This window comes from Erpetoichthys calabaricus, chromosome 9 (genome assembly GCF_900747795.2).
Source record: "Erpetoichthys calabaricus chromosome 9, fErpCal1.3, whole genome shotgun sequence".
Taxonomy (NCBI): Eukaryota; Metazoa; Chordata; class Cladistia; order Polypteriformes; family Polypteridae; genus Erpetoichthys; species Erpetoichthys calabaricus.
Window position 1 is genome coordinate 70,729,170 of NC_041402.2, and position 65,393 is coordinate 70,794,562.

A 65,393-nucleotide genomic window follows, 5' to 3' on the forward strand; every position below is an offset into this window, starting at 1 on the left:
CCTTAATTGCTTATTTCAATCTTAAACTGCTGCATTCAGTGTTTTAATTGCTCCTTATTAGCAATAAGATGTAAAACAGGGGTAGGCAATGTCGGTCCTGGTGAGCCGCAGTGGCTACAGGTTTTCATTCAACCCAATTGCTTAATTAGAAACCAATCATTGCCAATCTCAGACCTTATTTAATTTTATGGCTTGTTAGTCTGTGCAATGTAAGGCTTTTATATCGTAGATTTTTTTCCTTTCCAAGGATATCATCCAAATGATTTGAAGCCTAAAACGGATCATTTTCAGTCTGTCACATTTTTCCATTAAGTGTTTTATTAAATCAAACCGTGCATGATGAACACACACAGATGTAATTGGAAAAAAGCTAGCTGGAGAACTGCTGGCTGCTTTGTCTTTTACATCTTATTGCTAATAAGGAGCAATTAAAACACTGAATGCAGCAGTTTAAGATTGAAATAAGCAATTAAGGTTGGAGAACCTTAACAAGCGAGACCACTAAAATGAAGCATTAAAATGTCACTTAAGCAATATGTGCTTCATCAGCAATAATTGAGTTCTCGTTAAGGAATTGGGTTGGAACAAAAACCTGCACATACTGTGGCACTCCAGGACCGACGTTGCCTACCCCTGGTATACAGTATATCAGAGGTGTGACCAGAACATCATGTGTGGGTGGGCATTTGGCTTGTTTTTGGGTATGGCAAAAAATATCCACCAATCCATCCCCATTTTTGTAGGGGGGTCAAATAATAATAACAACATAGTTTTATATAACATATAAAAGCAAAAATTGTGGCATAAATCATAACCTATTGTTCAATAAAATTAACAGAGGCAATTGAACTTGTATTATTATTTTTTGTGAACAAATATAGAACTACATCTACAAGGTAAATATCAATAAAGTCAAATGTATACAACATATGAGAGCAAGAACAGAAACGTGGCTTATTGTAGTCATGGGAGGCTATAGGACATCATTTTCCAGCGTTTAACCTCGATATTACCTACAGGACCAGTCTGCGGTTACTCTTGGCAAATTCTGAAATAAATTCATTCATGTCTAGATTTTCTGTGATGTTTTTCTCATGTGCCAGAATGACTAAATTTCTTTTCCTTGAATGCAGCATTGTTCGGCGGAGTGGAGTGAGAATGCGGTTCAAAGTAGGGAAAGAGCTTTCGCATGCAGCTGAAGACACACCAATGATGAGTGCTGTGATGCAGACATGGTTCTGACGTGCGGGATACTAGATGCGTGTTTGTGGAAGCCGCCACCGTCTTTTTCTAGAGCTTTTTTCCAATTAGTGTAGCAGTGTTTGGTGAATATGTCCTCGCGGTCCGAATTGGAAACACTAAATTTGCGGCAGACAAAGCAAAAGCTGCCATCACGGACAACAGAATATTCAAGCCATGGTCGAGACTGATACCAGCTTACACTAAAACATCTGAGTGTCTTTCCGAATGCGCGCTTGGGATAATTAAAATGGGCTGGAAAGGGCTATCCATATTTAAGTCAGGCAGACCGGACTGTATATTTTGTTGAAGGCAGAGGTTTGGAGTACCCGACACGGGCGCAGAGCTGGAGGATTGTGTAGGCTTATCTACATCTTTTGGCGTTTCAGTTCCCGACGTGGGTGCGCTTTGCTCCGTGTTGGTAAGCAGCGGTGCTGGGCTCAACCGTGGAGCCAGCAGCTTGCGGAGGCACAGAGGTTGAAGATGTCTGCATTTTAGTAAGCCACTTATGCATAGTCTTTGGTGTTACCAACCAGAAAATAAAAGAAGAATGGAACGTATAAGCAGTTTTAATTAAAGAATGCGGTCAACAGCTTCAAAACGCGCTGCAAAATGTGCGGCGAAGTGAACCGTGAGCAGCACGGTGCCTGTCTAGTGGAGGAGACACTGCCGGATACGCCCCAAATTCAAACGGGCAGATTGGAAAGCAACTCAGTTTTGAAAATCAAATGTTATTGTTCTCCAGAGTTTTCATTGGACAGACAGAGCATTTCGCAGGGGGGGCACGGCTTGTCCCTGGGGGGCAGTGCCCACCCCAGCCCCACCGTGGTCACGCCTCTGGTATATATCTACCTGTCTTCTTATGTTTGGTTTTCCATTAGGGTTGTGTGTAGTGATGGGAACTCCGGCTCTTTTCAAAGCTTCGGCTCTTTTGGATCGGCTCCCTTTGAAGAGCCGGCTCTTACGGCTCCCGAATGGCTCTTCGTTTAGTATCACTTGGATGCTTATATTTTAGCCTAATTAAGCAATTATGAATGGTTTGTGTATAGCCTAAGCAATTTCTTATTCATTGTTTTCAAACATTACGTATTTTATGCATTTTTTCATTACAATAAATACACAGTTACTATTGTTTAACATTTTAATAAAAGCTTTAAATGAACAGCTTAACACAAAACCACAGCAAACAAATTAAATAAAGGCCAAACTCAACAACACAACACTATGACTCTTTGAATAAAAGTTTTTAGGCCAGGTTGGCATTCAGAAATGCCAGATGCGATTTCTCCTCTCCGTGATTATTTGTCCTGTTTTTGAGAAGACTCTTTCTGAGGGGACCGTTGTAGCGACAATGCAAAGTCTTCCTACCATTACCTTAACCAGGCGTGGGTAGACTGCAGCCTTGGCCTTCCACCAGCTCACTGGGTCTTCAGATCTTTGGATGAGGTGCTCCTCAAGATAGGACCTCAGCATCAGCTGTGGGATTTCTCCTTGCAGTGTCTCCTGTTGCTCTTTCATCAAAGAGCCTCCACACAGCAGAAGCTTGTGGTTCCTGTGAACACGCCCCTGCTCCAATTTCTTCCTCTTGGCCCTCTGATGGAGGAGCAGACAGGCTGCTGGGGTTGAATCTTGCTGCTGCTGCACTTATTCTTTGAAATGCCTCATCCACAGCTCTTTTGTTATTAAATGCTACTTTTTTTCCAGAGCAGTGGTTTCTGAAAGCACAGTGTTGTACTCCATCCTTAGATATATAGTTATGGAATAATTGTTTGGGACAAAGTTTTTCTGCTAGGGAGAACATACATGGGGTTTAAGGCCTGTACAAAAGTTGTAAATCCGCTGTCCTCCACAATGGAAAATGGTTAAAAGTCGCTATCATTTTAGCCAGTTCCTCATCGACACTTATTTGTTTGTTTGGCGTCATTTGTTTTGGAATAAATGTGCTTATTTTGGTTTGAACTGAAGACCGTGTTATACCTGCAGTTTTCGGTAAGACAGTGGATGCTGCAGCAGAAGTACTTGGCTCTTTTCCAGGGTCCGTGGATGGCAGGAGAGAGGGCACGCTCTCCTCCAGTTGCACGGATGGGTGGGTGGTTCTTATATGTCTGTGCAGGTTTGTTGTTGACCCTGCTCTAATGGATATTTTCATATTACAAATTCTGCACTTAGCTTTGCAGTCTCCAATATCACTGAAATGCAGCCAGATGCTGCTTCTTTTTCGGCTTTCACTCAATTCTTCACTCTTCTTTTTCTCTTCACGATGCGCTTGCATTTAAATCTGGCTCCTCGTCTGTCAGAGCGTACCTGGCCTGTACCAACACTCGCTGTCTTCGGAGCGTCTTCCCCCCTTTCTTCTTTCACATAATGGTACGATCCTAGTCCGATGTGTAGTTCGTGAACGAGCCGGCATTATGAGCCAATGTTCTGTGTGCCCATATAAATAAAGTCCCGCCCCTGCCGAATGGATTTTCAGCAGAGCTGAGCAGGAGCCGCTGAAGCTTCGGCTCTGCTCGACGGGCATCGGCTCCTCTCGTTCGCTTCAAAGCATCGGCTCTTAGAGCCGGCTCGTTCGCGAACGACACATCACTAGTTGTGTGGAGCCCGAGTCAATTGGCGGCTACAGTCTGGCCGTGAACGTGTGACTTTTATGTACCAGCAGCTTTCCCCCCTCAATTCTCACTTCAAAATTTTCACCTTTAGAGCTGCTTGGATTAAAAGGAAATGTGAAATCCATGATCAGGTGAGACACCCTCAATATTGTTGTGTTTTCAGATCTATTTTATACATTTCTTTATTCGTTTACAAATATTGCAGGGAACCAATGACCTTGTACGTTTAATTATTGACGAATAACATGCTTTTGTAACCCTGGTCACTAATCCACGAAGGTGGTGCAGTGGTAGTACTGCTGTCTCCCAGTAAGGAGATCAACTGTTAGTGTCGAGGGCGCTTTGAGTAGTGAGAAAAGCGTTATATAAGTGTAAAGAATAATAAGGAGAAGAAGAAAACAATCCACGATCCAGCTGTTGGCTTCAAGTAATAAATTAAAGTTGAGTAATCAGAACTCACAGAAACAGTAGAAGACGAACAGTCATGAATAGAATGTATTTATAATAAGGCAGGGAATGCCTCTAAAATCACATCCCCAATGCCATGAAAATTATTCTGCAAAATTGTATTTATTTTTTTGAAGGTTCTCATGTCGATGACTGATATGTTTTGAAATTTTTGAATTCATGTGTGTTGATAGCATAGGATTCAATGTGTTGTAAATGTACACCGGTAGTAGGACTGGTCTCTGTTTATTCCTTAAATTATCATGCTAAATAATTTAGCTCTTCGGTTCTTTTTTAGCTGTGAGCTGATGATTCCTTTACTACATGAAAATTATTTTTAGATGAAAATTACTACGATTATTCAGAAGATGATGACATTTTTCTATCTTTGTCATTTTTTTGTTGCCCTTATAGAAACGTATGTCTGAAGGAAGGTACTTTGAAAAACAAAGGGTCCTTAAACTCAAGGGAAATTCATAAGTGAAATGACAGATACAGTCTTTAAATCTTTTTCAATCAGTCCTTGCATACTGTGTGTTCATCCATATATTTACAAAGTAATTGAGCCAGATGAAATTATCAAAATAAAATTTGAATGTTTACCTCTGGTTATTGTTTTTTAAATACAGTATGTGTGCAGGTCACTTAGATCATTCCAGTAGAACACATATAAAAATAATGTGCACAGTTAAGCACAAACAGAACTATTGAGGCAAGGCAGAGCTGCATTGAAGAAATACAAAGAGGTCTTAAGCAGAAGAAGTTAAGTAAGGGTAAAATACCAGATGAAGAGATTCAGAAAGAACTTAATGAACTGATTTAGGTGAAGATATGGGATTATAAGTGTCATAATCATTCAGGTACACAATGATCATCAGCACAGCCTTCACAGACACGCTCATGTGTGCATCCATTAATGAACTTTAGTGCTTCCCTGCCTTTTTGGTGTTTGGCTGACCAGGTGCACATTTCTTTTTTTCTCTTAATTTTATTTTCAAAAAATAGAACATTACAATGGCATGCTCCTGAATTAAACAAATAATAATAACTTAACAGATACAATTATTTGCAGCAACATAGATAGAAAGGAGAAAAAAACACAAAATTAAAAAAAATCAAGATTCAACCTCAACCCCCCAATCGAAGAGAAAAGGAAGAAGCATAGGGAATTAAAAAAAAAAAAAAAATTCTCATCTACCTTATTTAAATATTATAAAATAATTAATAACATAAGTGTGTCAATCACAGACCCAGCATGCTTATTCTAAAAATATTAATGCATACTCTATAATAATATAATTCTTGCCATGTTTTATAAAACTTTTGGACATGTCCTCTAAGAGAAAATTAGATTTTTTTCTAATTTGAGATAATATAGAATGTTGCTTATTCACTTAGTTATAGAAGATGGGTTGGAATTGTTCCAGTTGAGTAAGAAAAGTCTATGTCCTAGTAGGCTAGCAGGCTATTACAATCAATGTATCCCTCTACACTTTAGTGCCATCCTGGAGTACACAAATATCACCATTCGTTAATTAGGAGTGCCTGTAACACTAAGACTATTTGAGAAGTATGTAAAGATTTTGGTTTAAAATTACGTTAAATTAGTGCATTCCCACCACATATTACCTAGTGCCGCTGGAGGTAGATGGCAGTGCTCACAAGGTTGGGTCTTGCCCTGGGTACATTTTGGACAAAAGTAAATCAGATAAATGTGACTGATGAAACCTTTAGCTGAATTATGAAATGCTTTGGGCATATAGGACTTGAGTCCACATTTCTGGTATGCTGCATAAGAAGAAAGATGCTGCTAAAGGCCTCAAAGTAAGTGTTAGCAAGAGGTTATTGTGCTCCCAGTTTGTCTACTTTCAATCCATTTTCTTAGGAGTTGTTCTTTTTTCCATTTGAACATAATTTATCGGCATTGTGTAGAGTTCCTTAGAAATTCTCTGTTCCAGCCATATAAGAAATGTTTTTTGCTGAGGACTTCTGTACGGTGGATGTGTTTTTCTACTTACCTGTGAAACCGACCATGGTTCACATTTTTATGTAAACCAGGGCCAGTCAAGATACTCTTTGGTAGTCTGACAATCATTTGCACCAATGTGGTGTACCTAATGCAAATTATAACCAGTTTAAGAGATATTAATGCTAGACACCCAACTACATTTCAATCTTATTTGTCTATTTCGTTTTCTACTGTGTGATTCATCCAAACAAAATATAAAGTATTTGTCGATAACTGCACTTTATTTTAAAAGAGCATTGATTAAATAATAATAATAAAACAATAAACAATAATGTCATAAAAATTAAAAAGAGCTACAGTAGGGGTTTACAATCTTTTAAGTGACCCTGTGGTATACTGGGTCTGCAGTTCAGCAATAGGTGGCTAACTTTAAATAAACAATCAGCCCCCAAGAAGGTGCAGGGACCAGTTAGGTGTGGGTGTGTGTGAGTACGTTTTGTTCCATGGTTAATGGAGGTGGTGGCTAGCTGCGCTGCATACACGTGTGGAGGCAGGTGGATCAGTCAGGTGCCTCAATGATGCTCCTGAGGGAATGGCTCCTCGCACCTGCATCCAGTTAAACTGCCAGAATGAAAGGAACCTGCACAGGGGGTACGAAAGAGAGACGAAAAGAGAGAGTTTTGAGAGGATGGAGATTAAAGGATGGAAGAGAAGAGCAGGAGTGAGCGAGAGCTGGTGTGAAAGGAAGAAGCAGGCAGACGGGAATGGAGTCCCAGGAATGGAGCGTGTGGCCAGCACTCAAGAGGGGGCTGAAGATTGCCCCTGCTGAGCATTCAGGTAGCACAAGCAACTGTACATACTCCAGAGGACTCCCCCACAAGGTCGATGATAGCCCTCCAAGGAACACCTGGTGATTGGTTGTGAGGACATGGGCAGGATCAGAAGGTTGTCTGTGCCTGTTGGAAGACATCTCTCCATGGTGCAAGATCCAAATAGGATAAGCTGGAGAGACGCTGGTTTCAAAGGAGGTACCGAGGATGATGAGTGTTAAGAGACAGCATCCTGCTATGGAGTTTTAACCTCGTTTTAAGGATATTTATTTATTGGATTTTTAACTTCCACAGTCACTAACTTTTGTGCATTATTTATTTATTGAAAATTTGACTGAACCGTACTTTAATTTGGACACTGTTCTGGTTTTGGATATTAAATAAAAGCACTAATCACTTTTTACACACCTACCCCTTGTCTGGATGCATGTTTCCTCATCTGCCCGACTACGGTACAAGCGTTTGCGGGTTCAAGAGGGTCCTGGAAGGAACCAGTAGCATTTGTGCCTCTTTTATTTTTTTTCTTCATTCTCTATTAGTAATACATAATGTTCTCAAATTCACTTAATCCACACACTTAAAAAAAAGGATTCTTTAATGGCATTTTATGGTTTTGTGGTACCTTGTTGAATTATTGTTTGACAAAACACCATTTTGTTATGATAAGGGTTCTTTGCACATGAAGTTGGTTCTTTGTGCTTTGAAAAACTTTATAATATTTTGAAAAAAACTGAAATCTTTAATGTACGGTAGGCTGCCTAGCAAGACATTAACAGAATAAGAAAATCTGGATTTAGCCTGTTATTGTGTGCAGCAAGAGTCCTTTTAAAATCATGATCTAGTGGCATTTCACATATCATTTAACATCTCTTCATTGTTAATTATGGAGTCTATTAAGGATCTAAATAAGGAAAGATTCTTTCTAGATCCATTATGTGGATGGGTCTTTTGGGAACCAGAAAAGGTACCCCTATGGCATCATTCTGAAGAACTACTCTGGCATCTTTACTTTTCAGAGTGCACTCCTGGACCTTACCTTGGTAGCATGGGAAGCCAGTCCGCTGTAGGGTCCACTTGTTTGCCCAGTCAGCAATTAACATAGCATGAATATCTTTGGAGATATGGGAAGAAAACTGGAGACACAGCATAAACCTGTGCATATAAGGCAAGAGCATGCCAACTCCACACAGGCAAAGACCAGAGGCCTCGTTAATAAAACTTTAGATGATTTCAAGCAAGAAAATATGCCTATGACATAAAACAGGAAAATGCATTCGCCAAAAAAATCTGATTTATTAAAACTGGTATACACACATTTCAATGCAATTTCCCATTTATAAATCACAGTCTTCTTGTAAATGTGTGTTTGTGAACGTGCTTCAAATTCTACCTGGTTCTATTCTGAAACAGCCATATACAGTATGAACCATGCTAGTCAACCTCACACATATGCAATCACGATGTTGCAGACCTTTACTGCTGATATAAACAGCCACTTATCGTATCCAGTGGTGTGAGATAAAAAATTCTCCATACTATATTAGAGACACAAAAAGAACCTTTATTTGGTAGCCTAAGTGTGTCAGCAAGAAGCACAAATATTTTGAATGGCAGCATGTTACTGTTGCTGTTAATGCCATGAGCTCCAGTCACATTTTGGGTCCTATTTTATTCTCTATATACTTTCACCCTATTGGAGCTATTTTTAAGAAATTTAACATTTCTTTTCACTGCTATGCTGATAAGATACACAGGTTTATATTCCTGTCTGCAACTCTGCAATGAATCAACTGCACAACTGTCTTTTTGATCTAAGATCCTGGATGGCTAATAATTTTCTTGATCTGAATCAAAATAAAACGGAGGTGCTTATAGTGGGTTCATCAGCTAAAGCCCAAATTGGTCTTGGACTTCTCAGCTCTTTCTCTGTTTTTTGCAAACCTCAAGTCCACAGTCTTGGTGTTATTTTTGACAGTAACCTCTCTTTTGAGAAACAGATTAATTCTGTAGTTAAGAGTTGCTTTTTCCAGCTTTGTCTTTTAGGTAAGATCAAGCCTTTTTTATCTTCTTGGGATCTTGAGAAAGCTACTCATGCTTTTATCTTTTCTTGCCTTGATTACTGCAACTCGTTGTATTCTGGGATTAGCAAATCTCTGAGACACAGGTTACAGTTGGTCCAGAATGCAGCCGCTCGCTTTCTGGTTGGGGCAAGAAAGTCTGATTCTGCTTCTTCAATATTATTATTGAATAATATTTAATATTATTATGTAATATGACTTCTATTTATTATTTATTTTATTTATGCTCATTTATTTTATTTCTATTTATGTTGTTTATGTTAATTGTATGTTTTTTCTTCTTTTATTGTAAAGCATTTTGGCCACAGCATTCCTATGTTGTTTTAAATGTGCTATATAAATAAATGGACACTGACAATGCCTGAAATAAAAAAAGGTCCAGTCATTAGTCACCAGCAGAGTGTGTGTGTAATGGGAGGAGGCACAAAAACACATCTTCGCTCTCTAGTTTCAATCTGTGAATGGCATCCAAAGCAGTCCTGATGATTGTGAATCTTATCTTAACATCACAGATGACTTGTATGTTGATAGAATGTCACTGCTTACAGTTAACAAAAGCAGCTTCATTCTTGTTAGGCGTCCTTATTGTAATAGGAGTGTATTAAAATGCGCATTAGGAAAATTGATTCTGGTGTAAGTTGTATTTTTACAGTATATTGATTAGAACACGTTATACGTATATGCACCCACGCCATGCAAAATCTGGATGTAGCACTTCATCGGTCAGTTAAAGGCTTCCAGCACAGAGTTCATGACGGAGTGAAGCTTGGCTGAGATACTCCTGACCTGCCGGCCAGTGCCCAGAGAAGTGACAGCAGGTAGTCTGAAGTCATGAAACAAAACAAAAAGTTTCTTCAGTCCAAATACACAGCATTAGTCCTCTTGAAATGGAACTAAAATACAGTCTGCATCATATTCATTACATCTGAGCTTTAATATTCACATTAACACACATTACGATAACAGGTAAGTGAGATGAATGATGCAAGCAAGTTGCCATTTATCTGATTGTGCTGCATTTCCCTACACATTCCCTGTTAAGTTTTCTTTTACAAATCCCGAGGTTGGTGTGGAAATTTCAAGCCTCTTTTTGTGCATACACAAGCTTTATAAATGAGGCCCCAGGTACAGAATGCATATCCAGGTTCCTGTATCCATTTGTCGGCTGTGCTAATCACTGCAATATGCTCTAATAACAAAATACACTATTGCACAAAGCTGTGGCTCTCTGATTATTTTATCTAAAATAACATGAGACAATAAGTAAAAAAGGACAGACAACTTGAACTAATACTGCATGTTCATTTCTTAAAATCCTTCATTAGAAGTGGTGCAAAAATGTTATGTTCTGTTAGGTTTTCCTGTAATGTATATGTGAATAAAAAGACAGGAGTACAAAAAAGAGGAGAGCAAAGCAATAGAGATATTTAGTCCTGTAGGGAATGGTGGTAAATATTTATTTGTTCTCTCCTGGTTTGTTTTTCAAAACAGGGACTGTTTATTATCCAGCTATGAAAGTGATCAACATACTCAGGAAGGCATTGATTAAGATTGATTATCCATTGTATTCACCACTCTCATAAAAAGATATTAACTGGAAAGGGATGAACCATAGTAGCATGAGGAAGCATCTCCTTGACAGGAGTAACCTTGATAGTTCTTACTACCATCTACAGAGATGTGGAACCTCCCAAGAATGCCAGCTAATATGAACAATGGGAAACTGGCCTGCAAAGGTGGAACTCCATTTACTGTACTGTGTCCATTATGACATCTGTCTCAGAAAAAGATTGGGTTTGGCTGTACCAGTGTTAAGAGTAATGTAGCTTGATTCTGAAAATGACTTGTCATTTATATTGATACAACTAGCTTTTCTACCTGGCTTCGCTGGGACCAGTGATTAAATGTACCTTATATGCATAAAATAAATAAAAAACAGATCTGACAGTTATGACCTCCTCATCGTATCAGAAACACATTTTTTTAGTATTAATTAGAACCTAGTAGTGCTTTTGATCTTATTAAGCCATTGTGAAATGTTACTGTAAAATTAAGAGTAAGAAAAAGTAAGAGTAAAATTAGGAGTAAGTAAGAGTAAGTAAATTTCAAGAAATGTAATTCATTTTGCATCAAGAACAATTTGCAAATCAGTAATAATAGTGAAATATAATAGAGAGTGCAGAATGCACCACAGTCATTAAATACTGAGAGACAAATGAGAGTCAAGCAGCACACACATCCTCCCTCACTCCCTCTGTCTCAAAAGACTTTTGTTACTATTGCTAAAAGTACAGATCTCCAGGTCCAGTGAAAATGGCAACTTTTTATGATGTCTCACTTTTTTATTTTTTTTGGATATTTATATGTTGAAATTATTAGAATATATTCTAAGGTAGACTACACGAGAAATAATGTGAAGTTCAAACAGACAGGCATTCTATTTTGTATGTATGCATGTGCGTCTATAGATATATAAAATCCAACATCTGTATGTCTGTCCGCTTTTCACAAGAGAACTACTTAACGGATTTAGGTTGGGTTTTTTCATAATTTGGTTGAACATTCTGGTTAATTTTGCGACTCTGTCATCATGCTAAGTGTTACAGTTCGCTTGCAGGAGCGATATATTCGCGCTAATTCGAGAGGCTGTGGGCTGAGGGGAAGGGGAGGTGTGACGTCAGGAGTGAGGAGCTGGGAGGGGCCCTCCTCACTCACACGCAAGCCTCCATTCGAATCAGTCTACCTCTGGCTACGTATTGGAGCGTACCTTTCCTCCTCTTAGCTAGCGATACCTGTTTGTTTATTGATTTTTAAATATTGTCCTGTTTCACTACTACATGGGTGGAGCTGAGGGAGACAGCTAGTATATACATACATACATATATATATATACTGTATATATATAATATATGCATGTGTGTGCGTGTGCATGTGTATGTATGTGTATATCCATAGGTCTGAATCACCGTGTAATGCTTGTGACCACCCAAATAATCAGAGGTGACACTTGTGACCACACAAATAATCAGAGGTAACGCTTGTGACCACACAAATAATCAGATTGTGATTCAGACCTATGGATATACAGTAATACTCCAATCTACACCCTGTCAAGTAAGTGAACCAGCTGCTGTGGTGCAACGACTGAGGCACTGCCTCAGGTGCTGATGTCTGAGATTCGATCCCTGAAAGCAAAGCTGTGTACATCTGACAGCCCCAAGCAGGGCAAAACACATCTCACTTACTTTTTGTATTACAGTAAAACTTCGATTATCCATCAGGGGTCGGGACGGAGGCTGTGACGGATAAGAGAAAAGACGGATAACAGAACTGAAAATAATGTACAGTAGATTCGTTTAGTGAATAGTCGTATTTAATTACGAAAAACTAAATTAACAAAATATAGTATTAAAAAATTAATTAATTCATATAATATTGTAACAGCCAGCGTAAAAAGCAAATACAACTCAAAGATACTGTAGTTTTCTTTCCGTAACAAACAGTGCCCTGTCTTGTACTCCATTATCTAGGTTACGGTGCTCTCCTCCAAAACAATAAAAGAAAGCTTTCCCTACCAATCAGTTTATCTCCTGCCACTCATGTTACTTCTCTATACTGCAAACACTCCTGCTTATTGTCTCCTGACTCCCTACTCAAAACCTCCTTCTGCCGCACCTTCCTTTTCTCCTAACTTCTCCTGTCACTCATCTCTTAAGAGGTGTACCCACCCCTTACGGAACAGAAGCCCTTCATCCAGTCCCATCACTTACAGCACTCATTCCACCTTTTTTGCTCCCACACAACGCATCACATGCTGCCTACACGCCACAATATACTAACAAAACATAAAATAACAGAATTTAAAAAGGAAATTACAATACAGAAAAACATGAACTTTAATACAGAATAACATTACCATCAGTGGTTTTCATTTTCAACACGTTTTTCAGTTTTGTCGGCATCACACTTTTTATTGTTCACTGCTGTTCTTCCTACTCAGAAAACTGAAGCAATACTTGAGGCACTTTTACTGTTTCATAAATGTTTAATGATTAAGATTTTTTGTGACAATTCCAACATCACATGCATACTAGATTAATTACAACAAAAGAGAAAAGCTATGAAACTATTAAAACTATTAAAGAGGTACGTAACCGACACTGTGATTTCAAAATGCATCATGACACGTGATACTGGGGAAGAACACTATGTGCTAGCACAAGGGAGAGTTGTTCTAATGTGCACAGCTTGCAGCGTACCGCACAGCAGTAATAGTACAGTAATAGGTAAGTGATGGCCTGCTCAGTGCTTTTTTTTTTTGGCTCTTACAGTTAACAGAGACTGATGGTTAACTGAGTGATGGATAATCAAGAATTTACTATATTTTGCAGGTATTATGTAGCATATATACTGTATATACGTATATATGTGTGTGTGTGTGTGTATGTGTAATTGCATAGATTATTTCTTGGTTTCATCTGGTTCCATTTCAATTGATTTATTTTTCAATTTACTACTACTGTCTCCCAATCTACATGACAACAATAGTCGACATACTGGTTGGAAGATCTTCCAGTAGCTATTCTGTTCCAGTTGTATTGATCAGGGGCATAATAACCAATGTAGGCCACATTTGTAAAAGTAACTAATTAATCTCCTAGAGGATTTGTAGTTTCAGCACCACAAGAAATTTTATTTAAACTACCTGTTAATGTGAGGTATGTTAGTATTCAAGCATCCTAGGTCAAATTCTTAAGCACCATTTAACTAAATGTGTCCTGATTTGGGGTTTTGACACGTACAGATTTCAGTTCAGTTCTGTATTCAACTGATGAATATTTTTTTATTTTTATGTTTATTTCTTGGACTGTAGTTTTATTTTATTTTTTTCTTAAACCAAAGGCATTGTCGTTTTGTGTGTTTTTGCATTTTGCACCAGCCATCTTTTTTACAGTTGCTGACTATGTATAGGATTATGTCATTGCTCCACACCTGTAAAAAATGGTCACAGTCCTCTTGGTGTCCAGGTTTCTCGATATTGTGATCAATATTTGCAGCATATTTAGCTATCCAAATAAATCTGGGGGGTGTTAGAACTTTGCTTGTGATTCTCAGCTTTGATATTTGATTTCATCATTGGGCTTTTGACCACAGACTTTTTCAAACAACAGTTCTCTCTCCTCTCCTAGTATTTGTTCAAAGGTTTTAGCGTTTGCAACTTTTGATTGTTGACAGAAGGAAGTGTAATCCAGTAGAGGGTCATAAGTGTTGAAGCATATAGTATACGAACAAGGCAGAGTGGAAAACAGAAATGGCAGCCCCAGTCCATTATAATATGGCATTGCATAGTTTAATTATAGTCTCATGTACAGAGTACAGTGAAATTGTTACTTTCATGTGTTAATCAGCAAGCATTACTCCTTATGCCTTAGGTGCCATGATTAGTGAGTATAATTATTTTATCTTCGTTATCTGAAAAATCTCAGAACATATTTGTCATTAACAGACAAAGTGCATAAATTAAAAATTCTGTATTTTCTTCCTATTATTAAATATCTGACATCTTTGACACATGCAAATATTTTTTTTTACTTTCTCAGATGCCAATTAACTTTTCATCCATGTCTTTGAGGTGTAAGAGGACAATTGGAATATCTAAACATGGACAAGACATTGATAATGATCAGGTGAGGTTTCAAATAAATGACTCTGTAGTTCTGTGCTAACCACTGGCCACCATTACAGCTCTGGGACTTACTGTAAATGTATAAGCATTTTTTAGAACAGCAGAAAATAAATAATTGTTTTAATATTGAAAATTCGAGAATATTAGTTTTACAATAGATCGCTGTCCCATATTAAACTTTAGTATACATTTTAGAAAAAAATTCAGTATCATTTAAAAATGTATTTTTCATAATTTTATTAGTTTTCTTCACTTTATTTTCATTCTACTTTTGGGTGAGGCTTGGCAAGCTGGACAGAACAGGCCACCCTATTGTCAGTAGGAATATTCAGATGTTTCCTGGGCCAGCAGAGATATAATGCTATTAGCATGTCCTAGGTCTACCTCTGGGTCTTCTCCCTATGGGCCATGTTGGGGACACCACCAGGTAAAGACTGAAGTTTGGGCGGCAGGTAGGCAAGAGTTAGATATTACTAAGAAGTATACTTAACCAAACATAAAAAGTTGGCTTTACAAATAAAGATGGCTATTTAATAATATATTGCATACATACAATACAGTATGATACTTTTTAATAGGATCAGGTAAATGTTGAAAGGCTTGTCTGCCATCTAGTGTCAAAAAAGGTAATCTCACACTTTCATTTTTATATAACTTACAATTTTAATTTTGCCTAAGGAACTACTTTGACAAATAAATATTAAGATTTTCAAAGAGATAAAACAGTTTCACATAGTTGTTACTTTATGGAGAAATTGAAAGTACATTTAAAAATTCATAATAAGCTAGATTAAAGCTGGATGATTAACACACATAAAGGATGAAAACAACAGAGGGATTAATAAGAAACAAAGCCAACATATTTGCAACACCTGAATTCTGCAGAAATCCAGATTCCAAAGTAATCAGATTGCATCCTCTTTGAATCATCTTTGATTACTGCTTGGGCCACTGTTGACACATACATTAGGAAAAAAACTCTGCAGTACAGAAATAAGAGACCTGTGCTACAGAACTTCACCATTCCATGTTGAGGTCAGTGCAGCAGATATGTTATAGAATTTCTTCTTATCAGTGAACCTCAATGAAGCAATTCCAACAACTTTAATCCTGTAAATACGTCATGCTAAGATCTTCAGTCTGTTTTAATCTGTCTTGGTGGAAAACATTTTTTCTGCTTCATTTTCTTCACTGACTTTTTTTTTTTTAATTCATTTGAATTGAATCTTCCTTCCAACTGCACAGTATTTCCCATGCCAATGGCAAACAGACCCAAAGTATATACTGTAATATGCATATCTGTGTTTAAAGTTCTTTTCTTCTCCTCTTATCTGTTTAAATCCAGATGTATCTTCTGTGGATGTGGCCAAAAAATCTTCACAATATGCTTCCACTTATCTCTAAAAAGAATTGCTTTACATACCTTAGACATTGACTTTTAATTCTGAGGTTGTACAATAAGTACCTTTTCCATTAAGAGGATTTGTCTAAATAATTTTGCCCTACAGGTCTGTACTCTAATGGGCTGTTTTACACATCTGACTACTTTACAGTTTCATTTTTTCTGCATATTTTCCAATCTTGCCTTAATTTTTCTTATTGATGATTGTCACAGTGTAAAATTTACAATTTTACATTTGATGCCCTCAGTTGTTTTGAGGTCTTATACAGTAATGATGGGTATGTTATATGATGAACATGCTGAAAAGTTAATACCCAAAAAGTTGTTTTTAAGGTTATAAAAAACCCTCAAAAAAAAAAAAAGTTTTGTAAAATTTCAGGGGTGTTGTCAAGAGGCCATTCAGCTCAACCAATTCTTACCAAAGGGGGAGATCAGTGTCCAAAAAGTACTGCAACCTGCTGCACTGCTGGATAACTTATTTCATGCATTCCTAGCTCATGTGAAGGAGTACTTTAAAATCTGTGCAAGACTTTCCTGCCACCAATTTTGACTTGGGCCATCACGCTTTTATTTGAAGTCCCTTCTTAATTTTAAACACCTCTTTCATGTGTCTTCTTCACCGCCATTTGCTTAAATCTGAAAAGGTACAGCTCCTGCAGTCTTTCCTCAAAGCTTGTACCTTGCAGTCCTGGAGTCAGCCATTATTCTTTTCTTGACATTCTCTTCCATTCATTTTTTTTTTAATATGGAGACATTAGCACAGAGTTTTCCTTAATTCTAACCCAGCCTAAAATTGTACTGACCCTCCATTTTGTGTAACCCAATATCCATATCAGTGTACAATTAAGGTAACACATCCATATCTAAAACACACCCCAGTGTTTGCACGTGTAATTTCTTAAATACGATTTAAAATCCTTTTGCACAAGTGAACACATTAAATGTAATAGCTTGGGCCACCTCACGTAACTGTACATAAATGCATTAAAACCCCACACCAATTTACACAAAGCAACTCCTTTTCAAGAAAAGACAAGTCAAGGGAATATTTTTCCCATTTAAATATTAGAATAAATGTGTGGAATATAATTATCATAAATTAATACAACTGCTTCAGTTTTATCAACTCCTCGTCTGAGCACTTATGGATTATAATCCAAGTCAGCGGACACCCTGACCCCATGTGAGCTAACTGAACCTGTAATGGTGTTTCGGCTTTATGGTTAACAGTGGTTCCAGTTAAAAGCTTTTCCAATTAAAAAGTGCTGATATTTTGTGACTAACTTGTGCTTTTGTTCCATTTATGTATGTAGAAAAATTTGGTCTGATGTTTGTCCAATAACTAAAGTAGACTGCAGAGTACGTTTGGCAGGTACACAAAGTGTTTTTACTGCTTTAACAATTCCAGGCACAACATTATCCCTGTGGGATGGGTCAGGTGTTAAGGAAGAAGAAAATAATGAATTTAAATATTTAAATGGATACCAATGTGCAGCAGTGTATCAGAATAATGAACATTATGGAAAAAGTATCCACAACCACTTGAAATCTTACCTACAGACTGCACAACATAACTGCAAGTTTGCTCATGCTGTGGTTCACATTATATATAGAGTTTGTAAAACTGTTAAGACATCTTCTTCTTATATATTATGCTACTGTGGCTGTCTGTTTGTCTGTCCAGGATTTTTAAATCACCTGTAGCTCGCAAATCGTTTGACCTATTGACCTGAAATTTGGTACACATATATTACGTGACCTCTACTGTCTGCTTTTGGGAGGATGATTTTTATTACACTTTTTTTATTTTTATTTTATTGTAGAATCAACTCTTGGCAGCGGCCAGCAGAGGAGCCATGCAGCGCATGTGTACTCTTATTCCCTACCACCTTCACCGTCACTTCCCCTACCTCTTCATATCTTAAATCATTCTTGAGAAAAATTGAAGACTTAAGTGCCAGCTTAAGTGAAAAATTAAGGAAAACGTATTAAGTTACTACAACACAAAAACTGACTTAATCATTTTTAACACAAAAAGATGCTGACGAAAGAAGAGAAGAAGTGGGCCGCTAGGGTGGAGAAAAGCAGAGCTGCTCAGGAAACAGCAAGCGCATCAACCTCTGAGCAAATGAATGGTAAACGTACAGAGAAAGAGGATGAAAACTAGGAATGCTCAAGTCAAGTGTATTCGCGGCATGTTATCGTGCAGTGTGCTGATACTGGTTTAGTAGAATTACAAAAACACTTCTTAGGAATTAATGGCAAGTTGATTGGATGCAAGAATATAGAATTGTGATACATCAGTGTCATCAGCTATGACATTTTCATTTTGTTGTGCAATACTGCCAATAAATCTTGCAATTAACTTCTTCATGTATCTGAAAATATTTTATTCACACAGAATTCATGTTCAAGTGCTTTTAACCAGGTTAGAACACAAAAATGCACACACGAACACAGCAAGCCAGGTCTGCATTAAACATTCTGGACTGCAGAACTTTTGTTAAAAGACTAAAGACTACAGTGAAATAAAAGTGTTGCTTTTTGGATGACCTAAGGTTAGGCGACTGGTATGTGCAAGCAGGGAACTTAGTGTACAAATGGCAAAGAGGTACCAACAGACACAAGTTCCCAATTTTTCAATGCAGTGAGGTATGATTGTTTTGTTACAAACTAGTTACAGCTGTGGCTCATGCAAATCTTGTGGTACAGCAGGCTAAGCGAGCCTTGATATTGATTACCAAGATAAGTATGTAACATGTCAGTATCAAAATGTAGAATATCTCAATTATTTAATGTAGAAAAGTTTACAAGCATACACTGCATTTCTGTCTCATCAAGGAAACTAAGCACCAATGTCTGAAAAACGTACCGGTCTAAGCTTGCATGCAAGTCTTCAAAAAAACAAAAAAAACACAAACATACCTCAAACCCAAACACACACACATGGACATCTTGCTCCGAACAAACAGATACTGTTCATCATTTAAGGAAGAACACATCTCATGCTCTTCTATGCATCCAAGGAAATGGTATATCTTACCTTCACATCATAAAACAAGTTTTATGCAGGCCTACTACTGTCACAGAAATCACATTTTCCAATTCCATATTTCATAACCCTTACTGATGGAAGTATTCAAATTTAATTAAGAAAGAGCACTCTGACATAAGAAGGGTGGCAGCCAAAATATGTACAAAGCAGTCAGTTTTTTTTCTGCTCAAAAGCATGTTTCTGTTTGTTTTTTGTAAAGCTGTGATATAGATAAACAAGAGGATGTTGTTGCAACTCTTAAAAGCCAGTTTTAAAAACACAGATTTGAAGATGTTAAGGTGATGAAAACAATGTGCTAGAGACTACGCTAAAATGCAGCCAACTGGCTGCATCAGATGTATAGAACTGAGCTCTGTCCATTCTGCTAGGCACCTAAGGCCCATTAAGACAGCAGATTTAACAAGAATTCTACATTCTAAACTAAGTGGATGAACTGCAGTTTGTACCTATCTCAACATACAGTATGTTTTATTTGTTAACAAAGGTGTAATGGACAAAATAATGCACCTATAAGAAAGCACTGATTTTGTAACTGGAAGTGAGAAAAGATTCATAGAAGATTAAAACACTCAGAGTCAAAAAGATCAAAATGAAAATTTACTTTAATATTTTGCACATAAGAAACAAGCAAATGGTGAGACTTTTTTAATAGATTGTGCTGCCAAATTGTCATCTATGTAGATTTAGGTCTTATTAAAAGAATTTTGTTACATTTAAAAAAGCCAGCATATCTTAAATTGAGAGGATAAAAACTTTCATTTTTTCTGAATCATTCATAAACATTTTTCATATGTATCTTTATAGTATTTAAACTTAAGAATTTTGTTTTTTTACGTTTAAAATACAACGGAACTGATAAATAAATCTGTTCCTTTTAGATTACATTTCAATACAAAAGTAACCAAAATTCAAATAGTAAATGTAATGCAGAAAAATAAAGAATGCATTAATATTTTGTTTATAATGTTGTAGAAAAAAATTTAAAAAGGTAATTAACAGTCTTACAAAAACCAGTTTTACGTTGCTAATATTTGCCCTCTTACAAAAGATGCTGAATAAAACCAAACACAAAAACTTCACTGTGCAGCTGAACATAGGTACTGAAAATTTGCCCACATTTTGGACGTATGAAAATAATGGGAGTTTAGTAATATTACTGGAAGTCCTGCATAGCAACATATTAGCCCATCAAAAGCCACATGTTACTGGAGGACATACTTTTAGTCTTCTCCACCTCCATACATATCGGCAAGTTTTTTGAAGCGGGGTCCCCATTGATATAAAAAGTCGTAGTCCTGATCACCTCCTGAGCTGTCAGAATTTAATGAGCTTAAAGAACCAGCATCTGAACCAGCACCTTCACAATGAAATACTAGCAGTGTATCGTATGGAGGAACACTTGGATCATTATCTGCCATCTTCAAGTTCTAAAGTTAGGACAAATTTGAAAAAAAAAGTTACTTTAAAATAAATTGTATTCTGGTGTAGTAGGTTCAAAACCACCACACTTACAGTATGCCAAGACTAAAATTATATGTACGCAAAAATTGTATTGAGCAAGATTAACTTAAGTTTTACTTACATCTTCAATGAAGCTCATAATATCATCTGGATTAGCTGGACGGGGCTGGTACTGTGGGGCAGGCATCACAGATGGTTCTACGTCATCTCTGTAGAGCCTTGGACGTGCATCTAAGCCTCTATGCAGCTGTATTAACTCATACTCCTATAAAGAAAAAAACATGGGCTGGAATTAAAGAACTTCAATCACAAATGAAACTACAGTGGATTCAGAAAATATTCAAACCCCTTTGCTTTCTGCACAATGTGTTGTAGATTTCAAATGCATAAATTTGATATTTTTGCCAATAATAACAAAGTAAAAATGTTCGTAGAAAGGTTTATAAATGTATTAAAAATCAAACTAAAATTTTGTTCATATAAATATTCAGACCATTAATTTAGTACTTTGTGCCTTTGGCAGCAATTACAGCTTCAGGGTTTCTTGGATTAGTTTCTATAAGCTTTGGGCAGCTTATCCCACTGTTTCTGGCAGATCCTCTCAAGCTCTATTAGAATATATGAGAGGTGTCTGCAAACTGCCACCTTCAGATCTCTCCACACATTATCTATAGGTTTACGTTTGGGCTTTAGCTGGGCCACTCAGAGACATGTCCTGAAGCCACTCCAGCATTGCCTTGGCTGCATGCTTCAGGTCATTATCATGCTGAAAGCTGAACCATCATCCCAGTTCGAGTTTGTGGATCTCTGTATTTGACTGCATTCATCCTTCCCTCGATTCTGACCAGTCTCCCTGTTCCTGCCACTGAGACGCACTGTCATACTAGGGATGGCATTACGCAGATCCTGGTTTTAACCTGACACTGGGCAGAACTCCAAGCACTTGTTTTAATTGTAGTCTCATCAGACCAGATTTTACCTCAGAGTCCTTTAAATGTCATCTGGCAAACTCTGAGCAGGCTGCCATATGCATCTGATTGATGGAGTGCTGCTGAGATGGTTGTCCTTCCAGCAGGTTCTCCCATCTCATCAGAGGACTTTTGTAGCTCTGGTATCACTGGGTTTCCTGACCATGGCCCTTTTTGCCAGATTACTCAGTGTAGCCAGAAGGCCAACTCTATCAAGAGTCCTGGTGTTTCCATATTTAAAATTATTCCTATAACACAATAGAGTGTGCAGAAATTGGAGGGGCCTGAATACTGTACATGTTTCTTCAATCTGCTTAGTTTTAAACTGATTTCTTTATAGAGAAATATTACATAGCTAACCGTATTATCTTCTTCACCACCTCCCTCTTCATTGTAATTGAATAAACTCCCACGATTATCATCATCATCCTCTGGAAGGAATGTCTCCTTTTTCACCCTTCTCATTCTTCTAAGCCACAGAAGTAAAATAACTATAAAGAATAAAGGAAAAAAAGATTTGAAAATCATAACATGCCCCTTACAACTTTTTCAACATGAATAGTTTCAATGGCTTCAAAAACTAACCCTAACACAATCTGTCAATATGAGGGCAGAAATTTGAGAAAGTTTCAGAACAATGTTTCTAACACAGCAAAATTTGCAATATTTACCTACCTCTTGTACTACTGGTTGCTTTCAAAAGATGCACAATTTATATAATTAGAAAAAGCCACACAAGCATTATTTATATGAACTATGGAACACAATTACAACTGCATTTAAAACACACTCTTGAAGAAGAGTTATTCATAATGACCCCTCAGACAGGATACGCAGATAGGAGTTTATTGCAGAACTTTTTTTTTTAGGTTTGATGTTAACCAGCATGGGGAATTCTAACTGATATGCATGAAGTGAAAAGGAAAAATGCATCTAATTGTTTTCTATGACAGAGTTAAATATGCTAAGTTCATAACCAAAATATGACTACACTTGTTCAGCAAGCTCCAGAAGATGATGCCCCCTATGAGATGAAAGATGGATGCCCTTTATCCACTCTCTCTCACTCTGCTGTTTGGAAAAACAAAATGTGTTCCATGTTTCTTCAAAAATATCTTTATAGTATCCAAAATATCTTTACCCTTAATGCATATGCAGATAGTTCAAACAGTAGTCCAACTTTCAATGATAGCTGTCCCACAGCTACAGCCTTTGTATCACAGCATTTGCATTTTATGAAAGATTGTGTAGTCTCTAAAAATTACTGATTTAAAACAATAGTCCCAATTATGCGTATTAACTTTATCCAGAAAGAAACCAAAAAATTCTCCCAATTAACACTAGTAAGAACTGCCCATAAGAAGATTCAAATTATTTCTTAAAAAAATTCAACACAATTGAAAGAGAAATTGGAAGCACACTGGACATACAATGTTAGCGTGGGTCCAATCTTGAATCTTGTGTACCACAACATGTTTTGGAAAACAACCTTCTTTCCTTAAGTATGCACATTAAACATATTCTACACAAAAGAGTCAATGTGGGGGGTGTAGGTAGAGGGACAGGTGATGTCACTTTACCTCTTGCATCCTATGAATATTACTTTGTTTTATGAAAACAAAACATTATGTAGCAGGTTTGGGGAATAGAAAAATGAGAACTAACTGATTACAATGGTAAGCATAACAAAATTGCACCTTTTAGGCCTGAAATTGATAGTGAATCTACAGAAATGAAAAAAGGGGAAAGGACAGAGAATGAACATTACAAGATTAATATTTTAGTAACACACATCTGTCTTTTGTGCCAGTTTTCTTTCTCCTATTGCCAACAAAATAAACATATTAATGTTTGGATAAGCAGAATATCTACAAGTAGGAAGTGTGGAAGCAGCTTGTTTGACTGCAGACCTACCAGAATTCTAAGTGGTAAAAACACACTACTAGCGGTCAATGGCTCAATTAAAGTAAATTCTGCAAAAAAAGCAGTTTTAATGATTAAAAACACTGAGTAATGTATCTAGCAAAATAACTCTGGTATAAATAGAAGTCATTGATTAAAAAACAACTGTTTTCCAGCAGTGAAGAAAAATGAGTTTCTGTTAAGCCAATTTAAAGCTACAAACCACAAAAACCTATTTTTGGTATATTGTATCAATCTGTATGACAAAAGAAAATTAGCCTTTAATATACTTACTCAGTAGAGCAAAGACAGCACACAAACTACCCAAAACAGCTAGCCATACAGTAGCAGGATTGCCTGCCTTTGGACAATGGATTTTATCTCCTGTGCAGTCACACGCAATCACTTTCAACGTAGTGTCCTGGTAGTTGTTTCCATTATCATATGCTCGAACAATAATTTGGTATTCCGCTGGTGGTAGTTGTGTTGCCATAGAAAGAATGATTTTGTTTTCTGCAACAATCCAAGAATTAAAATAACCAAATGCATGTACATTTTAGCTCATTTATACATATCGAAATTAAGACAATTCTAGCCACTGAAAAGCAATACAAATTTAAGTCCTCTGCTGTTATTTATGCACCTCGTAAAATAAATGCTGTGGAAAATAAATACTAAAACAGCAGTTAAACTGCCAATACAGTATATTTGTTTTTGATTCTGTATAGCGAAATAGTATATATTACAATTTTCTGTACTATTAAAGTTTGATTAGGTAATTATATTGTACTGTACATTTTCCTAATCCCCCCAAATTAAATACTGTATTACCTGTATCATTCATACTGACAGCCCAGTTCATTCTGGCTTCACGCAACAGTTCAGCCCTGAAGGGTCCGGCATTTCCTACAGAATCCGGATCAACAACAGAAAATTCCTGTGGTGGAGGTTTCTGGTTACAAAAGTGCACGTCACCCACGACGTCCACCACTGGACCATTATCATTTACATCTTCCAATAAGAGTACAAGTGTTCCGGTACCTGTGGCTGGATGATTAACTGTGAAAACAAACAAAATAGTAACATTTACCAATTAAACTTGGTTCATTTCTTTTTCAGTTAGTAGGAAGCAAGGTGTGTGGCAACATAGATATCTTTGTTGAATTCCCTGTCTCTTAGCTTAGTCTTAAATAGAAAAATGTCACTACCTTGGCAAGCTATACTCTTAAGCACTTGTATCCAACCACTCCTTTTTAGATAGTAAAAGCAGTATTGTTTTTTAATAACCTGGCTGCAAGAAATCTGGAAAATAAGGTTTCACTGAGAAGTGCCCAAACACTGCCATGATAGCAATCCCTCCCCTCTCACTCCTAAATTAGGTTCAGCAAGCAACTCTGAAAGAAATTGTGCTTAAATGGTTTACTAACTTTTCATTCAACATTTAAACAATCTTCAGATGCTTACAAAGAACTCTTAAGGAGCACCAACAAGGGAATTTCATGTTAAAGCTATTGGTAAAGAAGCCACTATATTCTGTAGGTAACAATGCCATTAAATACTCCGCCTTTTATGGACTATTACTACAATTTAGTGCACCAAAACCATTGTAACATATTAAAATGATGTAATTTATAGAAATATGAAAAGTGTTACTGCTTAATGTAAAAAATACTAATTCAGAACTGTCTTAATGATTATTCTGACAATAGGAAGGAAATATTACCATTATCATAAGCATATATGAGTGATGTATATTTATCATTTTTCACAAATGGACTCTCTCTATCCATAGCTTGCTTGACAGTAATAATTCCAGATTCTTTATCCACATTCAGCCATCCTGCAGGATCATTACCAATACAGTATCTGATTAAAAGAAAGTGGGGAGAAAAAAAATTAAAAAGTAGCAACATATCCTTGGTATGAAAAAAGATAAAAATTGGAAAGAACAGAAGAGTAAGAGAAATTAATTTCCTATTTTATGTAGTTTAAGGTGGTCGGTTGCATCAGCCAAAAGACAGGAACCAGCTATGGGCTCACACACACAATGAACGTGCATTTTGTGTTTCAATCAATAGACCTGGCAATGTAGATGAACTCCTTTATACTTCATGTACAAGTTTCTGCTTATAGTCCACAAACTTCATATGGGTAACATCTCAGCCCAGTCTTTATTGGGGTCCCAATTCAAGCAAAAGGCTTCAGGTCTGCAGGCGATGATATCAAATTCAGTATTTTTTTTTTGTTGTGACATTGCCAGACTGAATTTGTTGTACAGTCTCTTTTGTTAATTTCAAATGGGAAAAAATATATATTTTGTGTGTCATATAGAAGAGAGAGCGAGTCTGTTGGGGGGGGGGGGGGGGGGGGAGCTTTGTACACTTAGGTAGAGAGATTATATAAAATGTGATCCTCATTGGACCACTTGATTAATCCAATCAGGTGCATTTTGTTGAATGTATTGATATTTTCTATTTAGCAACTGACAACACAAAGCTGAAATACACACAAAAATACAAATGTGCCATCTGAAAATAAATATTACAAAAGTCCTGAATGCCTTTACTCCATTTAAGATGCTTCATATGATCGACCAGTCTTTGGTATTGACTATGCCTGCATAATAAAACAGAATTAGCCATTAAACTACTCGGACATTAACTACACAAATGACTCCAATCTGGACATGCATCCCATTTGGGCCTTTACCATTCAAATGCATGATATGTGGGCTTTCACTGTTTGCCATATTATATTAAAACATTACTTGGGCTTGAAAAAAAAACCCAAGAGATGATAATTTTAGTGTTTACTGATTTTATCAGTGAAACATGCTGTTTTAGAAGGCAGGCTCCTAGCAATGTGTTTCTGAAATAATGCATTTCTACTAACTAATCACATATTGCTTCAAAGCATTTTATTGTAATTAAAATATGGAGGTGCTCATGTTGTTACCATTGTTCCTGTATTTGTAATGTGGGTAGTCTACACTGTTTGAAAATTGCCTTCATTCTTACTGGCTGGAACTGATAGTGTGGAAGTTTCCACTCGATTTTTCAGGTTTTCTTCCACATCCCAAAGAGGCGCAGATTAAAATATGTGATGACTCTGCCTTAGTTGACACAAACATGGATAAAGTTGATAAATAAAAGCACCATGTAAGTGTTTCAAAGGAAGCAGTTCAGTTTGAAAGGGATTATCTCAAAAGTAAAACTGATATCACAGCAGGCAAAACTGCTACAAATTGCCTACTACAAATTGCCTACTACAAATTGCCTGTACTCCAAATTGTAACGTGCAGATGACAGCTTCCTAGGATGGTAATTGAACACATGACGCATGATCTGTAAAAATGCACACCGCAATGCTTCAAAGTTAATACTAGGAGTGATATTTACAAATCAAACATAGCATCAAGTACTTCATCAAACACATAGTTCTCAATAGAATCAAAACTGATCAGAATCTGAGTCAAGGCCTTCATATTCTGTATCATTAGCATTCTAAAATTTTTCTAGGACATCCTCAACAGTATGTTTTATTATTTGAAGGTGACATTTCCTTAGTACAAACTTTTAAGTCTTATTGTGGGTCAACCAAACAATTTCCATGCACTCTGCCAAATGCTTTTGAGTAAAGGTGCATAAAGATGGGCTGTTGTACATGCAATGTATTTCCTGCTAGATTTAACATGTCCATGATTGGTCATCCATCATTGGAATACTCTAAACCTCAGTTATACCAATGGTATGTGGTTCGATGTAGGTGGGATCATTGATAAAAGTTAGTTCACCCAGCTGTGAAGCACTGTGTGTCTTGGCAATGTGTGGGAAAATCATATATTTTACTAATGAATGAGAGCATACAACATGGACACTTGTGATTTGTTCTAAAGAAGACACCCTTGGGTAGTAAAAGCACCATTATTGCTTTTGACTAACTTCTTGGTTTACTGCTATCTAAGAAACTCCCCGTATACTCAGTTATGCACTTGTAAGCCGATTGAAACATTTTCTTAAACAAAGAACTAAAAAAAAAATATAGCTGCTAGACACACTTAGACCATAGAGAGAAAATTTTAAAAACAAAATCCCACAATTCAACAATCTCACAATGACTTGACTTAAAAGTTAATCTGAATTTAAATCAAAACTGCAAAAATTGCAGAATATTGAATTTGTTCGACTCCACAGATTACATCAATCTGATCTAAAGGCCAAAAATGACATTAGGATGCATTTTACAAAAACACTTAACACTAACTCCCAGACAAACTGATATGCCACTCTGTGGAATTCCCATCTTACTGTGAGAAAACAGCTTTAACAGAGTTTCAAGTAAATGCTTTTTAATTTAGGTTGTGTGCTTTACTGTTAATCTTTTAGGCCAGAAGGGTTATCCCCTACTTTCTTGTTGACAGGAAAAACGTACTAGCAGGCAGTTATTAAACTGAGAAAATATCATGAATTTGATGAAGTCAGTATGACTGACATTTTATGAAATCCAAACATAAAAAGGGCAGTAAAAGGTGTTCTGTGGTGCTTAATATACATTTTGTATAACGTTATGGTACTAAAGTGCCCACAGCTTTGTTTCATACTGCAAATGGCAGTAGATCCTGCATTACCTATCTCAATAATCCATAAAAGGACTAGTTTGTATAAAGAATTTTTGTATTACCCATTCCTCCACTCTCATCTAGTTCAGGATAGAAAAGAGATGTTGCATATCCTAGAAGCATGGGGAAGAAGTTAGGGATTATGGTACAGACCATAACAATACTCTTGACTAATTTAATAAGATGATCTAAGTATTAGTTTTACTAAATCAGAGCACATCTTGGGCATTATCAAGGACACCAGTACGTGTTCTAAAAACACAAAATTACAAAAATAAAATTTTCCATCTTAAACACTAGTAAATTAGGAGGATTTATACAGACTAATAAATTCATAAATTTACTTCTAGTAGGATTTTCTACTGCAGTACATTATTTATTGGCTGCTCAAACCATTCCATACGTAGCCTTCAATTAATACAAATTGCTGCAGCAAGAATCATTACAAGAACTAGACAGTATGACCACATAATTCCTGTTCTTAAGTCATTCCAAAGGCTTCCAGTTAAGCTTGGGGCTGATTTCAATATGCTGTTATTTGCAAATAAAGCTTTAAAAATAATGTATTGCTTACACACAGAAGTACATTAAGATCAAGATGGCCTATTAAAAACAAAGATGAACAAAACAGTGTAAGGTCAAGCTTTTAGCTACAATCTGCCTACTTATATATGAAAGATGACACTTCGGTTTCAGTTTTAAAACCAGGCTGAAGTCATCTCACTATTTAGTCGATATATAAATTTGCTAATGAACTGTGCCTATTGCACCTGACTTAACCATTTGTATAAAATTACCCTAACTAAACCCTCCTCTATTCTATTTGCCATTGTGGAACATTGTGCCACTTCTCTACATCTAGGCCATTTTCTTGCCCATAGGAAAGACATCTGGGAAACTGGGAGCCTTGGAATAAATGGATGAAAATGCTATGGCATCAGATTAGACAGCCCTGTATAGACTTATCCTCAGTGACTACTGGTCTTTGTAAAGTACATCAAATCTTTACAGCTCTCCAACCCAATGTCTGAAACTCCAAATTCTATTAAATGGAAACTGTAATATACTGCTCAATATCTAAAACATACTAAAACAGTTAATCTAAAAAATGTACTAATCCCTCCATAAAAGAGCATTTCTTACATTTTAGGTAATCACATTCAGCTTCACAGAACTGTAAATTAATTTCAATCAATAAACACAGTAAAACAATTACTTACGATACCGTCTGCTTCATTTCTATGTCTGGGTCTTTTGCTTGGTAAGTTGCTATGAAAGTGTTCAAAGGCACATCTTCTTTAACAGGAACAGACAGCGTTGGTGGAATGAAAACTGGAGCCTCGTTGACATCCTCTACTGTCACTGTAAGTGTAGCTGTGGAAGTTGATGAAGGAGTGGAAAATGGTACCTCATTTTCAACTGTGACGAGAAGTATATATTGTTGCTTGGCTTCAAAATCAAGACCCTATTGAGGGAAATAAATGAATAGATGTAATTTTGTACATCTAAATAAACTGCTGTAAAAGGGGTTGGCTAACAGCATTGTGTAGACCATTAAAAACCCTGAAATTTAATGCACTAGAAGACTCGGTCCTATCAAACAGAGTATCTGTGATGAAAACTGAATTAATGGCACCATCTGAAATGTGTTTAATAAAAAGCTTGAGGGTTTTTTTTTAGTTAAATTCTAGAAATAAGAAAAGTATCAAATTTGAACACACATTGTTTATACATCATGCAAGGAATATGATGGCACACTGAAAAGCACATACATTTATTGACAAAACACACACACACACACACAACACAGTTTGTGACACTCAGCGAAGAACCACCACGCACAGACGTATGCAAGACATGGGTTTCAGCTGTCGCATTCCTTGTGTCAAGCCACTCTTGAACAAGAGACAGCGTCAGAAGCGTCTCGCCTGGGCTAAAGACAAAAAGGATTGGACTGCTGCTTTCTGATGAAAGTACATTTTGCATTTCCTTTGGAAATCAAGGTCCCAGAGTCTGGAGGAAGAGAGGAGAGGCACAGAATCCACGTTGCGTGAGGTCCAGTGTAAAGTTTCCACAGTCAGTGATGGTTTGGGGTGCCATGTCATCTGCTGGTGTTGGTCCATTGTGTTTTCTGAGGTCCAAGGTCAACGCAGCCGTCTACCAGGAAGTTTTAGAGCACTTCATGCTTCCTGCTGCTGACAAACTTTATGGAGATGCAAATTTCATTTTCCAACAGGACCTGGCACCTGCACATAGTGCCAAAGTTACCCACTATGGGGTATTGTGAAGAGGAAGATGCAATACGTCAGACCCAACAATTCAGAAGAGCTGAAGGCCACTATCAGAGCAACATGGGCTCTCATAACACCTGAGTAGTGCCACAGACTGATCGACTCTATGCCACGCTGCATTGCTGCAGTAATCCAGGACAAAGGAGCCCCAACTAAATATTGAGTGCTGTACATGCTCATACTTTTCATGTTCATACCTTTCAGTTGACCAACATTTCTAAAAATCCTTTTTTTGCATTGGTCTTAATTGATATTCTAATTTTCTGAGATACTGAATTTGGGACTTTCATTAGTTGTCAGTTATAATCATCAACATTAAAAGAAATAAACATTTGAAATACATCAGTCTGTGTGTAATGAATGAATCTAATATACAAGTTTCACTTTTTGAATGGAATTACTGAAATAAATCAACTTTGCCATGATATTCTAATTTTATGACCAGCACCTGTATACAGAAGTGAGTCTTTTTTTAATAAGCATTTCAACCAAATTCAAATGCATAGCAAAAATGAACCTTGATGGGCAATACTTGCACCACAGAACATCTATATATAGCTATAGGATGATTAAACACAAGTACATTTATAATTATTTTTAAACCTACTCAAAACAACCTACAATGTGGTTTTAAGATTACCGAAGTGCTAGAACAGTGCTGTAGTGTGTATTCAAACTCCAAGATGGCATTTTTCAGTTTCAAAACCCATCAGCACATTCAATGAGTACAGCAAGCAATTTCCATTTTGGACTATTAACACACACACACACGCACACACACACACACACACACACACGCACGCACACACACACACACACACGTACATGCACCAAACCACACGACATCTAAGGCACTTGTTTCACAGAAGAGTGCCACAAATAACAGAATCTAGTACAATTGTCAAGACAGTATGAATTTATTACTGCACTAACCTTAATAGTTTTAACAATTCCATCATTACTATCTGGATCTGCAGTAATGCCAAAGTTGCCTCCATCATTCCCTTTAACAATCCGGTATTTGGCATTCCAAGTCGGTGTGTGGTGTTCATCATTATCGGTCACTATCAGTCTCACAACCTCAAAGTCCACAGCATTTTCTGGTACATTCTGAATATACTACCAAAGCAAATGGAACATTACTAAAATTCCAACTTTAACATTTACCATAATTTTGTATAACACTAAAATACACTTCTCATTAGAGTATTACACAGAGTTTTTAAAAGGTTGTAAAAAAATCTTTCATTTAAATGAAACATGACAGAATATGGATTACAGTCAAATAAGTTATTAGAAGTTCTAGATTTAAGAGACCAAATACATATAATTCATGACAAATTATTTATATACTATTTAGTTTCTAGTCTCCTTCTCTGCCAAAGTAAACACACTTACATTTGTTGGATTAAACTGTGGAGCATTGTCATTTTGGTCTAGAACAGCAATGGAAGCAGTAGCAGTATTTGAGAATCCAGGTACATTCATATCTGCAACTTGGATTACTAGTGTATATTCACTCACGTTCTGAAATTGGCAAACAAAAAAACAATCAATATTAATGACCATTTTAAGAATATCAATCAATGAACATGACTCAGTCCAGTATTACTTGGAACACCACAATATCCAGTCATATTAAAGGAATGAATGCATTTACAGAAACAGGATATAATGTGCTGTATTAATATATCAATAAATTACAAAGTGCAAAATGCCACATTTAGGTCATACAGAATTTGTATTAATCTATCATAAAACACTGATATAAATGTCATTTACGTAAAGTCACCCCCCGTTTTGTATCTTTATTAACATACATACATTTTTAACATACATGCATTTTCAGTTAGCTTTAATTTTCTTTGGTTTCACTAATTCTGTGGCTTAATAGCTACCCATTTAAATGGGCCAGGAATGACTAATGTGAGAACCAGTACTTTCAGAGCCTAAAAGAGAGGATATTGCCAATTATTGGTTACTGTGCTGCAAAAAAGTACTAATGATGACAACCAGATGAGAAAATTCTTGATCAAGAAATCTGAAGAGCAAGCAAAGCAATCCATCATTAACAATAGTTCAACCTCAAGCAGGGAAATGAGCAGCAAGTGTTCACTTTCATTCTATCACACATTACATTGCTGTTTTGTCTCCTGACTCATTTGAATCTAAGTAGGCAGAAACTGCCAGTTAAAAAAAGGTACAAAGTCATATTTTGGCTAGTACAGTTCACACTGATAAAGATGTGAAGATGCAAAAGTCTACTGCATCCCCAGTCTGTACAGAAAACCATGAAAGGCTAGGAACTATTCAGACAATACAGAACACTGAACATGGGATATTGTTAACAAAGAAGTGCCCTTCAAATCTCTCTCCATCACTCTATGAGAGGTTATTTTTACTAAACTTCTGCCTAATGGAAATATTATATTATATTATATTATATTATCTGCGGTGGGTTGGCACCCTGCCCAGGATTGGTTCCTGCCTTGTGCCCTGTGTTGGCTGGGATTGGCTCCAGCAGACCCCCGTGACCCTGTGTTCGGATTCAGCAGGTTGGAAAATAGATGGATGGATTATATTATATTATATTATATTATATTATATTATATTATATTATATTATATTATATTAGGGGGCTTTGCCCCCTGCTCACTTCACTCGCCAACCCCCGTGTTTGTGTTTCTGGAAATATTTTTTTTTTTTCCTTGGAATTGTTACATATACATTATTTTCACTTTTACTTTAAAACTTCAGTAAAAACAGTATGTGGAATTAACTTTTCTTCAAGATCGCATTGAATTTTGATTCCTTGTTTGGTCTCACATGGACATAATGCAACTGGCCGTGGCTGAATATTCTTTCTTTCTCTAATAAGTCTTCTCCTATTAGTACATTTTGAATTGTAAAGTTTCTAAGTCTTTTTGATAAAGCAATCTCATTACGAAAGTGGGAATATCTAGGGCCGTTGTACACAGTGGCATTGTTCTCAAGAATCTGAGTATTTCTGGCCAGTGTGGACTGTACGTCATTGTAATAAATAAATCTGGCCGACCGACAGTTCGGGATATTGCCATTGCATCAAGATATAACTGTTGCAATGCTCGTGGACTACCTTGATATGATGATGGTAATATTACTGCTTTACCTATTTTGAATATGTCTGAACTATTGATATCTGAATTTTGAATGTGATCAATGAGCCTTTGCATATGTTCTGTTCTAAGTTTTGCTTTGATTTAATAAAGAAGACATGATTAGCTTCGACTTTTAGATATGTATTAGTAGTGTAATGTTGTGATAAACGTTGAGATGACAGAAGTGGGTTAAATACATTGGATCATATCGCTAATTTTGACCCGAAATATTGTGTGGGTGATATTTGTTTAGCAGAATGCGTTTGATACATATTGTATGTCCATCCTGTTTTGCCATCCGGGAAAAGCAAAGGAAAGAGTAAAGTTTTTGTTTAATAATAGAGATATTATATTATATTATATTATATTATATTATATTATATTATATTATATTATATTATATTATATATTTTTACCATTGGCTCAAGATCTGAGATCCTGTACAATACTACTGACTGAGGATATTACCATTCTATTTTTTTTATAAATAGTGGCATGTTATTTAATCATGTAATTAAGTGAGGAGTGATGACTTAGCAAGCAAAAGATTAGAAAATATAATGTTAGTGACAAATAGCAGAAATGACCAGATTTTCTAGCTGGATTTTGGTACAATATTTTTTCATTGAGCTTTTGACAAAAGTACGATTATGAAACTCCAATCTCTAAATCTGAAAAATCAAAGTTAGGAGCATTTTAGAGATTTTTAAACCAAACACCTTTACTATTACAGTATACAGGTGTCAAAGAAACATAGACTGTTCATTGTTTTCAGATCTAAAAAAGTTGGTATGCCTTTAACAACAAAGAAGTAGTGACACCCATTTTTGGAGATGTTGTGGGTGGTTTTTACAATTAAACCCACACTAGCAGACTAGTCCAGCAAATACAACACTGCCTTAGGCAAAACATGTCCCCACTTCAGTAAAAAGAGTTAATTTAGAAGCCTATTCTTCCACAGCTGTGGTGGGCTGGCGCCTTGCCCAGGGTTTGTTTCCTGCCTTGCGCCCTGTGTTGGCTGGGATTGGCTCCAGCAGACCCCCGTAACCTTTTGGTTAGGATATAGCGGGTTGGATAATGGATGGATGGATGGATTCTTCCAGTGAGTAGTACCGCTGCTTCATAGATCATGATTCCTGGTCATTGTACAAACTACACGTGCGCATTTTCCCTGTGTTTACATAGGTTTCCTCCACAATCCTGTGTTTCATCTCAAAGACAAACAAGTTAGGTAAAAGGGCAATTCCAAACTGTTCTTGTGCGAGAGCAATGTGTGGATGAGGGTGTAGGTGTGAATGAGACAGCCATGCAACAGACTTGTGCCTTGGCCAGAGTGATTTCCTGTAAGGCACATAGAGCTACAAGGATGAGCTCAAGCCACTGTGGCATTGAATTAAATTGGTTTGAGAGTGTTGGGTTTAATTTCATCCCATACAATGCAGTACCTTGTCCATTATATTTACATAGTATTGAAACGGGCAGAACGGTGGCGTAGTGGGTAGCGCTGCTCACAGTTAGGAGACCTGGGTTCGCTTCCCGGGTCCTCCCTGCATGGAGTTTGCATGTTCTCCCCGTGTCTGCGTGGGTTTCCTCCCACAGTCCAAAGACATGCAGGTTAGGTGAATTGGTGATTCTAAATTGTGCTTGGTGTGTGTGTGTCCTGCGGTAGGTTGGCGCCCTGCCCAGGATTGGTTCCTGTGTTGGCTGGGATTGGCTCCAGCAGACCCCCGTGACCCTGTAGTTAGGATATACACCGGGTTGGAAAATGGATGGATAGTATTGAAACCACCATATAATTTTATGGTTTTTATTTAATGAAAATGCATTTATATAATGAATAGGTTCTCCAATGTAGCAACAAAGGTTACTGTTCATAAAATCTGAAGGACTTTGTACACATCTTTGATTAATCTGTTTTCTGCACCTGCTTTATGCAGTGCTTGCTCTGACAGTGTGCCTTGGGTCACTGTCTGGATCAACCACAAAATTCACCAGTTCATTTTCTACTAAAGAGGTACACATTTAATCCAGTGTACACTATGACAGAGTCATCCTTCAGTCAAATGATACTGAAATGCACACTAATGACAGGATGCTATAAGCACCATACTTGACAGTGAGAGACGATAGGAATGATGGCAGTTTTAGAGTTGGACTCAGGAAAATTTGAGTTGGTTTCCTGATATCACAAAAACCTTCACCACTTATCTAAAGTACTTCAAGACAACACCCGACAAATGTCGAATTTATAGGCATGGGATGGATTTTGACTTCCAGGTATTTTTTAAAAAGGCCTACTACCTTGTGACATTCCTATGAAGACCTTTTTTGTTGAATGTCTTTAAAAATGCTGATCCAAAATTGTCTTTAGCCATCTTCTGAGACTTGTTCAGAATGTTACATTAGTTTCAAATGTTTTAGCTAAATGTAAAGGAACAGAACAGTCCAGGTAGCACTTGAGGCTGGAGGAATGTTCAAGGTGGTTCAAGCGATTCCTCAGACATCTGCTTATTCATAATTAGTTCATTGGCTTATTCAGAAATCTTGTCTTCGTTATGAGGCTCTATTCTATTCCAAAGTTTTAGCAAAACCAGGACAATAACCACTCTATGAACCTATACAATGTACGAGAATATCACCTGTATCCTTTTGTAAGATCTTAAAGGTTTTAAATAGTCGTATCCACTAAATTGTTTACATTAGGGGAATACATCAGTTGATTGTTATTTGTTAAGGAGATATTCTCTTTTTCTCAGCATACTTAGGCTTGTAATTAAAAAGGTGGTGAATAATTTAATCAGACTTCTGTTATACTGCTGAATGATTAATAACGTCCATTTGATTTGTCAGAGTGTTTACAATTACTTGAAGAAACTGAAACTGTATCAAATGGTCTGAAAAAAAATGCTAGAATATATTTAAAGATCTTGGAGTGTATTAATAGGTTTAATTAAACTTACCTCTCTATCCAGTCCAGCTGAGATGACACGAATGGTCCCAGTATCTTGGTCAATGGTAAACATTTGTGGATGGGGAACAGGTGGGGTCTGGCTCAGAACTGAAAACTTAAACATACCATTGTCTGTAGTAGGATCATCTTTATCAGTAGCGGTTACAGTCATAACTGACGTACCTATGAAAAGATAACATTTCTTCATATTTACAAAACATCTTACCCATGTTAAATACTGTACTTGGAGGGTGAAGTTGGATTGAAATTAAAGCAAATGACCATGTGTAGATGAAAAGAAATACTTTTTTGACTTAACACCACACAATAAAACCAAGTTAACATTCAATTTTTCTTTGTACAAGACTTTCAGACAAGATGAAAAATCAAATACACCATTTGTATTACTATGAAGATTAATTCACCTTAAGTTAGTTAAAATTGCAAAAAAGACCATTGTACACTTAAAAGAATACCTATTAAATAGTTTCCATTTTACATATTTCACAATATCAAAAATTATAATCAAACTGGATACCTGGCTGTGATCCTTCGTTTACATTTCCTATAAAGGTGTTGCTGATAAATTCAGGTTTGTTATCATTTTCATCCATCACAACAAACACAATAATTCCCAGAGGATCCTGTGCTGAAGTCCCATTTATAAAAGCAGCATGTACAGTAAGCTATTAAAAAACACAATCAGGAACTTAGTTTAATGACAATCCAAGCAGTACGTACAGATAGTATGAGGCGAACTGGAAACTCACCAAATATTCAGACTGCTTTTCTCGGTCCAGGGTTTCAGTTACTAGTATCCAGCCACTGTCTCTGTCGATTATAAATAGTCCTACTGGGGGTAAATCAGCACCTGGTCCAGTTATGCTATAGTGTAAAATGGAATTCTTCGGCTTCTTGGATTTTATCTAAGACAAATATATTCAAATATTTAGTGCAACAGAATAGGTAACAAGGCCTTTCTTGTTACATTTAAAAATAGTTTTGTCCCTTAAAACTGCAACAGAAACACTCTATTACAGGAGTTATTTACTGTGTTAAGGAATATGAATTTACTAACCTGCACCACTTGTTTGGGAAACTGTCCCCTTTGATTTTCAGGAATACCAATGCGGCGAACCGTCAACTGTTGTCTCTTGTGTCTTTTAAGGCCAGAAGAAGGATGAGGAAACATTTGAATATTTTGAGATTTTGTCTGCAGTATAGAAAAGTAAAAAAAAAATCAAATAATACATACAGCAATCTAAATCCATCCATCCATTATCCAACCCGCTATATCCTAACTACAGGGTCACAGGGGTCTGCTGAAGCCAATCCCAGCCAACACAGGGCGCAAGGCAGGAAACAAACCCCAGGCAGGGCACCAGCCAACCACAGGGCACACACACACACACACACCAAGGACAATTTAGAAACTCCAATGCACCTAACCTGCATGTCTTTGGACTGTGGGAGGAAACCGGAGTACCCGGAGGAAACCCACACAGACACGGGGAGAACATGCAAACTCCACGCAGGGCGAACCCGGGAAGTGAACCCGGGTCTCCTAACTGCAAGGCAGCAGTGCTACCCACTGCGCCACTGTGCCGCCCTGCAATCCAAATATTAGACAAAATGTAAACTATTTTTAAAAAAAGTTATGTATAACAAAGTAAGATTGCTACAGGACATTTTTACTCTATTCTGTGAAGCTCATTCACCATTGTTGAACCCAGGAATCCCAAAATTCAGACATAGTTCTCTCTCTACCTGATCGTTGAGTTCATGTCCTGTGTGATGGGGTCTTTGGTATTCCACGGTGACGCGGCTGGTAATTTTTTTGCCCACTGAATGCCATCCATGAATGGAAAAGTTTATCTGTCCATGGTGCAATTTAATGTCATGCTTCACTTTAATTGTTCCATCGATTTCCACTTTGAACCGATTATCATCACAAATGAAAAGGAACCTATTCTGATCTGTGCAGATGTCAAAATCCACTGAAAAAAAAAAGTCAAGAGTCCAAAATAATTTGAATCAAATTCTACTTTGCTGTTTTGAACAAAACGACACAAAAATGATGCTTGTTTACATGAAAGCTTTTCTGTGTTTACCCTTTTGCACATTACCAGTGTATTTAATACTGATGAAGATAAGCAAAACACAGTTCTTAAAACAGTTAAAAAAACAAATTTTAGTATTTGACTTGGTATATTAACCAGCTTAAATGGGAATGTCTTACATTTAGAAAATTTCTGAAATTGACAAATGTTGATATACAAAAATTATATTAAATCAACCACATAGTACATAAGCATTAGACCTAGTTAACCGATAAGAAATTTACAAATTAAGTAAAATGTTATATTTTCATAAGAATTATGTCAAAAGTTTACAATACAGGATTAAACCAATCTGGCGAGAAAAAAGGTGCCCTTTAAAACTTCAGCCCAGGCTTGCACAGGAGATAACAGGCAGGTGTAATGAGCTTGCCATCTCCTAAATTTCATCTGCAAGCGAAATGTGTAAAATACACAAGGCATAAAATAAGAATACATTAAAATTACCCCAGATTTAATATGCTGGAGAGATCATTGGTATAATGGTTACGCAATGGCCTTTTTCTGAGCAAGCTGTACAAGTAAGGTGAGTGCTGCCACTAGTGCCTATGCTTTGGGGCAGTAAGATGTGAAAGGCAGATTCAACCCCATACATCCCAAAAAATGCAGCAAACTTTAAACCTAGCAAACAATAGATGGCATAGTAAGTGGGACAATACTGTTCATGTTTTACTTTAAATTTAAAACCTACCAATATTTACTGTAAATAACTAATCTGAAAATATGGGGCAACAATCATATTAAAGAACAATTATATTAAAGAAAACATTTCTGCTTCTGTTTAACCAACTATCAAATTAAAAGGCCCTTTACATGTCAGTGAACAAGATGGGGCGATAAATCCTGAGGCTGCAGAAAGTACACAAAAGTAAACACTCAATAACAAGGATTATAAAGGAAAGGTAGGAAGCTATTGAAGCTTTCTATGTGTAACAGCTGGCAGCTAAAGATCACCAAAGAACTAAATCTGTCACCCTTTCAAGAGTATAGAGTAACTTCACACTGTCTGCAAGAAGCAGGCTGACCTTATTTACTTCTCATAAGTGCTAGAGTCTCAAATACAAATAAATCCTAGAAGAATTTTTATTTATTCAGAAGCTTGAGCAGCCTATGTCCAATATCCTGAAGCACTATTGGTAAGAAACGGAACCACAATGACCACAAGCAGTATCAAAATTAATTTATACACATGTTACGTACACTTTTGACTATTTCAAGCAAACAATACACAAATGCAGTAACAATTTCCTACTATAGTTAGCTCTGATTAGGAATTTGAGGAGGACTCTGGTAGATAGCAATCACAGTTATTCATGGTTTACACAATTTTTCCCTCCTTTCTTTAAATGGAAACATACCCCAAAAAACTCCTCCATAAGCTCAGGCACCCTTCTGACAAAGAAGCTGAAGGTAGTGTTTTAAGCAAAAATGCACTGGACTCCACATCCTGCTTAATTAGATGGTTGGACACAGAATATTCCCCCCAATATATTTTTGTCACAAATAAGCCAATATTTTGCTTAGCTTTCACACTGCAATCCAGATACTACTGATTCTTTGTGAAATCAAAAACCAAAAATGATCAACTTATTGAATGCCAAAGTGTTGTGTTGCACAATTTATGAACATGAACAATTCAGATTAGCTAGGATTAATTCCTTTCTCCTCCTATTTTTTCCCACATTATCTCAAACTGGTTCCATAAGCATGACAGTGATTTTAATGACCGACAGCATTTCGAGATCTCAATCTACCAGGCATATTTGGGATAAATGGAACAGGAAGTTTGTGGGATGAAGTATGCAGTTGAAAAAAAATGAACAGGAAATCATGATGCGAATGAGTCAACAGCATGTAGATTTCAAACCATTTTGGAGGAAGAAAGGTATAACTAATATTGGGTAGAACCCCCGACTAAGTGGCTAGTCAATTATGAAATGTGAAATGTAAGAGGTCTGCTTCTTTTATCCTGCATTTCCTTGTGCTTGTTATAACTGAGCATCTGGAATCATAAGCCTAACTAGGGGCATTAGAACATAAAAATTACTACTTTATTTACAATTAATTGTATCTTACCTGCTAAACATCCAGATGTGTTCAAACAGAAGAATATCTGGAGGCAGTCCGCTGGTGTTGTAACTTTATTTGGGTTAGTCGCTATACAAACAATTCTAATTTACTTCAAAAAGTTGTTTTTCATAGGCAAAAGCTGACGTCCAAATATAATAGTTGTTCTGCAGTCATTTTACCTTGCACTTGCTTTGTCAGTTTCCTATTCCAAATACACTATGCAATACTGTGGTATTTTGCAATACTTTTTGAAAGGTTTGTTACCTTAATTAGTAAAACTTACAGCTACAGTCCATCACAATACAGTTTGTTACCACTTTTTTCCAAATCCACCCTCAGAGCAGATCACCACATTGAAAGAGTTAACTAGTAGTAGGTGACTTATAGACAAACACAAACTAAGAAATCTCACAAACTGTCTGAGGATGTAATGCCAAATACAAGCATACTGATGGGTAACACATGAAAATAAATAGTAGGCAAATAAAAAGAATAAATAGCGTAGAGTCATAGAACATTTAACTCAATTAGATTTTTTGTTAGCCTTATTTTGGATAACATTTATTATTCACAAAACAATTTACATGCTGTATGTAGCACCACAATCATTTGAATCTTTCAACAATTAGCATCCCAACACTACAAAGTTCAAACAGAAAAAGCAACACTTGGTGGCAATGAATTGTGCAAGATCTAACTTGCTAGAGCCAGCAGAGTCATTGTGTTACTAGCAAGCACAAAGAATGCTCTGTTTTATTTGCCAATTACGAGGTAACTCAAATGACTTTTTGAATTTTGCTCAACAACATAATACATATAATTAGTAAATTAAAACACCCTGATTTTACATTGGCATTAGGAACAAATTTACCTATTTTTCTCTGCAACAGTCAACATATTTAAAAACAAATCTGTGGTACACTATAGAGTATTACACACTACAAAAAGAAACAATGGATGACAAAAATCAGGCTCACCTATATATCTGAAGAATACTGATCGTGCACCTTATAAACAAGACTTTAAAAAAAGTTTTCATCCTCTAAGCTGAGGAATATGCAAATGAACAATTCACATCATTATATTCGTATTAATCTGCCACTTTTCTTTTTTAACAAGGTGGATGATCAATACAGAGGATGATGCCATCATTATCTGGGATGTAAAGTGCTAATTGTCAAAGTGGAGCAAAGGCTTGCATGCTGTTGATGGAGTTCATTTATGTCTTACTACAAATCTAATCTACCCAGAAGAGCTGAAGTAGACATTTGAATTTTTCCAAAAGATTTTCTTTGCGATTGATGGGATAAAGCTGCTCAAAAAAGTTCTGACACTATAACACAAATTCTTGGGTTGAATATAACTACTCATGTTTTTAATGTAAGAAAAAAAAACACTAGGTCAACTTTATGTTTTTAAACAAAAGCCTACCCCAGTTCTGATTTAGAAACATGTATTTTACTTTTTTATTTTGTAACATTTGTATATTCTGTAAATCAAAGTTTTATTGCTGTTGTATAATAAACACAGTAATTATTACTACAATTTACTATTTGTGTGTATACTGTTCATTTTATGATGTGACTGGTAAAGTGCTACACGTTTATAGCTTTATGGTCAGCAGTTTCATACCAGAGTGAGAGAAGTGTACACTGTGGTTCAAATTTTAACATGCTGACAACCTTTTTCTGAATTCTACTTTATTTGAATTTTTGAATTATAGTTAAACTCTTAAAGGCCCCTTATTTTAAAATTACAACATTACCTTTACCTCTCCTAAAAATACACCTGTAAATGTTTTTTTAAAGACCATATTTACATTTATTGTTTAACTTTGCAGTGATATTGTTTAGTAAATGTGTATATTAAGATTACATCAGATTAGATAGACTTTATTAATCCCATAGAAGAATTTAGATGCATGCAGCAGCAGAAACATAAAATAATTACTGAAATGTTATAAAATGAAATGTTCCTAGAGCACAAAGCCTACGGACACTCATGTCCTAATTATTTTTGTAATGTTGATGATTATGGAAGATGGCTAATGAAAATCAGAAATTCATTATCTAAAATTGTTAGAAAATTACCTATAATCAATCAAGAAAGGATTCACAATACAGAAATGTCCAACTTCTGAAAAGTATGTTCATTTATAAAGTCAATACTTGGTTGGAGCTCCTTTACCTCAGATTACTGCATCAATGGGGTGTGGCATGGAGGTGATCATCTTGTGGCACTGATGAGGTGTTAATGAAGCCCAGGTCGCTTTTATAGTGGCCTTCATCTTGTATTTTTGGGTCGGGTGTATGAGCTATCTGCCATAATTATCAAATAGAGAGTAGAACAGGATAGCAAGACAGTATTGTGTGACCTCAGTGTAATGTGTAAATAGGATTAGGATTATTTGTATTTAAATTATTTACACTGTATATTCTATACTTAATATTTTTTCCATTTCAGAATGTCAAAAGCAAAGAAAGATCTTGAATACAGTGAGCAGGATGTGACTGTTCATGTGTCTTTAATTTCTCTTCATGAATTCAAACCTGTTACAACAGTCTACTAAGGGACAATACCACGAGCAGAGGTGTCAGCAAATGGTTAAAGAGCAATGGCAAAGATCCACATTTATAAACAAATCAATTTACATAATAGGACTGAATTAATGCATACACATCATCTGTCATTTATGCCAGTTGGTTCACTGGCTTACACAACCAAATAAATATTTCCAAATAAAAATCTTACTCTGTTCTTAAGTTCAGCTCTTTTTATGAAATTTCTGCCTCTGTGACAACTGTCAAGTCTTACTGGGTAAGGGACATCAAGCCAATACCTAGAACATTCCATCTCCTTGTTGCTCACACGCCCTTCAGGGTTTTCCTGAGGTGCTTTGCTTAACTCTTTATGCTGCTTCTAAGATAAATGCTATTTCTTTTTATAATGTTGCATTATCATAACACCTCATAAGCAAAGCTTTGTTACGCTTATGTTGTTCTCTTACACTTTTAATAAATTATGATTTACTGTTGTACAAAAATATTGCTGTCAAATCTGCAATTAAATCTTTTCTTGTTCTTTATATTTGCTTAGACAGTGTGAGTACAAATAGACATTCTGCTACCAACCCAAAAACTATAACAAAACATAACAAATTTGAAAATTCTTTAATTTCTTAATCAGAGGTCTCCTATAACAACATCTGAAAGTGAAAAATTTTTATCTTAAAGCATGAAAACAGACAGTCAAGTATTACCGGTAAATACTATTATTAGTTTGTTCCCTACTTTTTGAAAGTAATTTTGCATTTAGTAAGAAGGTATATTATACTACAAATATTAGGTAGACTTCACTTGGCTGAATTTAAGTATTATTATTTGCTACATTTAGGTAAGCTTCACCCAATAACATGGGTTAAAGTTTACTCAGCAATAATGAGTGCAAATTGCTGCCTCAATTTTACTGAGTAAATTCTATATACTTTGCTTTTTACAGGGTACTCTATAGAATATTAAACACTAAAAAAGAAACATAAAAAACATAAAAATCAGGCATGCTTATATATCTGAAGAATGCTGATTGTACACCTTATAAACGAGATTTTAAAAAGCAAATTTAGTTATCTAAACCGAGGAATATGCGAATGGATTTGCTTCTATAAAGCGCTGACGAGAATACACAGAAGTAAAGCTCTCTTACCTCGACCCAGTATTTCACCCCGTTGCAGTCGTTCTCTGTGAACTGTGAAGACAAAGTTGTCGGATGAAAAGCCGGGCTGACATGGTATGGTTTCTTGGCAAAATCCTCCCGTCCATATCTGAAACAATATTTTCATTTTTAATGCTGCGTTATACACAGTTATGACAGACAAAAAAGGAAGGGTCTAACGACTAACAATGAGAAAAACTAGGGGCAAAAACATACCTACAATATTATTGGGCAAAAAAAAGCTTCACTGATTAGTAAATAAACTTGCAGTATTTTTTTTCTGTCCTGTAATACATTACTTACAAATTATAACTGAAAACCAAACAAAACACTACAACAGACATATTAAAAAAACAACAAAATAAGTATAGTCGAGAAGCATTTTGGGTAATGTACAATATGAAGCAATAAATATATGTTGGTATAACTAAATGTACTTTGAAAAGAGAATGCTTGATAAACATTTTTGGTTTAAATTTACGTACGCCGTAATTATTGTAATTTTAATTCAGTTTGACGGAAAGAGGCCATATTCTCATTGCATCAGGTGCAGAAGGTCATATTTAAACATTCAAATATAATATTACTCACTAAACTCAAGGCAATCAATTTTTATCCAGCACCCCCCAGTCAACCCGCTTCGAAAAAAATATGGGCAGGCACAGGTAAAGGCGGGGAAGCACTAGGAATTAAACTTACAAATACACTGCACAAATGTATAGTTTTAATGAAATTCCTTCGGAAAACGTTTTACTTGACAGGGGGGTTGAAAATGACTGACTGGCAGTATTATTAAACAGGTGGATGGTGCATTCAAGCTTGAGGAACTAAAAAGACAAACCACACTCGAACCGAATCCCATAAAGCTGGCCTGAGTTTACTTTGGCCCAATTAGACTTCGGGTTCACCAAACTGCTTCAAATATTTATCAGGCACCACGCTTTCAAAGAGTGCAACTTACAACCACAAATATACTCCACCAATACAAAACTCTTTGAAAGACAAAATAATCCGACACCGTGAATTCAACACGAAATTAAAATAGGACTTACCTGGAGAAAAAGAGTAATGGTTGTAAATAGCAAAAGCCACTCCATCGGTTTTCTGGAGTTCAAATCTTCAGTTCAGCATAAAACACTTCTAATTAATGCCTATGAATATTCACCAAGAAAAAAATACAACGAAACTGCGACAGACCTAAAATTATCTCTGCAAACCACTTCGGATAACGGTGGAAATGAATGAATGAGTCTGTCCTTATAACGGTGCGTGACGTCATGCAGGTAGCCTCGCCTCAAACTTTCAAGACTCACGTTCCAAATATGGTCCCATCCTCCAACTTGTGGCTCTCAGCAGGTAAAGCTGCGGCACCCTCTGGGTCCTAATGCGTGTCTCTTTCTAGGAGGCAATACAAGATCAAAAATCGCCTACTTGTGTTAATTTTTAGACGTTTAGGCGTAAAATCCATTCTCTGTTTCTACCTATTGACTAGAACAGAACTCTTAAATAATAATAATAATAATAATAATAAATTTTATTTATATTGCACTTTATATTTTAGCAATCCCAAAGTGCTACAGAGTAAAAATAGAAAAAAAAAAAAAAAAAAAAAAAAAAAAAAAACTCTTGTTCCGTTTCACTCTTAAGAATGATTTGTATTGTATATGGTAAAAGTTTCTGGACAATTCTGGTAAATGCTACTGCACCTCAAATCCGTCATGATATACTGTAATTAAATCACCATATAAAGATTGGTTGATTAAATACATACAGATATTAACGATACATTACAGTATAGGAATTGTAAGAGTTTATTTTGTTCACTTTTTAAGTATGGCAAAAACCATTCTTTCTTCTGAACAAATCCTGTCTGTCATTAAAAAAGTTCATGTAAACTGTGTGAGATTTTTATGATTTTTTTTTCTCCCACTCTGTAGAATGTAAGAAACATTATACAATTTTTTACATAATGGGAATAGTATTGTGAATTAAAATTCATACTATGCCAAACAAATAGTGCTTCATCCAGGGACGGTCCCTGCCTTGTGCCTGATGCTTACTGGATGGGCTTCAGCTTCCCCATGACCCTAATCTGGATATATGGATTTGGGATAAGGATGGATGGACCATTCCAAACAAAGAAGAATAGCACACAGTTCCATACATTAAAGCAAATTAGCTCTGCAATGCAAAAAAAGAATATGAAAGGGATTTAGCCAGGATTTAGAGGGTGGCAGACACTAAGAAGCTGAATGGCAGAGTTGTGTGGAGGTTAGTAGTGCTCCTGGAGTTCAGAAATGATTTCAAAGATGGGAGACAAGCATTCTCTTAAGACAATGTGTGTCCTCTCCATGATCTGGGAAGTACTGCACCTAACCTTGTATCCAGTATTCATTAGGATGTTACACTGCATATATTGGTAATAGAGTCTGATTTATCCAAATAAACCAAAATACTGATCACAATGAGCTGTTTTATGCAAATTATCGAATGTATTAAATATTTTAACATTAATTGGAACTGGTATCAAAATAATTTCAATATGATACATAATTTATAGATTATTTTATTCTAAATACAACATTGTCAGAGTAGTTTAATCCAATTCATGGCTACAGAGGACCAGAGATTTTCTTGGCAGCTTTGGGTGCAATACAGGAACCAACCTTGGGCAGGGTGCCAGTCCATCACAGAGTCCACTCACGCACACATCATCCACATGAGCCCAATTCAGAATTACAAATAATGATGTAGCATTAGTCCCTCAATACACACAGAAACACTCACAGAGACATGGGGAGAACATGGAAATCCTACGTAGAGATGGTGGCTAGGCATGGGTTTAGAACTCAAGACATCAAATGTTTTTGTCACCTTGTAAAGTATGTTAAGTTACATTCTTTGCATGAAAATGTGTTGTATAAATATACATTGATGTAAATCCATGAGGCTGCAGCAGTAACTACTGTACTGCCCTTGTTAAATGTAGTGCATGGGTAGTACAATCTCCAGTTGCAAAACAATTCTCAAAAGAGAAACTTTAATAAAAATCCCACAATGCTTACCTACATACAGGGAAAGTCTTTACTAAGGTGTACATTTTGTTTTAATTAATAAAACATAACCAACTTGCTAAAACATTGATAAAGAACACCAATCAGCACAAAGGTCAGTAAAGTTGTCATCCAGCATAATTAAACAAAAATCCTTCTCTTTCTAGTATTGTATATTCCAGCAATTGGTAGATCATACAGTATGCGGTGATCTGTGCATGAAAAGGTATCCTGGAATGCAGGCTTTGCCAAAAATACTAGGTCGGGTTATCTTTTATAGAATGAACAATTATTTAAGCAACTGAACATGGCCTCTATTAGGTGTTGTATTCTGGGCCAGGATTTAAGTGATATTGCCAAAGGTTAAACACTGAAATAGCTTGTCAATAACAGGACTGAGGACAACTGATAGGTAAAACAAAATTATGTACACTACAGAGGACTTAGTGGGCATAAAACAGAAACTCACTGATCAATCTCTAATGTTGTCTGTATGCATAATGTGACTGTTTTTCATGAAGATTTTATTACTGTAACTGGGTATGTTAAAAAAAATGAACTGATACTGTAAAAGTAAACACTCACAGACTCTTTTTTAAATTTGATTCAGACACCACAATATGTTTTTTTATTTGTCAGAAATAACACACTAATTTATGTGGTATTGAGCTTTCACACTTAAAGTGTTAAGTGTATGTCTTTAAAACATGTTTAATCTCATTTGTCTATATCTTTATTCATTGTACATTTTTCTTCAGACAGTGTATACTCCTTTAAAATGATTTTGAAAGTCATAGCAACACATGCTAAAAATGAGATGTCCATTCTTCCTTCTTCTTAACCCAATGTCAAAAGGTTTTATAGTTTTTATTGGCCCACTCAGACTCCCATGCCTCCTACCCCCTGTCCATTATCAAACCCATTTACAGTAACTGGAGTGTCCACAGAGCTGGAGCCTATTGGAGTTTTACAGTATTGTTAAAACAGAAATTTAACAAGTAAAGTGCTTTTGCATATAAATATGTTTTATTACTGTTGTTGGGCTGCACAGCAGTTATTAGTGCTGCTATCTCACAGCTCCAGAATCCTGGGTTCAAATCCTAGCCCAGTCATGGTCTGTATATAGTCTGCATGTTTTCCACTTTTCTATTTATCCTTGAAAACTGATTAGTATTTAACTTACTGTAATTCTGTACTTCTGTAATTTAAAGATTAGTTTGCTGTTTTCTTTAACCCACCTGTTGTTTTAAGTGATCTGTTTTTTATTACTTTTAAAGTGGACAGATTATGTGTAATTTAACATACCTTTTAAGTATATGCATGTCCTTCTCTGTTGTAGAGAAGAAGGTTATTAACATATTCAGCTATTTAAATCCAAATATTGCTTTGGGCAGCCATACCAAAGGTGTAATATATTTCCACTTTTTGTTAAATATAACTTATTGTAACCCTATCTTTCAATAAATAACAATAAATTATATATATATATATATATATATATATATATATATATATATATATATATATATATATATATATATATATATATATCCATCTATCCAGTAATAAAACATATTACTGATGTTTTAACCAACAGATGACGATTTGAGAGAGGCATGTACGTGCTGCATGACATACAGTAAGTGTAATGTTTGACCTCGTATTTATCTTAAAAGATACATTTTTAACACATACTGGGAGTTTTTCTTCCCAATTGCTCACAGAAACCGGTTCCTCCACACTCCCTATTTTGTCCTTGGTCATTCAACAATGATTCACACCCTGGCAGAGTTAGTATAGAAAGACACAGCGTGGGTGTGGGACACACCACAATGGCAGGCATTTGAGCGGGTCAAAGAAATGTCATCATTAAAACATTTCAATATACAGTATATCAATAAATCGTTTTTTAAACAGTTAGATTCAATAATAACCTCATTCATTTGGAACTCAAAACACCCACGTATCCGAAGAGCGACCCTACAAAGACCTGAGGCAGAACGTGGCATGGCTTTACCTAATTTTCAGTTTTACAGTGGTGTGAAAAACTATTTGCCCCCTTCCTGATTTCTTATTCTTTTGCATGTTTGTCACACAAAATGTTTCTGATCATCAAACACATTTAACCATTAGTCAAATATAACACAAGTAAACACAAAATGCAGTTTTTAAATGATGGTTTTTATTATTTAGGGAGAAAAAAAATCCAAACCTACATGGCCCTGTGTGAAAAAGTAATTGCCCCCTTGTTAAAAAATAACCTAACTGTGGTGTATCACACCTGAGTTCAATTTCCGTAGCCACCCCCCAGGCCTGATTACTGCCACACCTGTTTCAATCAAGAAATCACTTAAATAGGAGCTGCCTGACACAGAGAAGTAGACCAAAAGCACCTCAAAAGCTAAACATCATGCCAAGATCCAAAGAAATTCAGGAACAAATGAGAACAGAAGTAATTGAGATCTATCAGTCTGGTAAAGGTTATAAAGCCATTTCTAAAGCTTTGGGACTCCAGCGAACCACAGTGAGAGCCATTATCCACAAATGGCAAAAACATGGAACAGTGGTGAACCTTCCCAGGAGTGGCCGGCCGACCAAAATTACCCCAAGAGCGCAGAGACGACTCATCCGAAGGTCACAAAAGACCCCAGGACAACGTCTAAAGAACTGCAGGCCTCACTTGCCTCAATTAAGGTCAGTGTTCACGACTCCACCATAAGAAAGAGACTGGGCAAAAACGGCCTGCATGGCAGATTTCCAAGACGCAAACCACTGTTAAGCAAAAAGAACATTAGGGCTCGTCTCAATTTTGCTAAGAAACATCTCAATGATTGCCAAGACTTTTGGGAAAATACCTTGTGGACTGATGAGTCAAAAGTTGAACTTTTTGGAAGGCAAATGTCCCCGTTACATCTGGCGTAAAAGGAACACAGCATTTCAGAAAAAGAACATCATACCAACAGTAAAATATGGTGGTGGTAGTGTGATGGTCTGGGGTTGTTTTGCTGCTTCAGGACCTGGAAGGCTTGCTGTGATAGATGGAACCATGAATTCTACTGTCTACCAAAAAATCCTGAAGGAGAATGTCCGGCCATCTGTTCGTCAACTCAAGCTGAAGCGATCTTGGGTGCTGCAACAGGACAATGACCCAAAACACACCAGCAAATCCACCTCTGAATGGCTGAAGAAAAACAAAATGAAGACTTTGGAGTGGCCTAGTCAAAGTCCTGACCTGAATCCAATTGAGATGCTATGGCATGACCTTAAAAAGGCGGTTCATGCTAGAAAACCCTCAAATAAAGCTGAATTACAACAATTTTGCAAAGATGAGTGGGCCAAAATTCCTCCAGAGCACTGTAAAAGACTCATTGCAAGTTATCACAAACGCTTGATTGCAGTTATTGCTGCTAAGGGTGGCCCAACCAGTTATTAGGTTCAGGGGGCAATTACTTTTTCACACAGGGCCATGTAGGTTTGGATTTTTTTTTCTCCCTAAATAATAAAAACCACCATTTACAAACTGCATTTTGTGTTTACTTGTGTTATATTTGACTAATGGTTAAATGTGTTTGATGATCAGAAACATTTTGTGTGACAAACATGCAAAAGAATAAGAAATCAGGAAGGGGGCAAATAGTTTTTCACACCACTGTATTACTGGGCAGCAAACATACAAGCCATAAAAACCTGGACACAAATAAATGAACAAATCAATATAAATAGCCCTTAAGCTCAGCCTTCTGTGAAAAGACAATGGGAAAAGCACGAGGGAAAATATAAGAATTTCAGTGAATACCAAGTGGAGGCAAAGAAAAAACATACTATATGTTAGTTTAAACAGTGATATAATCAACAAAAGGAAGTTGATCGAGTGACATAGAAACTCGAAACTCAAAAGCTCAAGTTCACAAAGTCGCACAGTGCCCGAAATAAAAAAGTTGTCACATATCAAAGTCAGCGTGAAAAGGCGACTCGTAGCCCATCATCTAAGTGTCATATGAAAGCTTATTAGGATACAGAGAAAAAAAAATAGGCACACAGTGGGAAAAAAAGCACGAAATGTCAACTTTAATCTCGAAATTTCCACTTTAATCACGTAGTTTATTTTGTCATTAAAGTAGAACATCATAAACTTCATCTTAAAATAGTTTATTTTACTAGTTTCTCAAATCCCATCGTAACTAAAGTAGCACATTAAATGCTTTGTTCTGTGTTTGATCTTCTATGTGCTCTATGTGTGTGAATCACTACGTGCTTCCGTTCTTCCTCTTTCTCCGACAGGACACAGAATCCATTACATTTGTGATATTACAGCTCTCTGAATAATTAAAATACTGAGATGTATACGTGATATCTTTTTCATGATGATAGGAATAAAAGCATGTTATTAAACATGGGAACACGGTGGCGCAGTGATTGTTCATATCTCACGCAAGAGGCTTGCTGCGCCATGCGCGACCTTCGATGAAATAATTTATTACAGAAGTACTGTCTCTTTCAAACGTACTAACCTCCAATTCATATCCTTACTTTTCTTTCTCCAAATACTCAATCGCCACACAATCAGCTCTGTAATAGACGTTAAGCCATCTGTAAGCTTAGAACGCCGATTCTTCAAAACGTTTAAGGAACATTGAAATATCTTCGTAGTACATGTACCGAGTACCGTAGATACTCGCGTATAAGTTGAAAAATTTATGCCTTAAAATTCATTCAAAAAAACAGAATTGACTTATCCGCGGGGCAACACAATTGTCCATAGAATTTGGGTAATGACATTGTACACTCAACGCTTCACGGTGTTAAGCCACCGGTCATCAGCCGTTTCCCATGGTCTTTGAAATAATTATAAGCCAGCAATACTATTGCTAATTAGCTAGTTTTTTTCCAATTTCATTAAATAATTCTTTAAATTGTGAAATACTTGAATTTGAGCATTAGCTTTTGCAGGTTTTGGATAACAAACATACCATTAACTGCCACGTACAACCAGATTTGGAATCAAAAGAACCAAGGCAATGCACGCTATCAATGCGATGCAAGCGCACCCCGCGATTCAAAAAATTTCTCTGCCTACCTGTTTGTGTCGTCTGACAGTAGCTGAAAAGCAGCATCAGGAGAGAGCAGCCTGAAGTAGTCCAGCAGCGGGTGATCTGTCGTGTCCAATAGCAAGCCATGCTGTCTTGTGAAGTCCGGTAGCCAGTTCGGCTCCCACAGATCAATGTCTGGGTATTCCTCCCACGTGAACCTTGCCATAGCTGCATCGGCTGCGCGAATGCGTTCAGCTGGCGTGGCATCGGCTGGTGTCCGATCAGCTGATGCCGGTTTCTCACTCTCTTGCTCGATTCCTGATCACTGTCAATAAAATCCGACTCTGAAAAATCAGAGTCCGACTCAGCGATAATGTGCAAAACATCGTCTGCCGAGTGTTTTCTTTTCTGCACTAGCTTCACTCCCTTGTGACATATCGATGCCATCTTGCCTTTGTTTACATTTCGCAACTCATGCACACGCAAGGATTATTTGCCGAGTCAACGAGTCTAGCATTTCTCCAAGCACAGAGGGAATGCCTGTGACGTGACAGTGAGTTTTGTCACCATTAACAGCTGATTGTCACCCTCTATCTCTGATAGCTGTTAAGTTTTACCCTCAACTTATACACGGGTCATAACAAATTTTGTAATTTTCGGCTTAAACAATACACTTGACTTATCTGCAAGATCGACTAATACGCGAGTATCTACGGTATCCTATCCGTCTATCCTTCCAGTGTCGCATCAGCACCAGCAATAATACAGCGTGAGGCAGGAGCTATCCGTGAACTAGCTAGCGCGGCGGCACTGTGTCCATCCATCCATCCATTTTCCAACCCGCTGAATCCGAACACAGGGTCACGGGGGTCTGCTGGAGCCAATCCCAGCCAACACAGGGCACAAGGCAGGAAACAATCCCGGGCAGGGTGCCAACCCACCGCAGGACACACAAACACACCCACACACCAAGCACACACTAGGGCCAATTTAGAATCGCCAATCCACCTAACCAGCATGTCTTTGGAATGTGGGAGGAAACCGGAGCGCCCGGAGGAAACCCACGCAGACACGGGGAGAACATGCAAACTCCACGCAGGGAGGACCCGGGAATCGAACCCAGGTCCCCAGATCACCCAACTGCGAGGCAGCAGCGCTACCCACTGCGCCACCGTGCCGCCCAGGCACTGTGTCCTCACATGTTTAATTATTAACAATGCAGATTATTTAAATGAAGTTAAAGTTTTATCTGTATACTATAATCAACATATTTTGCTGCATTTCATCTTAAAAATGATATCGTCATCATACGCGCTTTATAAAGTGGCGCAGGTTGTGCAATTTTATAACTGTAGTGCAAGTTTACAGTGGGGTAATTGTACTTATAAGTACACACAGTTCTACAAGGAGCACTTGATTGAGTGCGTTTATAGTTCTTGGGATGAAACTGTTTCTGAACCGCGAGTTCCGTACAGGAAAGGCTTTGAACCGTTTTGCCGTGGCTGAGGCAGCGTACTTGAAACGGTATACCGATAATTCTCTTTCCGATCAGCTGCTGCTGTGATTCACCACTCAGATACAGTGATATAAATACTCCGAGTGGTGCAGTGAGAGTAATATGGAAAAAGATGATCCGCTGTGGCAACCCTTAACAGGAGCAGCTGAAAGAAGAAGATGCAGTGAGATTAACAACGCTAAAGCAGTTATGGTATTTGGAATACTATGGCTATTCCCTGGATCATTATATTGCTACAGGTTAATTACAATCAGATGCATTATACTAATAAACAATATGCAGTTAATTTCAGTGTATTTATAAAGCCGTGTCAGGAATGTGGGTCTAAGAAAGAAAGGGTAACCACACAGGAACAGTAGCACTGCTTTGATGCTGGGTGCCGCCAGTCTGCAAAATTGAGCGGAGAATTTGCGTACGCCAGGGTATGAGGTACGTGGAAATGTGCGTGGCTTTACGCCAAGTTTAGGTTTTATACATCGCAATTTGAGCGTGAAACGTTCGTACGCAAGATTTCTGTGCGTATGCACCATTTATACATGAGGCCCCTGGTGTTCTCAATGGCTGCTCTGCTCTTTCCAGGACCAGATAACATTTGTCCTCAGGTGTTTATGAAAGTTAATGAGTGAGGTGAGTAAACTCTTGACACATATTTTTTGAAAATCTCTGCACACTGGGTAAATTCCTAAAGGCTGGAGGCAAGCAAATATCCAGCTATATAAAACTGGTATTTTGGTGGATTTAAGTAACTATAGGCCAGTAAGATTGAATGCATCATAATTAAATTAATTGAAGCAATTATTAAGGAAATCATAAAGTAGCTCATGTCAAGAATGGAAATTCTTAACAAACAGCATGGATTCAGATATGGAAGGCCATGTTTCTCTTATATACTAGAATTCTATGAGGAAGCAGCAAAAACATAAGATAGGTGCACATGTCATTATGCATCTTGATTTTCAGAAGGCATTTGATAAGGAGCCATATGGGAGGCTGATCATCAAAATGAAAGAAGTGGGAATTCAAGGCATGGTGTGTAAGTGCATAGAAAATTGACTGAAAAACAAGACTAGGACAAGGGGAACTTTTTCAGAAGTCGGTGATGTTAAAAGTAGATCAGTGTTAAAAATTACTGTTGTTTAAAGTTCTTTAAAATATACATAAACAGTCTAGTCAAAAATACAGTATAAACAACAACCTGGTTAGGTTTACAGATGATATCAAACTAGGTCAGATAATGTAGAATCTGCTAAATTGTTACAAGGAATACTGGACAGCATACTGGTTTGGGCAGAATTCTTCCTGCTGCCTCTGCCAGCAGTCATATGATCAGTACACACTAGTGACCAACATCCATTGGCAGTCAGGTATGCCCATGACATAACACTGCCTCCAGCGTGTTTCACAGATGATGTGGCATCCATCGGATCACGTGCCATAACTTCTCTTCTCTTAAATTAAATCTTCTCTTTCCAACACCCTGGTACATACAGTGCATCTGGAAAGTATTCACAGCGCATCACTTTTTCCACATTTTGTTATGTTACAGCCTTATTCCAAAATTGATTAAATTCATTTTTTTTCTTCAGAATTCTACACACAACCACCCCATAATGACAACGTGAAAAAAGTTACTTGAGGTTTTTGCAAATTTATTAAAAATAAAAAAAACTGAGAAATCACATGTACATAAGTATTCACAGCCTTTTCTCAATACTTTGTCGATGCACCTTTGGCAGCAATTACAGCCTCAAGTCTTTTTGAATATGATGCCACAAGCTTGGCACTCCTATCCTTGGCCAGTTTCGCCCATTCCTCTTTGCAGCACCTCTCAAGCTCCATCAGGTTGGATGGGAAGCGTGAGTGCACAGCCATTTTAAGATCTCTCCAGAGATGTTCAATCGGATTCAAGTCTGGGCCACTCAAGGACATTCACAGAGTTGTCCTGAAGCCACTCCTTTGATATCTTGGCTGTGTGCTTAGGGTCGTTGTCCTGCTGAAAGATGAACCATTGCCCCAGTCTGAGGTCAAGAGCTCTCTGGAGCAGGTTTTCATCCAGGGTGTCTCTGTACATTGCTGCAGTCATCTTTCCCTTTATCCTGACTAGTCTCCCAGTCCCTGCCGTTGAAAAACATCCCCACAGCATGATGCTGCCACCACCATACTTCACTGTAGGGATGGTGCCAGGGTTCCCCAAAATGTGACACCTGGCATTCACACCAAAGAGTTCAATCTTTGTCTCATCAGACCAAAGAATTTTCTTTCTCATGGTCTGAGAGTCCTTCAGGTGCCTTTTTGCAAACTCCAGCCGGGCTGCCATGTGCCTTTTACTAAGGAGTGGCTTCCGTCTGGCCACTCTACCATACAGGCCTGATTGGTGGATTGCTACACGAGATGGTTGTCCTTCTGGAAGGTTCTCCTCTATCCACAGAGGACCTCTGGAGCTCTGACAGAGTGACCATCAGGTTCTTGGTCACCTCCCTGACTAAGGCCCTTCTCCCCCGATCACTCAGTTTAGATGGCCGGCCAGCTCTAGGAAGAGTCCTGGTGGTTTTGAACTTCTTTCACTTACGTATGATGGAGGCCACTGTGCTCATTGGGACCTTCAAAGCAGCAGAAATTTTTCTGTAACCTTCCCCAGATTTGTGCCTCGAGACAATCCTGTCTCGGAGGTCCACAGACAATTCCTTTGACTTCATGCTTGGTTTGTGCTCTGACATGAACTGTCAACTGTGGGACCTTATATAGACAGGTGTGTGCCTTTCCAAATCATGTCCAATCAACTGAATTTACCACAGGTGGACTCCAATTAAGCTGCAGAAACATCTCAAGGATGATCAGGGGAAACAGGATGCACCTGAGCTCAATTTTGAGCTTCATGGCAAAGGCTGTGAATACTTATGTACATGTGCTTTCTCAATTTTTTTTATTTTTAATAAATTTGCAAAAACCTCAAGTAAACTTTTTTTCATGTTGTCATTATGGGGTGTTGTGTGTAGAATTCTGAGGAAAAAAAAATGAATTTAATCCATTTTTGGAATAAGGCTGTAAGATAACAAAAATGTGGAAAAAAGTGATGCGCTGTGAATACTTTCCAGATGCACTGTATTGATCTTGGTTTCCTTTGTCCAAAGAAAGTTGTTCCAGAAATGGACAGGCTTTTCAAAATGTATTTTGGCAAAGTCTAATCTTTCCTTCAAATGATTGAGGTTTACCATTGATTTGCACTTTGTGGTAAACCCTGTATATTTACTTTCATGAAATTTTCTCTTGATTGTAGTCTTTGGTAATGATCATACTACCTCTCAGAGAGTGATCTTGGTTTGGCTAAATGTTGTGCATGGGTTCTTCTTCACCAAGAAAAGAACTCTGCAATCATCCAGCACAGTTGTCTTCCATTATTGTCCAGGCCTTCTGGAGTTTGCTGAGGTCATCAGTGCAGTCCTTCTTTTTAAGAATGTACCAAATGGTTGATTTGACCACTCCTTGTGTTTCTGGTATCTCTCTTCTGGGCCTGTTTCTACTTGCATGGACAGCTCTTTGGATCTCATATTGAGAGTTCACAGCAGCAACCTCAGAATGCAAATTCCACACTTGGAATCAATTCCAAACCTTTTACCTGCTAAATAAGGTGGGAACTGCTCACACCTGGCTATGGAACAGCTTCTGAATCAATTGTCCATAAACTTTTGAGCCCCTGGAAATGGGAGGAACTATGCAGAAAAATGTCTGTTGCTCCTAAACTGCTCATATAATTTTTTTGTTAAACCCCTTGAATTAAAGCTGAAAGTCTACACTTTAATCACATAATGATTGATTAGGTTCAAATCCATTGAGAAAAACTTATGAAAATTGTGTCACTGTACAAATACCTGTGGAGACTCTGTGTTCGGACTGTAGTTGAAAAGCAATAATGACCTTGTTGGGATGATTAACTTCTTCTTGTCACAGTTGTTCTATTGTTCTACTGTTTAAAACCATTTCGGGACAAAAATCTTTGTATATCTCTTGTATAGCCTTGGATTTAAATTCACTCTTAACTTTTTAGTAGCAATCTTTGGAGCAATACCAGATGAGATAAAAGTGTGACATGGAAAATGTGTTGTAATATCCTATGCTGCACTATTTGCACAAAGGTCTGTTTTGCTTGTGTTTGTGCTTCTTTTACACTAGATTAAAATTAAGCTAAAATCTGAAATCTGAAACAGTAAAAACAGTTTAAAGTGTAAAGTGGCTCTACAGTAAGTTAAAGTGAGGTTTAGGTTTGAATGTTTGTTGGCATGTCAGAGTTTGGGATTCTGATGGCCTGAGTGTAAAAGCTCCTGTTGAGTCTCTCGGCCTTTGCCATTAAGCTGTGTAGCCACTTGCCTGAGTTGAGCAGACCAAACAGTCTGTTGCTGAGGTGGGTAGAGTTCATAATTAGTTTTATTGCCCTGGTCCTGCAGTGGTTGGCGTAGATGTCCTGCAGACAGGGCAGTGCTGACCTTGAGATGTGCTCTGCTGAATGCACCACTCTCTGCAGGGCTTTGTCATCTTGGAATGAGCAATTCCCAAACCATAATAAGCATCTCTATGTTAGTATGCTTTCTATGACGCAGTGTAAAAAGTTTTCAAAATGACTGACGAGACCTTGAAATTCCTCAGCATCCTCAGGTGATAAAGGTGTTGTCTTCCCTTCCTGACCTGAGATTTTGTGTGCTGGGTCCATGTCAGGTACTTGGTGATGTACACAACCAGGTACCTGAAGCCGGCTACCCTCTCAACATTTATGCTGATGAGGTCGTAGATCTGATGTTGCTTTCACCTGAAGTCCACCACTAGCTCCTTGGTCTTGCTGACATTCAGTAAGAAGTTATGAGCTTGGCACCATAATGTCAGGTTCTCCACCTTGCCCAGATAGGGCTCCTCATCATTGTTGGAAATGAGGCCTAAGACCACTGTGTCATCAGCAGACTTAACAATGGCGTTGGAGCTGTGCTTGGTCACAAAATTGAGTGTGTAAAAGGAGTACAGCAGAGGACACAGTACACAACCTTGTGGAACTCCTTTGTTGACAATAATAGCGTTGGAGAAGCAGTTGCCTGCTCTCACCACTTGAGTCTAGCCTGCTAGAAAATTCAGCAGTCAGTCACAGATGGGGGTGTTCAGTCCCTGGTCTTTAAGGATTGTGGCCAATAAGTGGGGGACAATGGTGTTAAAAGCAGAGCTGTAGTCTATAAACAACAGTCTTACATAATTTCCCTTGCTACTGTCTACATGGGACAAAGAGGTGTGTACAATATACAAGATGGCATCATCTGTAGACCTGTTTGTACGATATGCAAACTGGCATGGATCAAAGTCCTTTGGAAGGAAAGAGGAGATGGAGTCTTTAATAATCCCCTCGGAGCACTTCCTGACAGGAGACGTGAGTACTACAGGGCAGTAATCATTAAAGCTCGTTGGTTTGTTGTTCTTTGTTATGGGTACAATCACAGATTTTTTTTTAAAACAAGAAGGAACCACAGACTGGGCTAAAGGGTCATTAAGGATGGTTGTAAACACTCTAGCTAGCTGAATGGTACATGATTTAAGAATGCTCCAGGATATTCCATGCAGACCTAATGCTTTTCTGCAGATCACACACCTCAGAGCATGAAGAACATCACACCCTGAAACAGAGATCACAACTTTGCCATTTTGAGCAGTCCTAGTGCTAGCTTTATTATCCTCAATAACAAGAAAGTTAATGCTAGCTTCATTGGTGTCAAACCATGCATAGAAATCATTCAGATCATCAGCCAGAGAAGAGTCAACACACACAGTGGGTTTACCCCTAAAGTCCGTAATGGACTGTAGACCCTGCTACATTCGTCTGTTGTGCCGCAGATGAAAGTTAGACTTCTTCTTGTACCACCTCTTTGCCTTCTTCACAACCCTTCTTAGAGAGTAGAAGGCTGCCTTGTACTCACTATTGTCTCCAGTCCGCAATCCTGCATCGCAAACTGCGTACATTCACTGGGTCCCGGATGGTTTTGTCCACCCTGCGGTTTCTGATTTGGGAAACACAAGATTGTTTTTGTTGGAACGATGGACTCTGCTAGTATAGCAACAAAGCTGACAGCTGCATCCACAACTTCTTGATGTCATTAGAGCTTGACCAGCACATGTCCCAGTCCATGTCATCAAGTGTGTCCTGTAGCATGGCTTCTGATTAAGAGGACCAGTGTTTGATCTCTCTTGTTGCTGGACCCTCCCTCATGATGCATTGTTTATATTTGGGAAAGTGGAAAATGGGAGCATGGTGTGACCTGCTGAACACCGGCTGTGGAAGACCTTTGTAGCCTGACGTAAACTGAGTGTAACAACAATCCATTGTGTTTCCCCCTCTAATTGGGCATGTGACGTATTGGTGAATGTTTGGCATGACCCATCTGAGGTTAGCTTTGTTAAAGTCTCCCGCCACAATAAACACTTCATCCGGGTGCTTGATTAGATGTTCACTAGGCACATTGTGGAGTTTAGACAAAGCCTTATCTACATTAACTTGAGGATTCGTATATAGAGAGATGATGATAATAGTAAAAAATTCACACAGCAGGTAATGAGGGCAGCAGATGAGCGTCAGATATTCCAGATCAGCAGAGAACTGGTACTACCCCTGTTTGGAGTGTCACAGTATGTTGTGATTTCCAGTTTGAATATTGAGCAGGGGTAGTATTTAGCTACATTGTTTTTTAGATCTGGTAGCTTTCACAAATAGATTTATGAAAGACCTTTAGTATGTTCCGAGTTTTTGTGTAATTACTCTTTGTAATTGTCTGTATAAGTCAACTGTTTTCAGTTTATCTAAAACCTTTAAAAATAAGGCTCCACAACAATGAACAAAGCAAACTGTGATCAATACCATTCTTACATCTGCTCAACCCATTTCAGAGCTGTGCACTGCCAGAGACTGGCACTATCAAGAACAAAGAAGGAATAAAGCCTGGATGGGATGACAGTCCTTCCCAGGCCCCACTCATCACACTCACACCTCCAGTTTAGAATTAGTAATTAACTTTACACAATTATGGGATGTGGGAAGGAAACCAGAGTAACTCCACCCAAACACAGGGAGAATAAACAAATTCCACAAAGACAGTGATTACACGTGTAATTTAAACCCAGATTACTGGATCCATGAGGCACCAAGCAAACCAGGCAGTGGAAGACAGTGTGGTGTAATGTCCACATTGCACCTTTTTCTCATCATGTGATCATGCAGCAAGTCACTTATCTTGCTTGTACTCAGAACTATAAAAAAATTGTAGAGTTTTAGTGTATTTTTTTTTGTGATCATGTTTTTTATTAAGTGAAGACAAATTGCCATATCAATTGCCTTGGATAAAGGTATCAGACAAATATCTAACAAACTTGTTTTACTTAAACAAAAGGTAAGCATGGGAATATTGTTTTGAGTAAACCATTTCAAATTAACTTCAACCAAATTTTATAATGAATTAATGATATGCAGACTTAAAATTTTATCATATAAAACAAAATACAACTGCAGCATTTCAGCAATTAATGTATGAAATGGATTGTTAAAGAAAGAGGAATTCACTTTAAAGTTGCATCAGGCACTTGCTCTTAATGACTACTTGTTGTTTCTGTGCCTTCTCTCGTGAATCATCTTTCATATATATATACCTGAGCAGATGTATTCAAGCCAATGTATATATTTAAACCAATGTATCTGAACTGATATATATACCTGAACCAATTTATATATTTACGAACCAATCTTTTTTCCTGAACGGTCCATTATACTTAGCTGTAGTGTTACCGCCAGTGCTTGTATACAGCAGCATATAGTTGCAATGTTTAGCAATGATTTTGAATTGTAATAAAGTTCACTTAAAGAACCCACAGTCTGTTGTTATTTAAGTAAACGAACAGAACATGGTACCAGAAGTAGACCTGGAAAACATTTCTAGAATAATGTTTCTAAAATTCCTAGGAGTCAACGAAAGCTGAGGTGAACATGCCAATGCAGAAGTATGAGCAATAGTTAAAGTTCGTATCCGTAAGTCGACATGGAGCGTGTGAAGCCACCTGAACCTACAAATTGGAGTGGAAATGTGGATAGAGAATGGCGTGTTTTCATACTGTACATGCAAGCAGTTGGCTTAGACAGCAAACAAGACCCACGGAAAATGCACCGCTGTTAACAGTCACCAGAACCCAAGCACTTGAAGTATTTAATACATTTGTGTTTGGATAAGCAGGTGATACAGAAAAACTTGACAAAGTTATCGAGAAATTCCACTAACACTGTTGGTCAAGAAAGAATGAAACCTATGAGAGGTATATGTTTCTCACTCGTACTCATGGCCAGGGTGAGACTTTTGATAATTTCTTACATTAAAACCTAGTTCATGTAATTTTAGGGAATTACAGGACTCCATGATAAGGGACCAAATAGTATATGGCATTCAAAATGAAAAAGTGAAAGAATGGCTGCTGAGATAGACTGACCTAGCAATGGAGGGAGTGATTAATATATGTTACATAAATAAGATCGGGCAACAGCTCACAAGAACATTCTGCGAAAACTCGGAAAGCGGGTGAAGTACAGGAGTTAGGAGTAGTGGTAGCCACAGTATCTTAGAAAAGGAATGTGAGGAAAAGAGGTTCTAATGAAGTAAAGCAATGTGCAAAGTGTAAAAGACTGACTCATTTTACTAAGTAATGTTTTACTAAGCACAAGCAAGGAAAAGAGGAATGTTTTCAGTCTGTGCAAGATGCTGATCTGAACGATGGGCATGTTAACTCTTGAAATGTTGAGAAGCAGCACGATAAAGAATGTAATGTAAGTACAATTAAATCGATAAGTTTATGGTGCCGGTGGAAATAAATTAACCTTAAGTTGGACACTGTCGCAAAAGTTAACTTAATTAGTGAAAAGGATATTGAAGCCTTGAAAGAAGTGGCGTAGCTAGAGTTTTTGTCTCCCGGGGCGGTCTTTGAGTTTGCCGCGCCACCGCCCTTTCAAAATTAACACATATCATAATAAAAATGAAAACAACGAAATTTTTAACTATGTTTTAAAATATTGATTACAATTACAATCTAATTGTAATTACAGTTTAATTACAATCAAGGTTCTTCTTAGGCGTAAAAATAACAGGCTGTTTCGGTTGCTGGTAGGTGAGCAAGGTGATCCTGTTGAGGTCGACCCTAGGAAGGACCTTACCCAGCACCCGCAGTGTGGTTTTATGCCTATTAATAAAGTATCTATCTATCTATCTAAAAAGTCTACCATTGACCGCATCCTGCCACTGAGGTTTCTCAGCCTTTGTCGATTTTCGTAAAGCATTCGACTCAGTTGATCGAGCTGTCCTGTGGGACATCCTGAGGGTTCACGGGATCCTCTAGAGGTTGCTGAATATTGTGGCCGGCCTATAGACTGGTACTGTGAGTGCTGTGCAGAGTGGAGGCAGAACCTCTGTGTTATTCCCAGTTGATTTTGGGGTTTGTCAGGGGTGTGTTCTTGCTCCTACTCTGTTCAATGCTTGTATGGACTGGGTATTGGGCAAGGTCGTGGAGTCCAGCGGCTGTGGGGCATCTGTTGGTGAAGAAAGATTCATGGATCTTGACTTTGCTGACAATGCTGTGATCTTCGCAGAGTCAATGGAGGCTCTGTTCGGGGTGCTTGAGAGACTGAGCGAGGAGTCTGAGTGTCTGGGCTTGCGAGTGTTTTGGATAAAAACCAAGATCCAGGCCTTTATGGACCTCTTGGGCACAGCCATCAGGAGTGTGTCTGTCAGCGGAGAGAGTGTCGACCTTGTTGAGAGGTTTACTTACCTTGGCAGTGACATTCATGTCTCTGGTGACTCTTCCTATGAAGTCAGTAGACGGATTGGGAGAGCATGGGGGGGTCATGAGGTTGCTGGAAAGGGGTTTGTGGCGCTCTCAATATCTATGCAATAGGACGAAGGTCCAAGTCTTTAGAGTCCTGGTGCTTCCTGCCGTGCTATATGGTTGCAAGACATGGATGCTATCCAGTGATCGGAGATGAAGACTGGACTCCTTTGGTACTGTGTCTCTCCGGAAAATCCTTGGGTACCGTTGGTTTGACTTTGTGTCGAATGAGCAGTTGCTCATGGTGTCCTGAATGAGACACATTACCTGCATTGTGAGGGAGCATCAATTATGGCTCTACGGCCTTGTGGCATGTTTCCCCGAGAGTGATTTAGCTCGTAAGATCCTCATTGTTGGGGACCTGAGTGGCAGAACCAGGCCAAAGGGTCGCCCACGTAACACCTGGCTGCGGCAGGTAGAGGGACTTTTCTGGAGGGTGTGACTGGACCGCGTGTCTGCCTTGGGGGTTGCCAACTTGTTTCATAGTGTAGTGGGTGTGGCAACACACTGTACCAGTGCAAGCTCCCCAACTTGACTTGACTTGACAATCAAGGTATTTCAGTAATGCCCCTTCATTCTTTTTAAATACTTCTTCCCTCGCCTTTTTGTTTTTTCTAAAAGCAGCACCACTGTCTTTAGTTTGCTTCATCTTGAGACTGAGAGAATAACAAAACGTTAATAATGAGACTAAAGGGTTCATTCCTTTCAGTCGGAATAAGTCGGCAATCTGGTCAGGATTCACATTTGTAAAGTATAACTTTGCAACATATGTATTTGTGTCAATTTTTAAATAGTAAATATGGTGTAATTTTGAAACAGCGCATATTATCTTACCAATGGCGTATCAAACAAAATTGTCAAAAAAAGTCTAGAAAGTAAAGCTTAGTAAAAAGTGCCGCCCAGGGTGGACCTTCCCAGCCCCAATCCCAACCCCAACTCCATATGCCAGTGCTAGAAAGTAAAGCCACATATTAAGATAGAAGCTGTTAATTTTAAAGCATACAATGGGCAACCCACTGGAAATCAAAGCACATACGGATGCCAGATTAAAATGAAAGGATGAGTGCACTCCCAGCAGTTTGTTGTAGTTCCCATGGGGCATCATTCACTTTTGGGTGACAAAGCTTGTGAGGATTTGAATCATGTTGAGTGTATCGAATCGGCAGCCACTGCAGAATAGTGTGGACAACACTATGCAGCAATTCCAGGATGTTTTTAAAAGTTTTGGTGTTCTTCCTTTTACTTACCAGATTAAGGTACAGCCAGTGGATCACAGTGTAAGGAGAGTTCCAAAACCACTTACAATTCGCTTAAAGCAGCATATAAAATGACTGCCCTAGGAGTTATAAGGAAAGTAGAAGAGCCTATAGAG

The 65,393-nt window shown here is 37.5% G+C and overlaps 2 protein-coding genes across 2 annotated transcripts in view; one reads left to right on the forward strand and one right to left on the reverse strand.

The window, feature by feature from the left end:
* Window positions 1-20,170: 20,170 nt before the first annotated feature.
* LOC114657551 (B-cadherin-like) lies at window positions 20,171-45,778 on the reverse strand. The gene is made up of 18 exons (XM_051932211.1): window positions 45,593-45,778; window positions 44,532-44,649; window positions 38,410-38,639; window positions 37,721-37,855; window positions 37,413-37,568; window positions 37,181-37,328; window positions 36,653-36,825; window positions 31,954-32,082; window positions 31,489-31,674; window positions 29,485-29,729; window positions 25,370-25,512; window positions 24,478-24,705; window positions 23,926-24,159; window positions 23,659-23,717; window positions 22,330-22,340; window positions 22,105-22,288; window positions 20,898-21,041; window positions 20,171-20,742 (listed from the first exon to the last, which is right to left on the reverse strand). Exons 1-18 carry the CDS (start codon window positions 45,635-45,637, stop codon window positions 20,536-20,538), a joined length of 2,775 nt encoding a protein of 924 aa, XP_051788171.1. The 5' UTR covers window positions 45,638-45,778; the 3' UTR covers window positions 20,171-20,535.
* A 13,645-nt stretch (window positions 45,779-59,423) lies between these two features.
* The window catches only part of LOC114657552 (cadherin-4-like), a 29,779-nt gene continuing 23,809 nt past the window's right edge, over window positions 59,424-65,393 (forward strand). Inside the window, exon 1 of the mRNA XM_028809437.2 lies at window positions 59,424-59,543. Coding sequence (XP_028665270.2) covers window positions 59,424-59,543 — 120 coding nt within the window. The remainder of the gene's footprint in view (window positions 59,544-65,393) is intronic.

What these genes read in the sequence shown, in the direction of transcription:
- LOC114657551 (XM_051932211.1), bottom strand. Translation starts at nt 45,637, where the DNA reads ATGGAGTGGCTTTTGCTATTTACAACCATTACTCTTTTTCTCCAG. An exon ending in CCATTACTCTTTTTCTCCAG is followed by an intron (nt 44,650 to 45,592) that starts GTAAGTCCTATT and finishes ATATTGTTTCAG; the next exon opens with ATATGGACGGGAGGATTTTG. An exon ending in TTCCCAAACAAGTGGTGCAG is followed by an intron (nt 37,569 to 37,720) that starts GTTAGTAAATTC and finishes TATTTGTCTTAG; the next exon opens with ATAAAATCCAAGAAGCCGAA.